Source organism: Opisthorchis viverrini (assembly GCF_000715545.1).
Source record: "Opisthorchis viverrini unplaced genomic scaffold opera_v5_174, whole genome shotgun sequence".
NCBI lineage: Eukaryota > Metazoa > Platyhelminthes > Trematoda > Opisthorchiida > Opisthorchiidae > Opisthorchis > Opisthorchis viverrini.
In genome coordinates this window covers 804,410-876,498 of record NW_008751832.1, presented here as the reverse complement: position 1 = coordinate 876,498, position 72,089 = coordinate 804,410, and the positions used below count along the sequence as shown (strand labels likewise).

General features: G+C 43.6%; 3 protein-coding genes across 3 annotated transcripts in view; 2 read left to right on the top strand and 1 right to left on the bottom strand.

Moving 5' to 3' along the window:
- T265_07561 (hypothetical protein) overlaps positions 1 to 4,751 on the bottom strand; it is a gene marked incomplete at both ends in the record, with an annotated part of 32,487 nt that extends 27,736 nt beyond the window's left edge. Inside the window, one exon of the mRNA XM_009173111.1 lies at positions 4,561 to 4,751. The remainder of the gene's footprint in view (positions 1 to 4,560) is intronic.
- Positions 4,752 to 28,682: 23,931 nt separating this feature from the next.
- Positions 28,683 to 51,510, top strand: T265_07560 (hypothetical protein; the record flags this gene model as incomplete). The annotated part of the gene is made up of 3 exons (XM_009173110.1): positions 28,683 to 29,405; positions 31,777 to 32,023; positions 51,266 to 51,510. 3 exons carry the CDS (start codon positions 28,683 to 28,685, stop codon positions 51,508 to 51,510), a joined length of 1,215 nt encoding a protein of 404 aa, XP_009171374.1.
- Positions 51,511 to 60,858: 9,348 nt separating this feature from the next.
- Positions 60,859 to 61,683, top strand: T265_07559 (hypothetical protein; the record flags this gene model as incomplete). The annotated part of the gene is made up of 1 exon (XM_009173109.1): positions 60,859 to 61,683. The coding sequence occupies one exon, from the start codon at positions 60,859 to 60,861 to the stop codon at positions 61,681 to 61,683; it is 825 nt and encodes a 274-aa protein (XP_009171373.1).
- Between the last annotated feature and the right edge of the window lie 10,406 nt (positions 61,684 to 72,089).

The following is a 72,089-nucleotide window of genomic DNA, read 5'->3' as shown; positions in this document are numbered from 1 at the left end:
TGTCCTCATACTTCGTCGCCAGATCATATACTGTTACCTCTCGGTCACTTCCACTCATCACAGGGTTGGGGAAAAGAGCTCCGCGAGGCGGACGGTGCTCTGGCATGCGGAGTACATGTCCTAACCAGCGTAACTTATGGAGATTGAGTAATTCATCTACCATGAGGAGTTCCTGTCTCCTAAAACAGTCTGAAGCACCTCAGCACTGCTGATCAAATGTTCCCACCAGACCCGATCAACGCCTCAGAGACACCGACATATTTTGTGTTTTCTGCGCGTAGAGGCCGCGTCAGTGGTTCATAAAGCAGTAGGAAACTCTGCCATTGATAAACAAAATGATCTCACATCTGTCACATAAGTATGTGAGGGTGGTACAGTTGTACCGGCCTTCCGGATTCGATAATTAATCTCTAGCCAATCCACCGACACCGCCCAGGTAAACAGATTTATCTACCACGTCGATTAGCTCGTCTGCAGGCAAGAGGTTTGGATTTGACCAAACCCAGTCTTGTAGCAGCACTTTACACTTTGAAGGTGTGAAGCGTATGCCAAACCATGCGGTAGAATTACTTAGTTTATTTAAAATGGTTTACAGTTTTGAAGGATCTGAACCCAGGAGGACAATGTCATCTGCATACTCAACGTCTGTGAGGGAACGTCCCGGGAGCATTTCGACCCCCGACGTTGCAGTGAAAAACAGAAATTTCAAGAAGGACATGAATAACCAAGTTGAAGAGAGGACAGTCTTATCTTACACCACTGGGAGTGAACTCAAGCAAAAGCTTGCTGTATACTCATCCTCGTCCACAGGAGTTCGCATACAATGCCCTGGTAACAGATATAAATTTGAAAGGGACATCCTGAATAGCCAGACACTGTCAAAGTTTCTGACGACCAACAGGAGGCATAAGGGAATGAGGCTGAATTTCCCGTTTATGATAGTGCGCCTCAACTGAAGCGGTTGAGGGTAAATCGGAGAGTGCGCCTGACTGCAGAGTCACGAAAAGAGCGAGGAGTTTTCAGCAGCCTTATGAGTAGCACGTCACGTCTAGACAACTCTCTATGCCTTGCGAACCAAACGGAAGAAACGTCTCGTATTGTATCATGATTACTCAATCTAACCGCACAATACACAGCACTTCGTTAATACGACCAAGTTTCGAGGTGGCACGTCGCTACAACCACTTTTTTATATATAATCCATGGAAGCCCAACACAAACTGGCTGTTGTATGCATTTTTTCCAATTGAGATTTCGCCCTGCCAGTGAAGCCAATCTATGCTGAAAAACCAAGAAGCAATGTACAAGTGTTTCGTCCTTATTGGGAATCATCAGCAGTGCGCATCTCAAGAATATGAAGGTGTATCGAACCCACGAACTTCTAGCCAGCGATTGGACACTTGGCCGCTTGATCACAGGCGGCTGAACAGCAGTGTGATGAGCCCTCACTTGTTCAATTTGTACATACCAAGCGGATGGCACATAAGCCAATCTTTTGGATTTCGGGGCGAGTTGGACCAAGTGGTTAGAGCGCGAAATTACTGACCGTAAGGCTTAGAGTGGAAGGCAGCTAGGCACCGAAAGGGGGCCAAAACTGAACTTTTGTTTCACCAATGGGATTTAAAATACACAGAGATAATCCGAAGTAGCCTTTCACAATAGGCTGTTTTTTCCATTAGACGAGCTGAGCTTCTTGCGGTTTCATAGACCAGCAGATAGGTAGTTGACAAAAGATCACGTACGCTACACGATGCCAAGGAGACAACGAGCAAGTCATATGGTGCTTCAGTGTTTTTCCCGAGATGAACTGAAGACGGGAATGCAATACTGTGTCTCTGAAAGTGGAGTTATTGAACTTTGTGACTCGTCTCTAAGTTACAGGTGTTAAGCTGACGATTTAAATATCATTCTTTCGTAGCGCCACAAACGTGATATTCGTTTGACCATCTACTAGAGGGAAATACCAACTATGGATGACAGGGAATACGGCTACCCCCGTTCATGTTGGCTTTTATGCTATTTTTCTTTGAGAAAAGCACATTGTTGTGTCGTTCCTCAGGTTACAAGTTAATGCATCGAAAATTGGAGGAAAACAAAAGTTCGATAAGCACACGATATAATATCACTCATAGCTAGCAATTATTAATGGCGTTTTAACAACCACTGTAAGCATACGAAGTGTGGGGCGGCACCTCATCTAGAACCTGGCCTTATAATATCAGATATCACGCTCCTCGTTAGGGGGTATGATGGAAGTGGATATGTACTCAGCGCCGAGAAGTACCAAACCGGCCAGATCGAACGGTCCCTCTGGCTAATACAATAATAGAATTGGTGCTCGCGCTGCCTTCGGCTTTTTGTACACATAGCAATGGCCTTGGTATACACCTGGTGCAGTATGTTATCATGTCACATCACTTCAGGCGGTGGCGACGCGGGGTGCTCCCAGTCTGAACCAAGGCCGCTGCCACCACGTGGCAAGGTGGCCGAATTTATCCGAAATATCAGCAAAATCTTATACTGACGGATAGCTCACTTTGGCTGCATGCTGGGATGTGGAAAACCAGAAGTCAAAATATGGATATAGCCAAGCACAAAAATGAACGCAAGAATGGTGAGCGAGTCGTGAGGACATCTGAAACAGAGGAATTAGACTTGGTAACCGTTCTCGGAATGAAACCGATCAAACTGGGCCAAAGATAAACGGAATCACAGCCCTAAATACGGGCGATTCCGACCTGTCTTACCCGAACGAAATCCACCCTGACTAGTTAGCTTGTAGTCCGTCGTCCAGAATCTTTCGATACAGATAGCTGTAATGCTTCCATTGTTTTTTTGAAATAAGCAATCCACTTCTAAACTGTCACCTTTACGAGAGTGTTAGGACTATCCTATTTTTATCATTAACAAGCGTGATACGATGGCTACCGGCAATAAAAAAGATCGCATTGGTGACACGTTCCAACCACATGATTCACTCATGGTCACTGTGTGATCTTCCTCCCACTAGGTGGAATGCCAAATGAAATGGCTTTAAGCGTCATCGATAGTTCATCGAAAGTTCGGCAATCGGTAAGATCACATACTTATTCATATAGGCGTTTTTAAAACTGTTACACAATGCAAAATGTAATCAAAAAGAGTACAAATTGCATGCGAGTTGATAAGACTTCGTCGGCCGATTACAACTACAAATCTGCTGTAGCATACGAGAAAACAGTGTATCGTCCTTCATGCATTTACTGGAAGACCGGTCGACAACCGAAACACAAGTCTCACTGGCAGTTTCTTTTGAAAATCTCCAACAAACTCCCCACTCTTGCCCGCCGATAATTCCTTATTTCACAGAGTTTGAAAACCTGAAAAACCGAAACGCTTAGGTTCCACAGGTTTTGGGACTTCGTTTTTTGGTGGGGTCAGGAATCAGGCGTGCCTGTATGCAAACATGAAGGATGCTCGCCGTTTGTTTGGTGTAGAACACGCTCACCAGATGTATATTGTTGGAGAGATACTAAATACTGTGTGCTGGCAGAATCGCTTTCATCCATAGTTTTGTATTTCATAAACCCAGCAATTCCAAATAAATGATGGTCCATCGGTCCCTGTTCTTCTTAGTTTTCACCGAACCAGTTGGTACAGCTGATTCACGAAAAAAACACGGCAACAGCCGAAACTATCGAGCGACCATTTTGCCCGTTTGACATTGTCAGCTGACCTGGCATGATTGTCCGCAACTCGAGCATCGCTCACCGACGTCGCGGAACGCTTATAGACTTGGTCGATTGAGCGTGACTGCGTCAGATGGAATGATCAAGGTCCAGAACAGCCCGTATATATGCGATAGGATCTCCAGATGGTGGGCTATTCTACAAAATGTGACTGAGTTTAGTCAGGCCTCCCGGACCGAGACTGGGTTTTAGAGAAGGCCCACTGCCGGCAGCCCGGGTGAGTCCCGCACACTTATGAGTCAACAGAACTGAATGGTGTTCCGGATTGATGTTCACACAAAATCCTGTTGCGATTGGATACACGACACACCCAGCAATAGTGTAAACCGGCAATGTGTTCTTCGACTGGTCTCATACGCAGTATAAGGGTCGGAGTCAGTCCCAGCAACGGACGTCACTGCGAGGCACTTACAAGCTGTCAGAGTAACATAAACTGGTGCAGCTGAAGTAGCCCTTCCAATAATTTGCAAGGCCATCGGGCTTAAGTACGTCATACGCTTGTATGTGTTGCAGCCGACATAGATGTGTTAGCTAACGCAACCTGACAAAAGAGCTCAAAAACCAGCCAGAACTTTCTGAAGCTAACGCATCTTATCCTAACTTACAAATAAGCAGTCAGATTCAACTCATAGCTTACTAGTTGACAGAAGTACCGGGTATTTTAGACACCAATTGTATTCAAAAGATGTCAGTGGAGGTGAAACTATTCCGGGTTTGTAAATGTGCTAAGTTAAGTCAATCTCACTTCCACAAATCGGGGACTTTCGAATAGTCATTCGGCTAGTTGCGTTGCAGCACATGTGAACGAACTATGAATACGCGGATCACTTACTCGCGCCGTTAATGCTCCAAAGTCACCGATCCAGCGAACCGGTCCGTGGTGTGCGTGGATTTGACACCTGGATTACTCCCAAACACCCAATTGGTGGTTGATTGCAGGTGCCAGTCCTCCGGTTGCCTGTGCCGAATAAGTGAACGAACGGACAAATGGTTTGGCGCAAGCGGAGTAAAATGGGACTGGTCGCGCTATAGTCGTCTCAATGGTCGATAGGTTTGCAGGGAGAAAATATGCGGAGAAAGGTAGACAGACGAGATGCGCGCACGTCTGTGTTCGTCGCGTGCGACCGCGCGTAGCCAGACATGCGGCTGGATAGTGCGTGAGTCAACTGGCCTTGCACATGAATCAGACGTCAGTGAATTCACAGCGGACTGGCACATGCCCTAGATCTGTTTTCGCGTGTCCCTGTCACATAACCACAACCGCTTGCTAGTTGGGTTGTCCACGGCTGGTGTCTCCAGAAGTTGGGACATGTGCGACAGCGTACGCGCAGTGACATACAGGGACAAAGGATTTGTCAGAATAATGTGATTGTGCGGCATTTTGGGCAACCTGACAGAAAACCAACAGCATCCGTTCCTGCCGCATTCACATTATTGCGTCTGAGAAGGGAGGGAGAAAAGATATAGAAAAAACTTAGTTCTGATGTTCGATTGTCTTAGCTTTTATCTGGATGGGTATGTATTGTTTAGCTGTCTATATTGAACCGGGACCATTCAATTTTCTATCGACATTTTTACTCTCAACCAAGTTCATGAAATTTAGAACTTGGACTGTACAGCCTGTGAGGTAGAGCCAGTAAGATTTGCTCAGAAGAGGAAATTTAATTCACCCTGAGTATTCTTTCGTAGGTGCAGATGGATTTCCGGAACAGTACAGTTCAGAACTCAGAAAATGACTCTGTAAGGCGTACTGCCCAACCTTCTGTGTTTACAGATACGGACGACGGAAAATTTATTCAAAGGCCCATCAAGGTATCTGACGGAGTCCCTTCTGTGACCATATCACTAGTCATCTTTAAGACTGATCCCATAAAAAGACAAAACTAAAGGAGAGTCTTCCCCACCAAGCCGATTCCACGTGAGTTTATCAATGTGCCTGCCTGCTCCCACAAAAATAGACAAACTGATTGAACAAGGACACATATAGACACACAGACAGTTCTTCAAGCACCTAGAACGAATTCAGAAAGGGCTGTAAATCGTTCTTTTTGGTCAGTTGGCTGGATGCAGGGTATCGGGAAGGGTGATGAAAGCTTTCAAAACTATACGATAGATGCCACTGTGGAGGCCCAGAGTGACCTAATAGATGGCTTTAGATTTGTGTCGAACAGTGCCCTGTAGGTACGCTGTGGCTGAAATCGCCAGACAGTCGCTCCTTATTCTCGCACACCTCACTCTCCGCGTTAAGTTTGACAGCCAAGTAGACTCAGCTGTCAATGATTTTTTGTTTGCTCAAGGGGACAGATAAAATCTTAAACCGTTCATCTCTACTAAATTGGTTTGACGATACGTATTTAGGGAAGGCAATGTGATATCGGATAGCTTACGTTCATCTCGTTTCTCTAGTAGTATGTTACAGGCATTCATCTTTCGTAATGGTCCGGTGTATTGCAAGAAGCACTCTGGAGCGCAAAATAGCACTAATTCATGAGCAGTCATAAATCCATGAATCGGTCTACAATCTGGGTAGTACCTGTTCTGCATTGGGTCATGTTTAATCTGCCTAACAATGCCTTAACGAGTGGTATTGAAAGTGTATGCTTTGAAATAGTTGGAGGAAAAAAATCTCACCGGTGGTTTAAGTTTTTCCTTGTTCAAGTGGGAGCAGTCGACAATAAAAAATTGACGGGGGAAGATATTAGTAGTGGAATTAGAGCTAACGGTGATATGAGGAGATTTGGTACTGTTCAACTGAGATCTCGCTCAGCTTGTGAAGGAAGACATTCTATGCTGAAAAATCTAGAGACATTTCATGCTTGCTCCATATTTGTTGAGAATCATCAGCAGTGCGAAGCTCACGAAACAGAGATAGTTTCAATCCCGCGATCTCCGGTCAGTGGTTGAAATTACATGTCAAGGGAATCGGTTCTGTAGAACTCCCCCTAGCTGAAGATTTATCAGTGGGCCCAGAATATCCAGAAACAGCGCTCAGTCAATTTCCTTTTTTAAAGGAGACAAATTCCAGAAGTTTGCGTAATGAAGGTGAGGCACTTGTCACACTCCTCTTCAAACTGGAAATCCAGGAAACCGAATAAAGTACAGTAGCTAGACGGGACGTATTCACAACAGGCCGAGCTGCGTGAAACAGCGCACTGTCCGGTAAGTATGAGGACAAGTGATTCTGTGAATAGAAGTGAAGTCCGGATGATGAACTAATATGCTACTAACACCAAGTTCGATAGCCACAACGGAATTTTCACGACAAAGCGTGATGTGGTGGACGGTTCACGAACAAACAATCCGATACAAAGAATGAGGATAGCGATATTAGAAGCTAAATCGGTGAAAATAGCGAATGTCCGTAAGCTGGATGATATCTAGCTATTGTAGATACCCGATTTCTCTAAAATAGAGAATCTTAGATGCCTAAAAAAGAACCCATTGTTATTCCGAAATGTACGGAATTTTAAGAACGGCAGCGGCGCTTTTAGTTATCCAGGAACCAGCACAGGACTGAACCTGATGGCACCTTGTTTAAAATGAAATTGGAGGCTTAGATTCATATAGTATAATGTATAATGTATAATGGAAGAAACTTGACTTCCATTCACTTAGCAGGCGGGTGAAAAACGTGCCCATGTTTTGCATACGTATATTGAGATTTCCATTCTCATTAGCAGCAATCCGTTCTTATTTTCATTGGTAGCTGGTTCCGTATACTCTTTCCTAGTTATTAGTAGGACCGATACGTCATCTAGTAAAAATGCTAGTTCAGAATCCTGGAAATGCAAGTATGACTTACAACTAGGTGGCCTAGGATCTCTGCCGAATACTCACTAGTTCGTCCTCGGATTATTCCGAAAACACTCCAGGATTAACTGCAACGTTTGATAAAACCACCTTCAACAAGTCCGGGCAGCAAACTTATTAAATCTCCATGCGGTTGGGATGGTCGGAGACCCAGGACACTCAAGTAAGATGGCATGCACCTCTGTAAATTTCGAGTTGCTCGCGTAGCGGCACACTAGTCGGTACAGTAGAGTTGGCTCTCAGCATCACTCGAATGTGATCTGGGCCCTGATGTAAACACGATGCTTCACCGAAATATATCCGCGAATCCTGAAGCCGTATTGAATGGATAAACACAAAAAGACGTGATTCAGGTGTGACAAACAGCGCTACTTATCGAAGTGGAAAAGACTGCGTTAGGAACAAAATCCCATTGATAGGTTTGACTGTGGTTGGATGCAACGCGGAGTCGGAGTGTGAGAGTCAATCAATTCGGCTGGTCACTCGACAATAAACGAGACTGGTTGTTCATTCACGTGATTTGTAAGTGCCGTCCGCATGGTTTCCCTATGTCGCATCCCATTTTGACGGATAAATTGTATGGAGTGGATACAACCGCACATATGATATTCCACCGCATGATTGTTTCGAGCATTTATTTGTACACTGACCTTGAGCAACCTACACGCCTAGATTGCCTGTTAACTCCAAGCCCGTGTGCGAGGGCACGGAGATGGTTACGCGAATTGACCGAATGTGGCGAGTAAGAAGGAAAATCATGACTCATAATTCCATTTCATAACCTATCCGGTGAACTGAGGAAGGTTTCGATTGAAACAGAAGTTGTTCTGGGACCACTGACCGTGTACCATTGTCTGCTGTTTGACCAAATCCCCTATTTTGAGTAATACCTAGCGTACATCGTATAACCAGGTACTCCATAATGAATATTGACAACTAAAGGCACTCTTTGAGGAGGGGTATCAACCGATAACCATCCTGCATGAGATATATGAAGGAAAACTACGACATTTTTCTCATTGTTATGTCATGTGTTGTTACACCTCGTTTTCTAGAATCAGCAAATTTTTAAACCAACAGCCGTTGAGTAACTCTATCCTTTTAAGACACGGAAGAAGCAGTCGCACTCGTGTTAAACCAGACGATGAAGCTACCAACAGGATCCTACTTTGGTTTGGCGATTATTGGATGGTTGAGTGCAGCGCCCAGTTTCGGTCGTCAGATCAGTGGTAGAACCTAGTTCCTCCTAATTACACACTTACCATAAAAGTTTTCTGGAAATCAGCAGCATCAGAAATGCGGCAGAGATCGAATTAGGTCTGATCAGGAACACAGCAGTTGTGTGGCTTCAACATGTGCTCTGACTAGGAGTCGCATAAAACACAAGGTGAATGCAAATGGCGTGTGCGAATTTTGGTCCTTTTGCGTCAACTGCGTTCGAGAGATGGAGAGACCAAAGAAACAAGCAACAGCAGGTAAAAACCATGTTTCTTATTCAGGCAGATGGAGCAACCAGACAAATGCTAGTGCCTTGTGCAAGAGTGGGAATGGTCTTTGATCTTAATTGGGTTTATTGATTTACCTCTTTATAAATAAGTGTTCTTAAATTCAATTATTTGGATTCGTTCAACTGGTCCAACACAGCCTCATATTGTCAGATTACTGTAAAACAACGATCAGGAAAACAGAACGGAAGAAAGTCTAGACTGTTCTAAGTAAGTTCCAAGTCTCTCCCGTATGATGACATAACTAAGACTCTGCCGATTCTCTGAACTAATTCAGATTTACGGTAGAGAGTTATCTCTATGTTTTAGGGAAATTGCATAGTCATAAATAACTAGGCGCTTGATGTCTTAGGGCAAATATGTTTTGCGCCATATTGATGGTAGCCGCATTTAGCACGTCAATTGTAAACCAGATTCACAACTTTCTACATGCTGGCGAACAAGTTAAATAAACGAATAAACAAAAATTGTCTAAACCTTATGTTCCACTTTAACCCAAATTGGACTGTTTTCGAGAAATACACTCATTTGCAAATCAATTTGGTTTTCACGAGATACTCAACTGAATCTGTCGTTAATGATATTCTACAACTGAATGTACTGCACACATGTTTCAGTTGGCACTGCGCTTACCCGATGTGCCCCAAAAAGGGCGAAACCTGTTGTGGGCTGTCGAAGAGTTTTCAGCAACCTTGTGCGTAGTTTCTTTTATGAAAATATACTGCGATATCTCGAATACCGTGCCAACTAAGTCATGAGGCGGCCTGTGTGCAGCACATTCAGTTGTAGAATACCATAAAAGAGAGATTCAGTTTAGTATCTCGTGAAAACCAAATTGATTAGCAAATGAGTGTCTGTGTTCAGAATATGGTAGTCTTTCTTCGGCGATTTTCATAATATTATGTAGCCACAAGTAGAAGAACACATGAGGGATGTTTTTGTGTTTGACAAGCGGTAAACTGGTGATGCTGTTAAATGCGTGGCGTCACAGTCGAGTAGTTGGTCATATAGAAACTGACTGGAGTTTTACTTACGAAAAAATTCAACAAACCTCGCTGAAGGGATTGGAATCCTCAAATCAACTGTGTTGACTAATCTGTTACAAACAAAAATAGAACTGTCAGATGTGGAAAAAAGTACATGTGCAGAGAGTGACCCATCCCCAAGGTAACCATCGGTACTACACGTCCGGAAAGCCAGGTGCGTTGGCGGAGCTCACCAAAAACGGCTAAGCATAAGCTTAACATAAGACCAGTGGAGTGGGCCTGAAGCCGTTCACGACCGGAAAGCCGCCATTGGCTGTACAGAACGAACAAGTGAACGACCATATTTGGTCATTTAGTCATCCTATATATTTACGCAGAAGCTCTGTATGTTTTGTCCTGACAATACAGCCGTGTCCAGGGTTCTCTGTCATCTCCTTATCGCTTAATCTGGCAGGCTCAGTGCAGGCGTAACCAAGGCGTAACCAGGCCATCCACGAGAACAATCCCCACTTCATCTCCAGCTTGCTTTATCGTGAGTCAGCAGTGACTCTTGAATTACCAAGGTGTACAGAATCAGAATGAATTTCGAATTCTTATTTCAAACAAACTACATTCGTTGGCTTTGGGAATAGCAGTCTTCTTTGTTGGTGCTCTGAAAGTGCTGTTGTAGGCGATTTTCTCCGATGAAAAATAATCTGCACCGGTGTTAGACAGCGAGGACGAATCCCGGTGACCTTTGTTCACCAACGTTATTGTTCGCTGCAATCACACGCATGGGGTATCTGACCAAGCTTGTTGTTCTATTGGACTATGGGCCAAAGTAATGAAACTTCATCATACCCGACTATCTGGAAATCTGGCCGAAAATGTACCGACCAGATGCGGTGAGTGGAACCAAGTACGGTGTTTACCGACTAGCTAGAGGAAGCCCTTATGGTGGAAATAATGATGAACGAGTGTCTCTGTTACCCGCAAAACTGGTTGGCGCGCATGACGTCATTCGTGTGCGTATAATCGGTATGCTGTAAGCACATAGTAAGCCTGCCACTAATTGCCTGTTACAAGACGTCGTAGCTACTCTAGTCAACCAACTTTCGAAACGACGCTACTTCAACATATTTTTCAGATTGCATACCAAATCAAACGTTGTTCAACAAGACAATGCATGGTTCCATGGGAACCTTCCTCAGTTCACCAGATAACAAAGTGAGCTAGGTTATGAAATGGAATTATGAATCATGATTTTCCTTCGTACTCGCCACATTCGGTCAATCCACGCAACCATGTCCATACGCTCGCACACGGGCTTAGAGATAACAGGCAGCCTTACCGTGTGGGTTGTCCAAGGTCAGTGTGCAAATAAATGTTCGAAACAATCACGTGGTGGAACATCATGTTGTGTGTGGTTGTATCCATACAATTTATCCGACAAAATGAGATGCGACATAGGAAAACCATGAGGACGGCACTTAAAAATCACGTGACTGAACAACCAATCTCGGTTATTGTCGCGTGACCAGCCGAATTGATCGACTCTCACACTCCGACTCCCCACTGCATTCACTCACAGCTAAACCTATCAATGGGATTTCGTCCTTAACCTAGTGTCTTTTCCTGAGGTATCTTCTACCTTCCAACTTATGTGCATCGTTTTCTGCATTCAAACGGACAATCGTTTCCACAATACCTAAAGATTTTCCGTATGTTGGTTTTAGGTGGGAATACTGTCCTGTTTGTTTAATATCAACCTCCAACCTAACTGACTAGCGGTGTTTTCCAATGCGTTGGTGTTAAGTGATTCAGTGCCGAAAGCTGTCTGAATTCTGGGCTCTCAGGTCATTTCCTGAAGTTTTACCAGTTTGGTCATTTTTGAAAGGTTTTTGATGCGGATAAGTGGCGAGACATCTAGATCCATAAGTCTATTTTTGGTCGCGTTTATTTGTAGCTACTTATGACGAAACTAGAGACCCAACAATTAGACACACTTATTGGACGGTTAACATTGTATCGTCGCCATGTTGACTACATTTTCGTACTTGCCGACGAAACAATCAGCACAACAGACGTGCTAAGCAGTTTCAATTCACTCCATACTAACATCAAGGTTATTATCAAATCAGAGCAGAACGGACAGGTAAGTTTTCTCGATATCAGTGTTAAAAGGTAAACCACTGAACGCAAAGTCCACAGAAAACAAACGTGAAAGGGTCAGTATATTCACTTTGAAAGCTTCGTTCCAATGCAACAAAAGCGTAACCTAATTAGATGCCTGACTGAGAGAGCAATGAAGATATGCTCTCCCGACTGCTTAGGGGAGGAACTAAAGTTCTTGAGACGCACATTCCTGCATAACGGATATCCTGAATGGTTCGTACTCAAGACCATGGAGGCCGTTAAGCCCAAACCTACACAATGTTTGTTGGGAAGAAGCCCGCCTACATGAGGCTTCCATTCAAAGGTGACTCGGTTGCCGAACTAATCACCAGAAGGCTTAGAAACTCTGTTGATACGACATACTTGGCTGCTAATCTGCGTTTGAGCTTCAACTCCAGCCCCACAATCAAATTCCGCTTGAAGGACAAATTGCCACATTCTACCACCAGCTTTTGTGTGTAGTCATTTGTATGCTCATGCCGAGCATCATACGTTGGTCGTACGACAAGGCATCGTCGGACAGAATGCGAGAACGCCATCCCGTGTCTCTGGGTGGTAGTTGGAAGAAACCAGGCTCAAGCGCGATTGAATCACATTTGGCCGAAACCAGTCATGTCATCAAGACCATGAGGCCGTTAAGCCCAAACCTACACAATGTTTGTTGGGAAGAAGCCCGCCTACATGAGGCTTCCATTCAAAGGTGACTCGGTTGCCGAACTAATCACCAGAAGGCTTAGAAACTCTGTTGATACGACATACTTGGCTGCTAATCTGCGTTTGAGCTTCAACTCCAGCCCCACAATCAAATTCCGCTTGAAGGACAAATTGCCACATTCTACCACCAGCTTTTGTGTGTAGTCATTTGTATGCTCATGCCGAGCATCATACGTTGGTCGTACGACAAGGCATCGTCGGACAGAATGCGAGAACGCCATCCCGTGTCTCTGGGTGGTAGTTGGAAGAAACCAGGCTCAAGCGCGATTGAATCACATTTGGCCGAAACCAGTCATGTCATACAAGCCTTCATTATTATATACCGGGTACCTCTGAACCGATCACGACTGGTACGATCCAGACTATTATCGATAGCAGAGGTGATTGGAATCCGACTGCTGGCTCCGCAACTTTGCATCCACAAGAAACTTGTGTGACCTGTGAACTTGAACTGCCCTACGAAACATCCGGTCCCACAAGTCTGTCTGACGTTGACGTCGCTTAACTGATTCCATGACCCATTGATCTATCCCTCATTCAACCCCCTTCCTTTGATTTTTATTTCTCTAAAGTATATGTAGCCCCGATCTTAACCTTTTCCACGTGATTTCTGGTTCCATATCAATTTGTGATGTATTAGCCGAGAGGAACAATCACAGAAAACCAGCTTTGTTTGCTATCTTCTTCGTTCTCATAATTGCGAAACGCTTCGACCGTATAACTTGTATTCTTTTTGACATGTAATTCCCCGAATACCCCCTGCTGGCCAGCTCGTTCGTGTTTCGTCACCGACCCAGTCATTCAGTAAAGTATTTGCTGTAAGGTTGTTTTGCTGACATAAGAACGCGTAACCTTGACGTAACCTTAATGTCATGTAGCTTTTATAGGACACCTGCTCCAGGACATTATTGTTCGATTTTCGTACAACCAAATTTTAGACATGTTAGAACAGTGCAATTATTTTTCCCCAACTGTACAGTCATTCCATGTTTTCTGTGAGGACATTTTAGCCTTTTTGGTAGTTGAAGAGATCGGGGAAGTTCAATAGAAATTTCGTCCTTTGAGTGAAGTTAACCCATGCTGAAAAGTCAGGATGCATAGTACAGCTGTTTTGTCCTAGTTGGGTTTGAAAAAGTAACCTTTCGGCCCAGAGCGGATATAGTGCCACTCATTCCTCAGCTTATCTCTCGATCACAGCATCTAATAGGGATGAAGCAGCTGTATTGCGCTTCTCGGCTTTTCAGTGTAGACTGGCTTTGCTCACAGGAAGAAATCTTTGTTAAAAACCCCTTAGAGTTTGGCTTGGTGTTTACCTCCATTAGCTACAGGCTCCCGAATATTTGTACCGTGAGCTGTTTTCTTGGTTCACATCTTTAATCAAATCCTGGTAGTAAATCCCGACGCCTGCTGATGCCTCCTCTTGTAAGCCTATTGAAGGCAAAAGCAAAGTTACCGATCCTAAGTAGGTTGTCCTTTCATAAAGCAAACTGCTCACAAGGTTGCTGAAAACTTCAACAGCCCACGACCGGTTTCGTCCTTCTTGGGGCTCATCAGGTAGGCGCAGTCCCCGAGTTTCCGTCAACCTTATGATCTACTTGAAACCAAATCGCACTGTTTTCGAGAAATACACTCATTTGCAAATCAATTTGATTTTCATGAGAGACTCAGCTGAATCTCTCGTTTATTTGGGTTCAAGTAGATCATAAGGTTGACGGAAACTCGGGGACTGCGCCTACCTGATGAGCCCCAAGAAGGACGAAACCGGTCGTGGGCTGTTGAAGTTTTCAGCAACCTTGTGAGCAGTTTGCTTTATGAAAGGACAACCTACTTAGGATCGGTAACTTTGCTTTTGCCTTCAATAGGCTTACAAGGGTTTGTCCCGTATTTGAACAATGGCTGTTCCTACTGTGAAACAAAACGGGACAGTATTCCGTCGTCTGCTCCACAGGACCAAATTGCACACAGTCATCGGCAGAGAAGACAGATATCACTTATAGAATACTTTTCGACTGAAGGATCAGTGCCGCACATAAGATTGTCGTTAGCAAAGAGACGGTAGAAACAAAAGCGGATTGACGTTCTTGTCTAACGTTAAGTTAAATACAGTAGTAGCTTCCAAATGGTTTAGAACAAAGAAAGTTACAGCAATTTACTCGCGGTAACAAACCGATCCACGCCGGGCACGATGCCTGTATAGAGAGACGATGGACTAACGCCTGAGTGTAGATGTCGACTGGATAGGTGGATTTACTTTTTGCAGACTTTTCCAGATCGATGGGTAAATGATCTGTTTCTGGAGTTTCCCACCTGGCTGAATTTAAAACTGTGTTGGATTCGTCTGACGGTGAGATGGAAATGGGATACATGGACTTCACAGCCATTGACGACTGGCCCCTAAGCCTCAAATTTCGTTGTACCATCTACAGTCAGCTGGTATGCACTGGAACCGACGGAACATCCACCGACATACTAAGGTATTGGCTACGGCACCTGCAGTAAGTCCAGCTGGATCCCTTGCCTGGTTATTTTAAAAACATAGACGAGGTGAAGCTCAATTTCAACCTAAACTGCTGTGTTCGCTCGCACTGTTTCACTGAAACAGGATGAGAACATGTATTACGGAATGTAAATAAGATCGATTGGTAATATACAATCCCACAGGTCAAAACGCAAGCCCCGATGGGGGCAGCACGGCTGGAGGGATGACAAAACAACATGCATTTCAACCATTAGTTATGCCCACCCTAAACTGATCATTAAAGTGATTGTCTTTTGGACCTGTAAATTTGACTACACTTTTTAAATGAATATTGTTTCAGTGACAGATGGACATGCTGAGTGCTTCTGGTGTGGTGAATTAAGTATTTGGGTCAGGTTTATGGCCTGTCCGGTTCGAGTGTTGTGATATCGACGAGGCAGGCGAGTGATCTGTGTTGTTTCTTCATTCGTTATCAGCTCGTGCTGCTGATTCAAGTATTCGCAGCGGCAGTTGCTCACGAAATCCCTAACACAGACAACATATGATCTTATCTACACATCTTTCTCACCGCAGCTGCAGATAATCTGTGAGGCAGAATGACCTGATGGATCAAGACTATTATCATTGAACTGAATACCTTTCGTAGTCAACAACAGACATAGCCATCTGATGCTTCCGTCGTGATGATGTCTGCTTTTGCGACGCACTTGGTTAGTGGTTGAGCTGTTAGAATCTTGCCAATTATATCCTTCCATTGGATAGGTTCAATGAGTCCAAGATTGGCTCTAGTGTTTTCCAGCTTCCAAAAATGACCAAATACTGCAAGTATTGTAACGCGGAATATGTAGTGCACCAGAGCTCAAAACGGTGAACCAGAGCACAAAAGGATAACTTATATGTAAGAACTTGCACCCCTTCAATAATAACAGTCTTGTAAGGAAGGTTGGTGCGTCTGGCAGTTATGTGTGCCTGTTCATACCCGTATCTTCGCTTGCTGTATATAATGCTTACAGATTGCTGTCTACAGTTCTACTGAATGAAGGCTGGCAACATGGAGAGGACACTATTAAGTTACGCGACCAGTTTGACTATGGAGTTATCGATGCTGATGCTGGACTATACAGATGCTTGAAATGTAAAAACGTAAAAGTGGTTTCGAACCCTTGGGGATATCTTAACTCAGTCAGGATTTCACCAGTAGACCCAGTAACGGCGCAACAATCTGTCAGTATTATCTTACCTTCGGCTAGTGGAAAATGTCAACCCGTATTTAAGGGGGATATTGAAAACTCAGGTTGGGATGATGATCGATGGTTGGTACACAAAACAAATTGTCCAGCTCAGCGAACAAACCAACATCCAAATAGCGATACCAGCAAATCTCTCCCTTCGTACATGAAACAAGCCCTGCTTACTCACAATAACAAAATGTAATGTTTCACTGTGCACCGATCAGTTCCAATTACAGTCAAGCGTTTTAACCGTATTCACACCTTCACTGCTGAACGTCAATACCAGACCGCCAACTGGGTCACCAGGCGGAGACAGAAACCCGATAGTCACATTTGGTCTACTTCATGACGGAGCAGAACAACCTAACACTCCTCAACTGAGATTGGTCGTGTCTCTGGGACCTGTCATGTTTCTGGATAATTCCTGCTAGCAGATCGCATCTAATCATACTCTCAAATCATGCCAGACTTTTGACCCTCCATTATTAACGCTTCGATTATTAAACATTAGACGGCTGGAGAATATTGCCCAGTTTCGAAAGAAAATCAAAAGTAGACCTGATTTATAAGTCCAAGCTGCTTTTAAGGATCTGGTCTGTGAGATTTTTACGTAAGCCCCACATCCTATTTTGGGAAAATGTCTGCATTCCGGCTGAATGATATGCATTGGATAATTCATGCCATTAATCGGACATTGCATTCAACGAGGCCATCATGAATGACTAAGCCTGAGTAGCCAGCCACTGTATGTTCAGGTTGAAAAAACAGGTGTACATCTGAATATCTATGGGAAGTCGCCTGATTCATATTTCAGAAGACAAACATTCAAATGCCTGGTAAGGCCAAGGGTATTCTTGACAATGAGCTTTGATAGCAATGGGCTCCACGATGGAGACCGTTGACATAGATACCAAGTCTACGAGTATATTATCTATTCATATGATGTCATATCATTTTCGTGACAATTTCAAAACTGTCATAAGTTTGGAGAGGATGGGTAGAAGAGATCCGGGATATGAGAAAAACAGATAGACATAGGTTGGGCTTCGGAAACGACTTTGCCCTATTTGACGTTTGGGGTTGGGTTGGGAACTGTCCACTGTTTCATGAGATGATCTTCAAAATTTGATCAATGAATTCAGTAAAATAATTGATTCCATGGAGTGCTTAGAGGAATTTTTTTGAAAAATATACTATCAAACTTTTCTTGAAGTCCCATTTCGCATAGCCTAGTGACAATGGAGAGTACATTGGTTATACTGGATATACTACATCTTGACTATGCCAAATTCCGCATTCTCACGTATGTCTGATCGCTTCACTCAAAACGCACCTTTCTTGTAACCATGCGACAAACGTTTCGAAATCACTGCATGAGTGCATGACTGTCCCGTCCGACTCGTAGCAGAAGTTTGGTTAAATTTTACGGATGACAGCTAATCGTATGCACCAGCTTCCATCAGAATCCGTGGAAATTGGAATTAGCTGCAGTGTTATCAACCCTGGATAACTGAAAAAATGAGGACTGGTGACGTTGCAGAATATGGGTAGCTTGGATGCGGTGATTGGCTGTTACTCTGCCAGCCGAGCACCCCTGTCACAAAGAGACTGGACCTTACCGTGCCCATGACACGAGTCTCTCATACCAGGTCGATCAATGGGTAGAGGTCTGACAAACACAGTCTCCTGGCTCTCCAGGTTGGGAGTTGGAACGGAACACGACTTGTTCCGTAGAAATGANGATATTGAAAACTCAGGTTGGGATGATGATCGATGGTTGGTACACAAAACAAATTGTCCAGCTCAGCGAACAAACCAACATCCAAATAGCGATACCAGCAAATCTCTCCCTTCGTACATGAAACAAGCCCTGCTTACTCACAATAACAAAATGTAATGTTTCACTGTGCACCGATCAGTTCCAATTACAGTCAAGCGTTTTAACCGTATTCACACCTGCACTGCTGAACGTCAATACCAGACCGCCAACTGGGTCACCAGGCGGAGACAGAAACCCGATAGTCACATTTGGTCTACTTCATGACGGAGCAGAACAACCTAACACTCCTCAACTGAGATTGGTCGTGTCTCTGGGACCTGTCATGTTTCTGGATAATTCCTGCTAGCAGATCGCATCTAATCATACTCTCAAATCATGCCAGACTTTTGACCCTCCATTATTAACGCTTCGATTATTAAACATTAGACGGCTGGAGAATATTGCCCAGTTTCGAAAGAAAATCAAAAGTAGACCTGATTTATAAGTCCAAGCTGCTTTTAAGGATCTGGTCTGTGAGATTTTTACGTAAGCCCCACATCCTATTTTGGGAAAATGTCTGCATTCCGGCTGAATGATATGCATTGGATAATTCATGCCATTAATCGGACATTGCATTCAACGAGGCCATCATGAATGACTAAGCCTGAGTAGCCAGCCACTGTATGTTCAGGTTGAAAAAACAGGTGTACATCTGAATATCTATGGGAAGTTGCCTGATTCATATTTCAGAAGACAAACATTCAAATGCCTGGTAAGGCCAAGGGTATTCTTGACAATGAGCTTTGATAGCAATGGGCTCCACGATGGAGACCGTTGACATAGATACCAAGTCTACGAGTATATTATCTATTCATATGATGTCATATCATTTTCGTGACAATTTCAAAACTGTCATAAGTTTGGAGAGGATGGGTAGAAGAGATCCGGGATATGAGAAAAACAGATAGACATAGGTTGGGCTTCGGAAACGACTTTGCCCTATTTGACGTTTGGGGTTGGGTTGGGAACTGTCCACTGTTTCATGAGATGATCTTCAAAATTTGATCAATGAATTCAGTAAAATAATTGATTCCATGGAGTGCTTAGAGGAATTTTTTTGAAAAATATACTATCAAACTTTTCTTGAAGTCCCATTTCGCATAGCCTAGTGACAATGGAGAGTACATTGGTTATACTGGATATACTACATCTTGACTATGCCAAATTCCGCATTCTCACGTATGTCTGATCGCTTCACTCAAAACGCACCTTTCTTGTAACCATGCGACAAACGTTTCGAAATCACTGCATGAGTGCATGACTGTCCCGTCCGACTCGTAGCAGAAGTTTGGTTAAATTTTACGGATGACAGCTAATCGTATGCACCAGCTTCCATCAGAATCCGTGGAAATTGGAATTAGCTGCAGTGTTATCAACCCTGGATAACTGAAAAAATGAGGACTGGTGACGTTGCAGAATATGGGTAGCTTGGATGCGGTGATTGGCTGTTACTCTGCCAGCCGAGCACCCCTGTCACAAAGAGACTGGACCTTACCGTGGTGTGACAGTTTGCGCACCTCAGCGATCCATTGAGCTATACTGGGGAGTGTCCCCATGACACTCACAGAGTCTCTCATACCAGGTCGATCAATGGGTAGAGGTCTGACAAACACAGTCTCCTGGCTCTCCAGGTTGGGAGTTGGAACATGTGGCGACTTGTTCCGTAGAAATGATAATGCATTTGCATTTCCGACCAAATACCGCTGCCTTGTAGTCAGGCTTTTGAGCTAAAGGCTTTGGTTGAGGACCCTAATCGTCCTTCTGCCTGGGTGTGGGCGCCCTGGCAGTATCCCAGCCATCGTACAACCATGTACGGCAGTGAAGCATCGGTGTTGAACACTGATGTCATGCTGTCGATGATGAGCCAAAAACTCCAGTTGCGAAGCCTCGCAGGTGTTTGTCCAGCACCAACTTACTGTGAATAGATTGAGCGGAATAGGCTCTTTCGCTCAAGGTGCACCTTTCTTTCGGGTGAAAACAGCATTTCCGGGTTATAAAAATGATTCCCTTGCAGAAGGACTTTTGTATCTTACAGAATGGTTTAATGTGGGCATCAAGTTGGTGGCGTTCCTTCTATTTGACATGTCGGTTGCAAAAATTTAGTAGTTTATCATCAGAACTTGAGTTCGGTGAAAAAATTTCGGAGTCCTAGTTCCATCCAATTTGTTAGCACCAACTAGTTTATGAGATCCAAGCCTTTTCCTGTAAGTCTTTCCTTGTTTTGGGTACATGACTTAGGAACGGAACTTCACAGCACTTAGCCTATAGACAATGCAACGTTTTTATCACTGATGTGCCTTTTGCTCAAGCTTTTGCCGTGGGCAATTTCTATTGGTTTCCTATACTCAGTTACCCTTTTCACTCACCGGTAGATCAGATAATTTGTGCGTGATACGATCTACGTATTTCAACTCACGGTTGCTTCCCTTATGCCTAAAGCTCTCGCAATAAGTGCTTTTAGCATTTACAGTAGAAATGAACCCGTAGACATAGAATGCGATGAATGGACCGATCGTTTTATTCTATTCGATTAACTGTTGACTTCTACACTGATTTTAATCATGCTGGATAAGTCCTTCGGGCCTGTTTTTTTCTTCGTGCCCTAAAGATTTTGTGAGTACACTCAAATTTCCTGAAGCCAGGTGCATTTGTGTTACATCAGTTTGGGCAAAGACTTAACGTGGGATTACCACAACCCCCGCCTCAATTACAAAAATGTACGGAAATGTCGGTTTCAGTCCCAAATAAAGCTTTCAAAAAGTACCAGGGGGCCTTTTTCTTCAGATGTCAAAAACTGATCATCGTAAAGGATGGGTGAGCTACCAATAAGCAGACACCCTACCAGGTGTCCCTTTTCTCATTGTGTACTTGATAGCATGCTGATAGCTGCAAAGCCCAGTAATGTAGCACATGTTTATTCCAATATGAACAAATTTCTTGAAATAGGTGTCTGTCAACGCATTTAGTCTGGATGCTCGTGAATAAAGGATGGTGAGCAATTAAGGTGATTCTAGTGGCCTTAGGTAGTAACCATTGAAACTGAAACAGCCGAGATCATTTAAATACTCAAAATGGTAGGATCTCGCTGTTTGGAACGAACTTACGGCTGGAGAGGATAAGTCGGAGTTCAATTAACGCTGTGGCGTTAACGTCTGCAGCGAAGTACACTTGGACTTTGTGCAATTTCCCAAGGTTAGTGGAGCACAAATTAGGCTGGTAAACAATCACCTAATAGTAGCTAACTACATCGATATAAATAGATAATTTACATCATTAGATGGGTTAGCATGCGCCTTTTGCTGCAGCAAAGAGGGGACTCGTTACGAGGTTCTTGCGTGCTCAGAGATAACCGTGTAATTTTTTCGGCTTTTAGCCTTCAACACAGGGTGTTTTATTTCTAGTGGGACAATTCGTTTTGGCTTGAGATGCAGTAAATGGCTAAACAGGTAGGTGACTTCGAACGGTAACCTCGGTTGACCACTTTAGAGGTTCTTTATGCATGGATGATCATAGCAAGCCTACATTCTACGGTTGAAGATGCTAAGTCGTTTGACCGTGGCTGTTTATGTAATTTGTAGCGTAGCGGATTCATATCGTTTCTTGGCTTGCTAGTGCATGCACAACGATCCTGCTGTTTGAAATAGTTCCGCATCCTTTCCATCCGTCCAGTCAATCAGTCCCTTGCAAACAACAAGGCTGCAAGCCACACAATCGCAACTGCAAACTCACGCGAATAAACCCATTATAACTGTGTTATCAAATTAGGGTTTCTAATGGCGACTCCATGACAATTCGTGGATGATCCTTACTTCTGAAGACCGGGTAAGCTGACATTAGTTGCCCCTGCAAGACAACGGTAGACATGATGTTGTGAAGTAAGGTCTCATTTATCCATATGGGCACACACCTGAAGAGCGTTGAATGCAGATTCTGACTATAGAGTGGCATCAAATCTACACCTAATGAGTACTGTGGATGAACGGTAACACGACTGCGGATGGGACATCCATCAGTAGAGTGAACGCACAGTAACAATCTGCACCAGTGATAACCTTGCTAGAGGAACGAGATACCACGGTTCGGCAATCTTCTTTTTGAGACGGCGTTTCTACTATGGTATTTTATGAAAGAGATTGTAGGACTTCTATGTATAAGTAGTTTTTTGAGCCGTTTACGAGCAAACAAAAGTACAAACAGAGACATAAGGACGGCTAAACTGCTTTGGTCTAGTCATAAAAGAAGAATCCTATTGCAGTGTGGTCAGGCACACTGCGAGCAACTGAGCCTGTCTAATGTGTTTGTCAATACGTACGCATTTAGGGGGATGCTTCACTCTCATACTCCGCTGAGCAGCATGGTGACATGAGAAAAATCACTTCATGGCATTTCAGGCGAGTGAGTGGGAACCTGATTTCCGAAAGGAACAAAAAGGATTACACGAATTCGACTCCAAGCGGAAAAAGTTGGCCTGGAACAAAAAATAAAGCCATCAGCATATGCATACCGCCTCAATGAGGAGGTGGCCTAAAAGTGGCTTGTTTGCTATGCTTGATAGGTTGCAGTCCACACACCTAAAGTCGTCCTTCCCGCGCCCCCACGGAGCCTGAACGGCTAGCTGAGGCTTCCGCTGGCTGTGCGCATGACGCATTGCGTTTGGCACACGTACAACTGTCGGGCAGCGGTGTGTCAGACAGGGGCATGCCAGCAACTGAGGTGCGATAGTGGGTCAGTGCAGCTGCGCCGTGGGATGCAACGCAGACAGGCCTTATGGAATGAAACATATGACATGCTGGCATGACAGTCGCAGTTACAGAGTAGACAATCGCGACTGGCAGGGTTGACCCAAGCCCCCAACCCAACGACTATCTCCAGTGCGCTGCACACTTAGCCGGGGCGTCAGCGTGGTCAGCACACTGAAAGGAGGCAAAGCCTCGATTCACTACGCCAGCTACTCCGGCAACAAAAGTCAATCGGCTTGGATGAAGTTTCGGTTTGGCCTCGGAGTACTTTAGCGATACACTGCGACCGTTCTTGAAAAGCGTACTTTAGAGTCGTTCAGAATATCTCAATTGCGGTTTGCTTGCGTTAAATGACCAAGCAATAACCATCGTCAAACATAAGCAAGACTCAAAGTCTCGAGAAAGTCTGACAGATTTCAATTTTTTTACAGCAACTGATTCAGGTGAAATCTAGATACTTTTAACAGGACAGTATACCAGGGAAATTATGATCGAACTCACCAATGTATTACCTGCTACAGGGGTCATTTGGATCAAACTTATAGGTAATGAAAAAAGAGTACACATGACCCATAATTCACCATTAATACACAACTGTTACAAAAAACGCCGCGACCTCATCTTTGCGGACTGAAGGCAAGCCACCAAACCACCAGTTTGAGGACATAAGCAATTCAGCAGGGTGAATTTTATGCAGGGTAGCTTATATGTTTTTGATATGTTTATTTCAAGAAATAAATATTTAAATAGAGATTAAATTTCACCTGGAGATGAACAGAACAAGGGAGACTGTTGGCAGCTGGTTCATCTTAGAAGTTTGAATAACATGGGTATGGCAAGAGCGCTGATAGATGTATCAAGTTTGTAGTATCTCATCAGCAAACAGACTAGCAACTTGGATAATGGCTGTGTAACGCTCACAGAACAGATTTAGATACGTGTAGGACAGCCACACAGTCGAAATATTGAGTTGTTGTACCATTTCGTCCTGTGCAACATAAAACCCGTGAGTTACCTTTCTCACGATCCATTTTTCAACTTGTACGTATGTGCAACCTGAGGTTTTCAACGTGTTGCACAAAACAGCTTTGAATACGATGTTATCCTCCTTGGGCTTTTGAGATCGAGAGCGATCAGTTACTTCAGATCCATGTGTTAAAAGTTGATGGGAATTAGTAGCAAATCGCAGTGATCATCAACTTATTATTTGAAATGAGCAAATCGGATGGGACATAGGAAGAATGTTAGCAGGGTAAGATACCAGGTAGTGCTTCCTTCGCTGTGAATCCAAAGGGAATCACTTACACCCAACGAGAATTTTGAGGGCGTCGTAAGTCATGGTGTGTCCTCTGTATCGAAGGGAGAAAGGAAAATGCACCCCTTGGCGATTCCCGGGAGGTCTAACAATAAGTGAGGATTACAGCTGTGACTCCCACGATTATTCGCACAGGACCAGTCACTGTTTCTATTTGGGTTTTTGCTGCCATATTGAGTGTGTTCCCCTGCACCGGGTGCCAAAGAGGCACAGAGAACCCCGTATTACCATCTAGCTACTTAAAATATTTGAGTAGCTAAATATTATAGAGCATGACTTCTTCAGACTTCTGACTAGCGGTTTGACTGTCGTGGATAGTCGATGTTCGTTTCAAGCTTACCTATTTCCACGATGATATGGAGGGTTATAAAGTGAGCTTTGGCCCGCATATATCCAACTCTCGGAAAACTAAGCAATCTGGGGATCTTTGCCTTCAATTCGGTTTAACACTTAGATGATGATCAGCCAGGGTCTGCTTGTCCAGCGGGGATTTTGGGATGATTAAACCAGCAACAAAACTTATCCGTCTGATCTCCTCACCATTTGAGAAATGTGATCGTAATATTGGCAGGTATCTGCATACTTCATTGCGAGTAAGACACACTGGGAGTTAACATATTCATGCCAATCCCGGATGCATATATTACTGAAGGAAAAACGGAATATATTCCCACCTTAGTAGAAACTCACAGCGAGCAATAATGTGGGATGAGTTGGAATCACGGAGAAGAAATAATTGTGTATTTGACCGCCTGGGTACGTTAAATTAGGTTATTCGCCGTTTTTACGTGAGTTTGTTCATTTTCCAGGGTAACAGACTCTCACAATTACAGAATTATGCTTTGAACTTCCGCTGAGGTTGCGAATGAGCGCAATAGTTTTCTCGTGTTTCACACACTGTCCGGCCAACAAATCTTACCAGCCGACTTGTTTATTTAATCCATCTAAGCTATGACTACCTTAATAGCTACGGTTACGGTCAGTTCATCATCAGCGTGATTAAATCGCAATTAGACTGGATAAAGCCCCACCCCTTCACTCATAAAAAACCAGTCAACACGTCACTATTTAATGTGACTTCCGTAAATGAAAGATGAGTGACGTTACATCATGCCTAAGTGCGATTTACTCAGTACTAACCAGCCGGCTGCGTCCGATAGGTCTAATGTTCTGACTATTAGCCGGAAGCTTGCCATGGTTTTTGTTCGATACATCCTGTTACTGACCGTCAATAATGATGAAGTACCTGTACGGTGCTTCTCGGAATTCCGGCATACATAAATTTCACTTACAGGAAGAAACATCACTTGATCGAAATCACCTTGTCAGAGTTTCATGATACTGTACTACTTTCGTGTGGCACATCAAGAAGTCTCCACCGTGTGTCGACCTTGCTCACTTGTCACTGTAAGGTAAACCAAGGAGGCTCCACTGACTGATTCACTTCCTTCTTCACCCTATCATGGGTTGGTGCGGTCACTAACTGATCTGAATTACTCCAACGTGATTGACAGTATGACTGAACATGTTGAGGCAAACGCAAGATGTGAACAGCCTATGAGTGAGTACGAAGTGATGAAAGATGGTCCGGACAATATGGATAGCTTCTTATCTTCTCTGTCTCTCATTTTGTGCAATTTTCGTTCTGGTTTTCATACAAATGCACCATCAAACTGATATCATTCTGTGGAAAACCCGACTTCTGTTAAGCTTCGCAGGAAAATCACCCGCATGTGTAATAATTATCGTTCGACAGCCTCGTATTCTGCTCGTCACAAGTGTTTTTTAGTGGAGGCAGGTATGTTGGTGGTGTGCAGTTGCACTCCAAGCACAGCCTGTACTGGAGTTACCGTATCAAGTGTTACACTTGGTTCAGTGAATTACTCCACATTGAACTTCGCCCTAGCAAAAAGAGAGCAGCTCCTCAACATTTCGTTTGGTACCCTTCAGAGGCCAATAAAAAAAACAAACAAAATTTGAAAGACATGCGTATAGCTGCAAACAGGGAAGGGAGACATTGTTTGGCTGTGGAAGGCGACAAATTCAACTCTGAGGTGCGCACCGTCCAAGTCGACCGTCTAGTGATGATCAGTCTGGTTTCGCCAAGCCTCGGGTACAAACTATCCGCCATAATGGGGATGATCAGGCAGATGAACTGTCTTAATAACCCTTTGAGCAATCAATTACATCTGAGGCCACGGGATTACTCGTGTCACATGTGCAAAGCTATTCTCGCTTTTCTCCACTCCTGGTCAACTTGAATTACTTGTGCACGAAAAAGCTCCTTAAAAATCAGGTTATCTTCCAGAAAGGCGTTGGATGCATACAAGGCTGGTCTAATAAAAGCTCAAGAGTAATTGCAGATCAGGTTATCCAAAAAGCGTGGTGATTCACGAATGAACTTGTTTATGACCGTATCTTAGGTCGGGGAATTCCGATAATCAAAGACTCAGGAGCTGTCAGCAGCGTGCAACAATCTGCCTCCTCTGTTCTCCACAGAGGCACAGGAATAGGTGATTTCAATCACGTTTGTCAGCGTCTGTCAGCGTCTAACACGACCTCCTTAGAGGTCTTACAGGTGTCAAACCAAAAGTGACCACATACTGTGAAGAGACGCGTTGGTAGTTTGTTTGTTCTAAATCGAACACCATACTGTGTGAGGCTGTAACTAGCTGCTGGCTGCTTGAACCTTTATCAGAGACATCTAACCGTCGTAACACTGTAGGTGTCATCGCAAATACAAACAAACTGGTTAATAGAATACGGGACAGGAAGACAGCGAAATCAGACAACAACCATGCGGTGATATCTTTCTGATAGCTTAGACAAGTCTTAACTGTGGAGCTGGCTATGTTTGATTCTGATTTCCGTGACTGATATTCTTTGCAATGGTAAGCAGGTGAATACATTATAACTTGGTTGATGTGGTTGTCCAGTTTTATTGTGCGAGCCAATAGACCTTCTATGGCATTCTTTCTTTCTGAGAACTGTTTTCATGGTATTCCCTTCTTCTGCAGCCCACCTGTTGTATATACATCGTTTGACTCTGAAGAGAAGGTTCGCATCTAAACTCTTTTGTATGTATTGCGGTCGACGCCCAGAAAATAAAGCTTTTCGTTACTTCACGCGAAATGGCGGTGGACTGAGTGCTCAATAGGGTGTGCAGACCTATCACTGCATCTACTGTCCAAAGTTGAACGTACTGCAACCAACATTAGTCAGCATCCTATTACCATTAGTGTGTGACGTCTCAGTACAAAGTACTCAACTGTCACGTTCGAATTCCGAACGTAGCTATTAATGTATATACCGTATCGTAGCAAAATTGGATCTGGTCCCGTGGTAGTTCACTTTTTTTCACCTATGGAAAGGTTTTGATCCACAACGGACAGCGACTGCATTGAAAGTTGTTGATACATAAAACCTGATGCCCTAAGAGAGGAGAGTGGTTTACGAGGAGATCCACAGCAAGTTTTGTCTGCAAACAGTCGGCTATCAGAACTATTCTAAAAGCACATTTCAAGAGCCTGATTGTTCGTCTCTAGAACGGACATTTCTCGTTGCTGTGGGAACGGTGCGCGTTTCGTGATGATGTGCTTTTCCGCTGGCCTATTTTCCTACATTCTCTGCGTCTTGGTCACTTTAGCACCACTTCGCTAAGTTGGTAAAACCAAAAATTTTGTATGTGGTGCACATTCATTCGAATGAGAAGCCTTTCATACAATACGAAAGATGCCCAATACTACCGGGATGGGTACTCACTGTGGCGGAAGTTTCGTCACATTGGTGTTCCGAACACAACTTGTAGTTTGCTGCATTGGTGACGCTGTTTTCCGAAATATAGTTGGTCTCCATTTCCGACACAAAATGTGTACGGGATATCAAGACAAAATTTAACTGTCAGTTGGTGGACATCCTTAAGAAATCAAATCCTGGCCGAGCGGGCACTACTGTACCATCGTTTTCACTGAACAGACCACGTGTGAAACTTAGGTAACCTAAGCTGGACCGCAGGTGAACCCTCACCTTTTTCTACTCTTCAGCACAGACAGTCAGTTCACTGGTCGTTTGCTCGGACCAATCGGAAAGCATAGTTCGCATCAAACTGGTTGATAAAACAACAGCCTAGTGAGTGACTCTTGTTCAAGGCAAAATGACCGTCCGATACGCGTCAACTATTGCCACAGTCCAAAATGTTTCAATGGTAAAATTACTCTTACGATGGCGAGGTAGTGTGTATAAAGCAGTGTGGCCAATGGTTTTGATATTTTTTATCGCTTACGGAACAATCGCTCTCACCTATTATTGCCTCCCTTCGACTACTTTGGAACAACAACTGGTCAAACTTGATTTTGTCAAAATGTGCATATATGCGGGAAAAATTTCAAATTCTCTCCCCATGCTGTTCATACTGAGTATGTTTGTTAGCATGGTGATGGGACGCTGGTGGGACCAGTTCTGTAACCTGCCTACACCGGACAGAGTCTGGACATTGTTAAATGCCTATTTGACCGAACCAAAAGTGTCAGTTGATGTTCGGATTGAGTGCGTCAAACGTGAAAAGGATCGGTGTACTCTATTCCGAAGAGCCATTGTCCGATACCTCAATCTTGCCTTTGCCTTGCTTTTCCAGAACATATCACTTAGTATGAAACGGCGGCTAGGTTCACTGGATGACTTGGTTCAGGGTGGACTTATGACGCAAAATGAACAAGAGTTATTCATTCGGCTGTCAAGAAATCGAGGACTTTTCATCATTCCACTTGTTTGGGCTGCCTTGCTGATTGCCAAAGCCCATGAAGAGGGCATATTCCTCCACGAAACCTACTATGTGTCCTTGATGAATGAGCTGACCAACTATTGGCGAAATCTCCAAACACTGTCCTTGTACGACTACACAAACATCCCATTGGTCTACAATCAAGTGAGTTGTCCTGATATCGTTTCATTTATATGCTTTCAACCGTGCGCAAAAAAAAATTGATAAACTGGACGAATACAAATAAGATAACTTAGATGAAATGAAAGTGTCTGAACCAGTTTGAAACATAGCTTCTCTCCTAACGTGTCTGGATGCACAGAATTTTCAATGCATGCTATATAATTGCGCCCCAATTGCATCTGTAAGACTAGGTTTCGAGGACGAAACAGTTCAAGACAAGCATGAAGGCTTTGAGATAGTCAGGCTGTCCGGATCCATATAGGAATAACTGAGGTTATCGAATTAAACTAGCTGGGAACTCCGACTTCAACCACCAATCTTGGATGTGTTCCCAGATTACACGCTCACTAGCTGACAATTCAGTCTAGTAAGTACTCAACATGAATATATCAGTCAACGGGGTGAAGTATTGTCAATAAACTTGAAACCGAGGATCCCACACCTTATTGTTGCAACGAGGGACAGTGCTCAGTTTAACGTTCCAGTGCAGAACACGTGGAAGTATGTAAAATATCTGACACGCATAATCTTGATAATTGGAACTAGTAATTTTCAGGGTCCTAGTTCCCAAGTAGTAATGCCTCTTTTGGAGACAGGTTAGACTTTGCCAGTGATAAACATGCATCTACTCACTTCGAATCCATCGCGCCCTGAAATCGCTTTTGAAGTCCTGAAATCTGATCTGACTAATCTCTAGGTGAGACATAGTAAGTGACGAAAACCATTAAATGGGGCATATTTATCGCGTAAAGGGCCGGATCCTTCCCAGATAAGCCCTGCCAAAAAATTAACCCTTGCCACCCAAAAAAAATTAGAAAAAAGGATATGAAATTTGTACTTTTAGTTTATTGAAGAGAGTGAAATTGGGACGTGTCATTAATAATTTGCATGAAAAGGTCCGTGTGTCAGAATCAGTTGAAGGTGTCATTTGGTGGCCATTGCTGCATAAACGTTGCTGATGGATCACTCCGTAGCTTTGCAAAAAACCTATTGCCGCCCTCTTGTCATGAACGAGAGTTGAAAGCGTCAGAAATTTCATTTAAGGTTTTACGCCCGAACGGAGAAGATTTTCGCACAAAATGAGCCTAGATGCTGATAAGGGATTGTTTTGTGTGTACATTAAATTGGAGCTTGCGCTCAGTATTCGCACAATGGAATTGAATTTTCGTAAGCTATGACGCGCCTTCTGATGGACTAAAGCGATCAGGCAATTGGGTTGAGAGTTCCAGTCCAACTTTATGCCCCATTTTGGCATCCCGGGGTCTCAGCGATGCTGGGAAACTGACCCACAAGACTTTTCAGCAAGAGGCATGTTTGCTTCAGTAAGCAATTCAATTTAGTAGGCTGCAAAAATGTGGACGTAGATTAGGACGGTTTTTGGTTTGAGCACATACGCAACAAAATGCAGCATTTTGGCGTAGAAAGTTTCACTCCTTGTTCAAAGATTTTGGAGCTGAGAGTATTGTGAGGATTATGGGCACCGGCGGGGCTTAACTTTTCGCACATGCACTTTTTGCATTAGTGGCGGGGCTTATCTGGAAAAGATTCAAAGGGCCTCATATCTCATAGGGTTGTACCTTGATTTCTTTGAAATGTTTACCATCCCTTGTATGGAAGTGTGTGAGTGTCTCGAACTTTACTGAAGAAGTTAACAAAGTGTCCGTAGGCGAATAATGTGAAGTACACCTAACTCGATGTATTTCATTGAAGGGAACGAAATGGCTCGTGGACATGTGGTTTTGATAGCGTTTCTCTTGGGATATTAAGCTATAAAGCTTGGGATATGATTGTAAACGCGTGGAACGCCTCACAGATGGTCTGTATCTGATTTCTCTATTTTTTAGGAGTGTGATCGTAGACCCAGAGGCCTAAAACTATTTGCTCGCCTTTCCTTGTGATAGAGTATGACTAACTACCCGATCATTAATCAGCTCGGTTCTTTCCGGTGTTTTTTATTCCACGGTCTAGGAAAAATTTTACTGGCACCCGATAAATCAGTCCGAAAGTCCGAAAGTCACTGTTCATCAAGTGAGCGGTGATCACAATTGTTAAACGCCTGGTCAATTCACTTACCAAGTAGCTTCGCTTGGGCACTCATTCTTTTGGCTATTCATCGAACCTTCTGGCGCGCGCAGATTGCCTCAATATTACCAAACAAATGAATAAATGACAACTAATTTAACTGGATATATCAACAAATTTATCGTCAGCGCACTGTTAGTTTCCTCATCTCACTTGATAAACTTAAAAATTGCTTTTTTGATGTAATTTTGCCACTTAGGCTTCACTAAATCACACCATCAATCGCCGAAGAAATAGGGCTGTGACGGGCCTGCGCTCTGTCTAATGATAGCTGATACATTTGAACGAATTTGGATACACCTTTGCAGAACCAATTATTGGACAATTACTTCTTCGCAAACGTTATGTGGACAACGTATCTATCGGCTACGAAACCAACATGGCAATTATGGACTTTGTTCAGTCACCTAACTCCCTTCACTTTGCACCCAGATTCATTGAGTACGAAGAAGCAGACAACACGTTCCAGTTCCTTGACGTTGCATTGATGACAATACGAGATGGATCGCTTGAAAATGGTATGTACCAGAAATCAACCTGGTTAGACCAGTTTGCCAGCTCCCACAGCTTCCTAGACATCAGATGAAAGAGGAGCGTTGCGTAATTCTCCACTTACATAGCCCGCAGAATCTGTGCTATCCATTTCATGAGGGTGAAACGTAGCTCACCGGTAACGTCCTGCCACAAAGCCAAAATCCATAGCACTTTGTAAAAAAAAGCATCCCGCGTTAATGGCTGATCCCAAACTTCAAAAGGAAACCTGGCGTTCGCGGAAAAAGCTAATCTACAAGCGTTTGTATTCCAATTCTCTGACCCATCATCCAATTACATCCTAAACACGGGTGTTAAGTCCACCGTCAGTAGAAATGCAATTCGCCAGTGGCTTATCACTCAACACCAACCTCAACGATAGATTATTAATCCGTAACGATCGCCTGTTCACTTTGTTTCCTGGTGTGGAGAAAACTTTGAGTTGCAAAGATCGGCACCTACCCGAGAGTGTTCATGGGCCCTAACCAGACTTCTCGGGAGATGAACGGGCCGGCACTTGAAGAATGCGACAGCTGCCCACCTGATCAGATCAAAAGTCGTTCAGAGTGGATTGCTGAGTATCAGCGGACTATCCTAAGGCCGTGAGGTAATGAACTAATGTTCGGTTACTTGACCATCCCCTGTGACTTTGAGATTGTTTAGGCCCACCAACCTAGCCTCTGACAAACAGAGTGATCAGATGATGCTCTGGGTTTACAAAAAAGTTGTACTCTTTAACCAGAACCTACAGGAAGATCATTTACCTGGATTAATTGGTTACCGTTAAAACGAATTCCTACTTGAAAGATTTGTCAGTCTGTGGATACAATCACAAAAAAAACAGGCACATATATTTACGGAAGATAATTTCCGCATTTAACGTCGATCATTGGCTAAAAAGTACATGGAGATTTGGTTGATGCCTTGAAGGGAATACAAGATGGCGACAAAATAAACATCCAGAAACTGGTTCAATTACGTCAAGTTTGGTACTGTGCTGATGTATACCACTACTCGGTACTCCTCTGTACGATTATACTTAGTCCATTCGGATGGCCACCCAAAATCACAAGAAAAAGTATGCCATGAAAAAAGCGACTGACGGAATTTAGGCTATTGTTCTTTTCCGGTCTAGCTTACCAGAACCGCGTAATAGAAGAGGAGTTCCCACTGCTTTCTCTACCTTGTACATTTCTCTCGAGACCAAGACGCAGTAATCTCCCAGTCTACTATGGTGTTGTTGTGGTTTCTTATTGATACAGGCTTATTTTGACCGAACTTATCCACTAGCCTTTTTGTCTAGACATTGGTTAGTCTAATATTCTGAGATCCTGAATTATACGCTGTGCCCATGGAAACGACGAGTCCCATCCCAACAGTACATCGTGAAAATTTGAGTAGGACTAACAAAGCTGTTGGGACAGGGGTGTGTTTGACGCCGTTTGGCCACATTATCCCTTAAGGTAGCAGTTGCATGCTAATTCGTTTCGCATATTCATAAACTATTTAAGGTCATAAGCACGAGGATGGACAGTTTCTAGCTTGACTTATTCAAGCGTGTGATAAAGACAGGATACATGGCCTGAGAACCGTCATCCGTGACCGCATCACATCATTCACACACTGAATTGTTCCTGTGTGATAAATATCAATACGTTCGGTTCGACACATGAACTCAGCCTTCTTTCTCAAGTTCGTCAGGTGAAAGAAGCCGAAACCGTTAAATGATTAAAATACGAAAATTGTTATGCATCAATAAGTTTGGCCTCAGATGCACCACAAAAGTGACCCCCATGGGACCGACCCAACAGTTTTGGAAAAAGACATACCAAGACAATCTTGTTGAATCCTCAATACCATCAATTGCTGATAATTATACTGATATATGACGGTTTCTTTCCACCGTCCTTTCCTTCCCGGCTTAAATCCTGAGGTGTCCAATGGATTTAAACTGCTAACACACGTATAAAACTAAATGTACTCAGAAAATCATCCTACGGATATTTTGTCGAAAGCAAACAGATATGACCAGAAGGTTTGAAGGACGGAGAAATATAAGAATATGTGGACGACTTATTGTGGCATTAGAAAAGGAAGAAACTTTGATCGGGGGATACAGAACAACAGTATTCGGTGACAAACAGCTTTGAGGTCAAATTCCTTGAAAAACTAATCGCGATTATCTTAGTAGTGTCCCATCCCCCTAAAGAGCAATTTGTCGCATCGTCATGCTTCCGTCATGTTGGGCTTTGGTAGCAGTGAGGACAAGTCATTCGAATGATGCAGGCCACCCATAAGAATCTGACACCCCTATTAGCACAAAAATAAATATTGGTCTCAGGTTACCCAGACTACCGCATCCCACCACTGAAACGCTCACCTCACTGAGATAAGATTTTGCACTACACCGTTCTGAGACACCCTTTACTTAACTGAGCTTGATAAAGCCCGGTGAGGTATGTGAATATTAATTTCGTACCACACATTTTCAGTCGGTGTCTGGAGATGTACGGGTTGACGAAATTTGGTTTCAATAGTTTCATGAACCATCTAGCTAGCTTGAGATATTTCAGTCTGTTTGCACCATTACGGTTTATGTACAAAAAAGCAGCACTCTCGGAACCTTGTTCTAAAATCTCAGGGACCACGACACCACACACCGTCTCACCGATCAATGGAAAGTAGTCATGTGACAGCTAATGCACCTGTTTTGTAACGTCCTACGTGCCAGAAACAGAACCCCTAGTTAGTGTGCCCGACAAACACCGTCTTCTGGCCTTGATACCTTTCACAGTATCGTTCAGCTGCAGTTCAGCTAGTCAGGAGAGAAGCTAATGCGGCAAGCCCTAAGGTCAGAGTGTAGCGCAGAATTCTGCGAATTTACACTTAAGGACTGTCGGCTTCCATCAGGCATTCAGTACGGAGAATTGAGAATGCAATTTTAACACATATCTAGTGTCTAAGCTGGGCAACCCATCTGTCTCCTCGGTAGTATAGTGGTCAGTATCTCCGCCTGTCACGTGGAAGGCCCGGGTTCGATTCCCGGCCGGGGAGCGGTCTTTTCCGGGTTCGATCCCGGCCGGGGAGCGGTCTTTTCTCTCCAGCAGAAAAGAGAACACCTGAACCCGGTCCTATAACACACCGCCACATACGTGGTGCTGTACGTCTTGAGCATATTCGGAGCAGCTTCCGAACGATCTGACCACATTCTTAAGGCCTTGACAGCACGATTTTCCTCATTCCTGTTCAATAACCTGAAAATCCGGAAATCGCGCTATGGAAGGGAACCGAATTCCCTGTTGACTCCACGCAACTTAACGGCCTGACATAAACCAGAACGAGTTGAGCGATGTTAGCAAAGTATCCGTGATACGCCCCCTCTTCGTTCCTGTTGGATGTACACAGGTTTGAAGCAAAATTAACGGGAATATGCATCTTAATATAAACGGAGAGTTCCGCCGACACACCAGGGGAATTTTAGAATGCGGGAAAAGGATTCGCACACTAAATGTAGCTAGGCCTATTGCATTACGTACTGATCTACCAACGTCCCCTGCTTAGATCTAAATTCACGCTCACGCATTGAACAGAGTAACCATGTTCCTACGGAGTATCCAGCACCCATTTCAGAAGCCACTGCTCTTTGACGGCCCACGACCGGTTTAATTCTTTTTGGGCTCATTAGGTGGGATCAGTCCCCGAGTTTCGGTCAACCTTATGTTCTAGTTGAACCCAAGATGCACGATATTCCATTTATGCACTCATTTGTATACCGGTTTGGTTTTCGCAGAAGATCCATTTGAAGCCCAGCTCACTCATTTATAATGTTTTCAAGCAACTGAATGTGCTGCACCAGGCCGTCTCATGTCTCAGTTAGTACGGAATTCGTCTATGCAATGCATCGCGGTATCTTGGATAGTGTACCGACCAAAACACAAGGTGGTTGACGGAAACTCGGGGACTGCGCCCACATGATGAGCTTCAAGAAGGGTGAAACCGGTCGTGGGTTGTCGAAGAGTTTTTCACTAAACCTTGGCTTATTTATTCGGAAAATCCCAAGGGGGGAGGCTAAAAACTGTCATGTCCAGGGATGCGGTTTCATTAACAGAACACAGTTTAGTTGCGTCAACTTCTACCAACCCAAAACTGGTTCGGAAATAGTTTTAAGGTACTTCTGGAGGGCGCTGACACAGTGCTCGCTATGTCCAGGCCAGAGAACAGACATGTCTTTCAGGCCACTGGTCATAGAGCCGTAATCCAATAGGTTTCATTGACCTTCGCTTGAACAGAATGTCCTTCACGCTGAATAAATATCACGCTCAACCCTAATTTCTTGTACGAAGTATTTTGACTACTGTACTTACAATCACCAATCCGATAAGTGACCGCCATTTTTTGTAAGGACAGTTATGATGGGTTAAAGCATACAAAATATTCGAACTTGGCATCTTGCATAATTTTTTTTCTTCTGGGCCTGGAAGGGATTCAGAGACTTGCATAGTCTATGAGTATGCTATTTTTAGTTGGGCAGATTTGCTATTAGACGTGTCACTTTCGGTTGTTTTTTTGGTTTCAGTGGGCACAAATCACGCCCTTCGAATCTTGTGTAAGTTTCTTCCAGCATTTGCTGTGTCTTGTCTTATCATCTGCCTTCTGTAGAGTGATTGGGCTATCTGTACGAATGTACCCCACAGACAGTAACTGAAAACGCAAAACGGGAGGGTGTTGACCTTTTCGGGAGCTTCGCCGAAAGGTTTTAACATATTACCCACCAAGTCAGATTCTTCAAGAACGAAGCCGTCTCCTTTATAAAAGCATGAACCAGCTACATCAAGGCACTTACCAGCATCTATCGTGTTAGGTAACCCTTAAACTGCCTGTGAGAAATTGGAGGCTCTTTCAGAGTCTTGTGAGACAGTCCCGGACTATCACCCTGGGTAGGTTGTTCGTGAAACGATGACAGTATGTGCCTAATAATGCCTTTCTTCCAGCCGGAGGATAAACGTGCGGCATCAAAGGAGAGGTAGACATATTAGAAGTGCGTTTCATTTGGCCATGGTGTAAAATTCAGGTCAAAGTCTCGGTGCAGATTTCGCTCAATTTACTGATTGTCCAAGCGTACTGGAAATGTGTCTCTACGAAATGTATTCTTTCTACACATCATTAGGTCAGCATCACGCTTATTCATACTATTTCTTGAAAGAGTGTTTATAGTAAACTTACGCACCCAAACACAGGCGAAGGAACCATTTTTTTCATCATAGCAGTGCACCTGCAATCTGGTTAGGGAACAACTCTGAGGAGAGAAACTAGTAACATGGAGATTATTATTTATCTAATCACCGAAAGTACTGAATGCCTTAGAAGACTTCCTCAGGTTTATTTCCATAATGCTTTCTCCGAAATGACGCCAGTGTATTGTAAATTTCGACTAACCGAATTTCGAACGTGACTGATCTACCTTGTGGATACCCCTACCCCAAAGTTGAACGTTTCACTTATCTTGAAAGTCCTATTGCCTTTACCTCTTACCAAGTCGAATAGACTAAGTCATGGTCGTTAGTTTGTTTTCTGAGTAGGGCAATTTGATTGCAAACGTTTCATGAGGCGACATCATCGCTACGCTCCATAACACTCCCTAACAACGCACTGATGATGTCACCTAGATTGGTGATGAAACTCCCCCTTTATCCTAACTGCAAAAGATTCTTCATTAATGCAATAATCTGGCAACCGAGAATTTAAAAACGGTCTCAAACTTAAGCTTGTTAGTGTATCCTGGACCCTGGATCTCGAGCATATAATTCTCGGGCGACTCGGACTTCCTTCCTCAAAATGCTCAATTTTGAGAGCTGAGGCAAGATTTAAGCTAGGAGGGGACAGCGCATGTTGCGTTTATTCCTCCGTTTCTCAGCATACGGTCCGCTAGTGATCTAGACGGTGGCGAAACAAGTCTGGCGGTTAGCGACTCTAAGAGACCGCCATTGGATTAATCCGATGGTGTTATTCGAAAGTAAAAAAAACTTGGAATTTGGAATACCCCTCTTGGCACACTGGCAGATGACGCAACGATGACGGTATGAGTTAATCGGCTCAATGCAGTGCATTCAGGGACACCAGTCCGCCAAGCTGGAATTAGTGAGTGAGGCCGAGGAGAAATGGTTTTTCTGGTCATACATGTCGGGCGACCATAAAGAACGTTTCGGACAAAATGTCTTGGACCGTCCCAAAAAGAGCGAATACACCGACTACTTGTGAGTAGTTAGACACATAAACAAGTATTAAGGCGCAGTCGAGTCAGTAACGTCACATCAGACAAGTAAAGCGAGCAAAACCAGTGTAAATCGGTTTTCAGTATTGCTGCTCGCATGAAGAGAGGCATACTGTTCATCGGAATGGCAATCGTTTTGGCTGCTTGGAATGGTTGTTAGCCCACAGAGTTTTGGTGATTTCATTACCCATGGCAGAGATGACCCGGTGGTTTGTACCTATCAGGTGATGACTGATTGCACATGGCCTCTGAGGGCATGTATCTTCAGCTGTGCTGCAGTGAACTCTCGGAAGAGGCATGAGGAGATGTCCACGCAGTTGTAAGTGAATGTTTGCAAACTTTTTTCTTATTTCCTGTTAAAAATAGGCTTATTTAAAAGGCTAAGGAATGATAGTGTGCCGTTCCTGTGAGAACATCCAGTGAGACAGCCAAAAGATGAATGACACAAAGAAACTCATTTTATGTCCATCCATCAGTTGCCGCTGAGCAATAATAGCATCAGACATAAAAGCGGCCAACGTTTGGACACAAGTTCACATCGTACACAATACACACAAGCCAAATCAAAAACACGGCAACCAAGGTCCAGTGGAATTTTGCGAATACCCATTGGATGGTTTCACGAACGACGATGCAAGCTTTAGTGAACTTGGTCAATCATATTTTAATTGCGGGAGATGACCTTGGATGAAACCTATAGGCCTGCCTGGTGAACGACTTCGAGGATGCACTTTGCTTACATTTCGATTCGACTCCTCTTCACCTGGCCGCTTGTCGAACTCGTAGATGTATATCTGCTTATCCGCTTATGACTTTAAAACCACCAAAATACGAATGGTCTAACGACACTAATGACTAAACACTTTTTTTCACTTTTATCTCGCTGCGCTCATCCTCTGATTAATCTGTTCGAAGGGCGAGTTTGTGTAGCTGGAGATCTCGCCTCTCTTCAAACTGACGGACGCACTTGCCAGTTCTAATCTGTATGACTGAAAGAAGTTTTGAAAAGCTAAGGTGACTAAAATCAGGAGGTTTATTTGCTAATAGCCGCCCGTACGGCTTGTCCAAATTCTAAATCAGTAAGTTGTGTTGCTCCTGATTCGATTGGGCCGCGATATTTGTCGCATATGCGAAGAGACCTCACACATCACTAATTGAGTTCTGCGAAGTAAGTACAACATCTAGACCACCCCAGTTTATGTATTACTGTTGTGTATTATCAGAGTAGTCTCCTGTGGTGTTTTTCGACTCAACTAATCTAGTCACACTAGCATGTTGAGAAAGGGAAATATCTTGTTCCACCCGACGCAGCACGAAGAACATGTGCCTTTATTCCCACAGCGCAAATTGTGGACAGGTGGTCACAGTAACCTGTGTGTGAGGCGGCAATTTTGTACACTACATGAGACTGTATTTCCATCATCACGCTAAGTGAAGGTAGAGCCCGTCTGTTCACGAAGACCGCATTATTCAATTTGTTTCTATCCTTTTGAGTTCAGGAATCCATTCCGAAAATCTACGATAAGGAGTAAGATTAAAGCACTCTTTTATGATCACATGGAAACCAGAAACTAGTCACGCGAAAGTGATGACCTAACCAGTTTGGTTTTAGCCAGCACCATTTAGACAGCTAGTACAAGGATGAGTTTGGATCTATAAGTTCTTCCCATGCCGATGAACCTGTAAGTTGGGTGAACTGCTCACTTGAACGCGAACGGAACATTTGGTTCTGTGGTTCCCAAAAACTGGTCCTGTAAGCAAAGGATTTTTTGTGCATGTGGGAACTGCTTTCGAAATCATGTCCATTGTGACGAAAATGCTCACAAAATGTATGATGATTATCATCATGTGCATCACTGATAGCAAAATCAGTGTAAAGCACCGGCGCTCCTTTGCCGTACGGCCATGCCAATTTCAGTTCACATGGCCTTGTGGCAAAAACAAAAGGATATTTTCGACGAGAATGGGATTAGAAAAGGTGCTTCTATCCGTCTGAAGAGGATCCGATAGCAAGAATTCCACTTGCAACAGTTCGCAGTCACATCTTGCTGCTTCATCCATCTGGCATAGCATGGACTGTAAGGAAGGCGAATCATATCAAGCAAACGCAGGTTTTGCAAACTTCTCTATGTCACCCAAACCAAGTGCCAAATATAGAAAATTTCAGGCTGGGTGAAGTCTTTTGTTATCTATCGCCGAAAGATAAAGTTTCGCATGGTATTCATTAGCTGGTGCAAGAGAATATCATGAAAGAGATATTCAGCTGGATTCAGTCGAGTCTTCTATCAGCAGTAACTTAAGTTGCAAACAGGTGTATTTCGCCAGATGGCTTTCGCATAGGACATAAAATTGACGGGAGCTCGGAGACTACGCCTATCTGATGGGTACCAGCCATGAGCTACCGACGGTTTTCCGTCAACCTTATAAGTAGTGTTTCCTGTCGAGAAAATGGGCGGTTCATCATGCAAGCAAGTTGGTTATCCACAAATGTATTCGACGTCCAGTTGAGAGAAAGGAACTTTTGTTGGACGGTGAAAAGCAAATGAAATGCGTCCAGGGAAATAACTTTTGAACAATTGCTAGCACTCAAACTCCTTCCAAAAAAATTTTCGCGCCCAATCTAGTTGGTCCTATCGGTTGTGGTTCCCTTGGCGCTAAATTTATTTTCCGTTCTCACTTCTTTATTTCTCATTTGGAGACACTGTGAAGGACCGACCGAAGGGCTTCGCGGAGAAGTAAAAAGTCCACTTATCAAACAGATATCTGGTTCATAGTGTGCTGAGCTTCGTTTTGGACCGAAATCTCTTTGGTCAGGCCGGTGAAAGTGTCTGGTTTGGATCAGTATTCGACAGTGGATTGGCTATGAAAACATTTGCTTGGGAAGAATGATGTGGGGTCCAACACCTAACCAGAATGTCCTAAACAATTGGTGATACTTTACATCTCAAGACACAGTGCGATGGACCTCGGAATATTGCAGTTTGTTCACATAGCCATCGGCAATATATCGGAATGTTGGTAGCTGAGGTGCGTTAACTGGTTGTAGACCAAGTAGCCTCCGACCTCGAAAAATAGATTCATTTGCAAGTCACCTTGGTTTTCACGAGAGACTCAAGTGAATCTCTCGTTTATGATGTTCTTCAACTGAATATACTGCACACAGGCCGCCTCATGTTTTAGTTGGCACGATATTCGAGATATCGCAGTATATTATCATAAAGGAAACTCCTCACAAGGTTGGTGAAAACTCTTCGACGTCCCACGACAGGTTTTGTCCTTTTTGGGGCTCATCAGGTAGGCGTAGTCCCCGAATTTCCGTCAACCTTGTGTTCCAACCAAACACTGAATTCCACATGAGAAGCCTGAGGACAGAGTAAACCAATCGAGTAGACCGAGACTTGTCCAGTTTATGCCATTTTCTCCAAAGATTGTGTATCACTGGAGTGAAGAATATCATAAACGAGAGATTTATTCGATTCTCCCGTGAGAACCAAATTGATTTGAGTGTACCTGTCGAAATCAGGCGACTTTCGGTTCAAGTAGACGGAAACTCGGGGACTGCACCTACCTGATGAGCTCCAAAAATAGCGAAACCAGTCGTGGGCTGTGGAAGAGTTTTCAGCAAACTTGTGAGTAGTTTCCCTTTTAAAAAAAAAACCGATCTGCTCGCTGAGCTTGGTAACTTCTTTGCGAACTTTTCGTTACCAATTGTGGAGATATTCTCAGTGAGCAGTTGGTTGGTTAAGGAGGAAGTACTCGAGCTTGGCTACCTGATCTACAACCAGCTAAGTAACCATTTTAACGGATTTTCCTTGTGAGATGTCCCAATTGATATGCGGGTAGCTATTATGCCGGTATATAGCAGCCATCACCCACAGGCTCAAGGCCGTCCGGAGGGGCTAGGGTTTCAACATTTTTACTTCCACTTTAAACTACTCACGGCAGGTAAAGTAGTGTTTTGCAATGCTCTATTCGCCGTGCAAGACAGTCAAAACATAAATACCATGTGAGAAGTGCATCCTCACACAGAAACTTGTGGTAGGTTGATAGCTAAAACTTTGATCAGTAAGTATACGTTCCCGTTGCTTGCAATTTGCGTAGAACCGGTAGAATTTACTAGCACAGTTGAGCGACGTGCTGTGTTTCGCAGTCGTGGTCGGATGCGTTTAGAAGTAGATCTTTGTAATGTACTACTCATAAGGTTGCTGAAAATCCGTCGACAGCCCACGACCAGTTTTGCCCTTTTTGAGGCTCATCAGGTAGGCGCAGTATCCGGATTTCCGTCAACCTTATGTTCTCCTTGAAACCAAATTGCACGAAATTAGCAAATATACACCCATTTGCAAACTAATTTGGTTTTTCGAGAGACTTCACCTGGAACCAAGCTGAATTTCTCGTTTGTGAGGTTTTCAGGCGAATATCGTGGCGACTGAAACATGATGCGGCCTGGTGCAGCAATTTCAGTTTCCTGAAAACATTACAAGCGAGAGATTTAGCTGGGTTCCAGGTAAGTCTCTCAAAAAACCAAATTAGTTTGCCACCGAGTGTATGTCTGCGTTTAGAAGTACTTTACGGGCCACTGGTATTGCACTCTGTAATTTCTGTATGACGTAATACCACCGGCAATGTGTCGTATGGAAAGTCTAGTCTATGCTCGGCTGTCATTTTCAGTCTTAGCTACCGAGGTGACAGCAGTATTCCTAAACCCAAAATCAAAGAAGCACTCTATAATGGTTGCAGGTCAACTTACTGGGGTAAACACGCGATTAGATGGGATCAGAGGGTTGGAATAACTTTTAGACGTCATATCTTGCTTAAATGGCAGCGTATACACTTGAAAAAGTAATTATGACAGTCGAAATTCTGCTTCGGTGGATAGTTCTGCCATTGAGCGCAATTTCCGGGTGCCGGATTCGGTTGTTTTGAGCCTGTGAGCTTGTTCACACCATAATCCATCCAAAATCTCGTGTCCGCTCACAATGCTATTGTGATACTTGGATTAGGACCACGATGGTAACACAGCTGCTATCCAGTGCGATGGTGAAGCTGGACTGGGTTTTCACAGATTCTATGTTGACAGTAAGCATACCTTATTGCGACAAGTACGCTCATTTGCGAATCGATTTGGTTTTCACGGAGAGTTTTCAGCAACCCTGTGAGCAGTTTCTTCCATGAAAGTACACCTTATCTTAATGAAATTCGGATTGGTGTTCTCGGCAATCTTATAAATAACATTTTCGTTTACATCTGAACATTTCCCTTTTTGTCCTGGCTGAATTTTTCTGCTCACCCCACTGGACTACAGTTTTGGTGTTACTGGAGCTCAACAGCAGTACATATCCTCGGCCGATGCAAAACAGAAAGAGGGCTGTTCAAACAGCAGTGGTGTGAATGTGAATTTCAGAAATCCCGTAAACACCTGTGGTCAATTATAGGTACATCCATTGTACATCACTGTGGACACATGGCAGTGAAGCACCGGTGTTGAACACTGATATCATGCTGTCGATGATGATCATGATGAACACATGGGGATAAAAAATAGTAATAAGATAATGGTCTGGTGAAAACCATCTGTCATTTCACTTCGGTCACAGCCAGAGAAGAACTTAGAAACAACTGTGAATCTTCCCATAAAAATGCTTTCGTTCTGGATTCGTAAGGTGAGAATAAACGCAGAAAGTGGCTGTTCCAACCAAAACGAGTGACGCGTAAACCAAAAAGAGTAAAACAGTTCTGCATTACTATGGTGTACTTTTATAGTAAGACATCAATTCACAAAAATGTGTGAACTTCGATGGTCGTTACTCGTCTGCAACACGTAATGTGATTGGAGTCTGAAGGTACACATTAGGGGTAGACCAGACGTAACACGTTACTCACGAGGCTACTGCAAAGTCTTCGACAGCCCACGACCGGTTTCGCCCTTCTTGGGGCTCATCAGCTAGGCGCAGTTCTACTTGAACCCGAATTACACGAAATTAGCGAAATACACTCATTTGCAAGTAAACCAGAGGCGGACTACTTTCGGATGCGTCGGACAGCCATACATGAACAAAGCTGACCGTAAAGGACGTAAAATCCTCAAGGTCAAATAAGCAGAATGGGTCTAACAAGCAAGCACCACTTTGTGTATGTGTGTGTGTGCATAGTAAACACGCAGGTGAGCGGGTTAGCGATGGTGGTACAGATGTGGAAAATTTGAAATGCCGTAAACGAAGGACGATGAGGTGGCTTCCCTGGGGAATTAAGAGCTGGGTAAACCGGAACGATGTGTGATTACTGTTGGAAAGTGCTGGTTTGTCCACGCACATACAACCTGATGAGCGTGTTTCGGCACATGTAGGCGGATACGATTATTCAAAGGCATTGAAGACCTGTGCAGATGTCGAGCAGGCAGAATGAATATTTTGGTTAGGGTTTTGCCCTCTAGACTATTCCAATGCACCAGGGTTTACATTCGCCTTGACTTGGAGGTCGCCTTCAACTTACTTTAATATTCACTCACTCTGTATCATATGTGTTTCATCGGCCTATATACGTTTTATATACATACGCTGAATTTCTGTGGCACAGATGTCTGTAGTTTGTAGGTAACTGGTCACTTTCGATGGCCCGTCTACAATGATCAAATTATATGATCAAACTACCAGGTGAATGAATGGTTAACAATGTGACTGAAAAGTTAGCATTCTGCATCATATTAATCCTGGGTTCGTTTTACATGAAAGGGTCTATTCGCTGTTCGCAACTTTCTCAAGGTTCAGAACATCGTTTTGTGCCTTGGGCGGGGAATGAACTAACAAGGCGCCACTGAGTGGTCTACACATGAGGGTAAATCCTCTACTTTTGATGATGTCATTTAATCGTCTCCTATCAAGTTTCCATCCTATAAGTGAAGCTAACCTATGCTGCGAGGCCGTACAGCTATTTTATCCTTATTCAGAATCCTCAGCTATGAGCTCCGGGGGATTCGAACTCGCAGGCTCCCAGGCAGTAGTTTGAACACCTGACCTTTCGGATACGAGTAGCCGATTAGCATTGTGATTAACTCGCACTTTGACAGGATGTAGCGCCACCCATCCTTAGCTTTCAGGACACGAACACTTCGTAAGGAGGGATAACCGAATCCAAACAGGAAAAACGCGATTTTGATAACTTGAATGAAGTAGGCCGATTAATTTTTGGATGGCACATCTGTTCATCCCGTCGTCGGACTTCATTGGCAGAACAGCCGTTGGTTTGTACACTGACAGATATCTCCTGTAAACTTGTTCATTCCATTGTTCGTGGTATTTGGTCTACAATCAACTCTTTGGATATTTACATTGAAACTGTCCACCGTTTCCACATTCTTGTAGGCTGCTAAACTGACCATACTTAGCATCTTCTAATTCGCTCCGGAAAACTGTTCAAAGGCTCTGTAAGTGATGGGAAGTCGATGGTTTTCTGAATGTAGTCAGAATCCACTTTTAACTACCAAAAGTCTTGTCAGTGGGCACATAGCCACCAAAGTTGACGAAATCCCCAAGAAAATCCGGAAGTAACAACGAGTTTTGAAATTATATAGATAAAGCATCAGTTTGATTGCCGGGACTGCTGCTTCGCAGTAACCGTGTCTTAATCGGAAGTAGAATGTATTAAATTGGTACCATATTGAGAACCATTCATTGAAAACAAGAACAAGAGATGGACTTGGTTGTTTGATGATCCTTGTCGAGCACTTGCTAAAAGAACTGTACTACCAGCCGAGGAAAGTCACGTTGGGCATTGCAAGCATGAGCAAGCGTCAAACAACGACTCACAAGTAGGAATTATCAGTCACCCAGCACATTTGTGTAGTTTCCGCATTTAGTTTGATTCATGAGCTAGAAATGAGGCATTTCTGGAGACATCAGAACAAACCGTCCTATTTATTGGCTGGGGCCAGAATGTCGCAGGGTGGAACAGTTTAGCACTGTCTTTCAACCTACAAACCCAGGCGTGTGCATATGCGTGTGTGGGGGGAGGGTATCAAGTCCCTAGTACCAAGTAATTAAGCCTCTAGTCAAAATCCCACATCGATTCAGAATCCCATTAGCATGGTTCGTGCCTGAACAAATATCCACATGGCTGACAAGCTTGTGTCCTATATACGCCGGCTTCACACAGCAACCAAGCAGTTGTTAGGTGGACAGGACTATATAGAAAACGTTTGCAACAAAGTACTGTGCACAAATATGTATACAAGCCCAAGCCATCAGTCACTGTTCAGTAAAAGTCACCGCGGGGCGCATGACTAACGAATTTACCACTCCAACTGGATCTCCTATCCTCGAATGCATTGTTTCTGTACTGTGTGTGAGGAACGATTTAGATGTCTACTGTGCCCATCTAAAAGACGCAAGTTAGTTGCTAAACTGTGTTATCGGTATAGAAGAGTCCAAATGTTGAGGCATGGGTCTACAAGCACCACTCTGTCGAAACTCGAAAAAAAAAATGTGCTGGTCGTTTTAGAACCATGATAGTGGGGAATAGATTACTGTGTTGTTTGGAATGAAACACCATACAGCAGTCAATTAGATCGAAACCGGGGAGGCCAGAGGAAAAATTGGGGGAATAAAGTTGGCATCAGTGGATTAGGTACACTTTGGCGAGTCTGTAAACTTTACGAGACATAGCATAACAATAGTTATTTCGATAACGCGGGCGAAGCTCCCGACAGATCATAACCTGGATATAGGCCTTTTAACTATAGCATCTTCCTCCTGGGAGGCTGTTTAGACCGATGAGAAATTTGACGTTGAAAAAATAACTCCTAAAAGACCGTAAGCTGACTAGTTAAAGTCGCATTTATACGGGTAACACAGTAAATGTCAGAATACAAAACTCCTGTCAGGTGGTATTCATATTACGGTACGAGTTTTGCATCCGCCTAGGTATGTCTTCAGAATGACTATACTCTCATGGCACTTAGCCACTACATGACAGGAAATGAAGTAAGCCTGAACTAAATCCATGAAAAGTGTCCACCAACAGATATCGTCCGTCCGGACGAAAGCACCGAGCGTCGATCATGTGAAAATCCACTTAAAATTTAGTATTTTATACTAGCTCACCAGAATATGGGGTAGACCACCTTGTTGTGATACTTACACCGATGGAACACAAATCAGCCAGGCCATTTGTTGGTCACCATTTAGGTTAGCGTAACTGGAAGTCAAATCTAACCGTGGGTTCGCGAATATACACTCATTTGCAAACTAATTTGGTTTTTCGAGAGACTCACCTGCAGCTCAGCTGAATCTCTCGTTTGTGATGTTCTCAGGCAACTGAATGTGCTGCACCAGGGCGCCTCATGTTTCAGTCGCCACGATATTCGAGATATCGCGATACATGTATATCTTTGTAATGTACTACTCATAAGGTTGTTGAAAATCCATCGACAGCCCACGACCGGTTTCGCCCTCTTTGGGGCTCATCAGTTTAGTTTGCAAATGAGTGTATATTCGCGAACCCACGGTTAGATTTGACTTCCAGTTACGCTAACCTAAATGGTGACCAACAAATGGCCTGGCTGATTTGTGTTCCATCGGTGTAAGTATCACAACAAGGTGGTCTACCCCATATTCTGGTGAGCTAGTATAAAATACTAAATTTTAAGTGGATTTTCACATGATCGACGCTCGGTGCTTTCGTCCGGACGGACGATATCTGTTGGTGGACACTTTTCATGGATTTAGTTCAGGCTTACTTCATTTCCTGTCATGTAGTGGCTAAGTGCCATGAGAGTATAGTCATTCTGAAGACATACCTAGGCGGATGCAAAACTCGTACCGTAATATGAATACCACCTGACAGGAGTTTTGTATTCTGACATTTACTGTGTTACCCGTATAAATGCGACTTTAACTAGTCAGCTTACGGTCTTTTAGGAGTTATTTTTTCAACGTCAAATTTCTCATCGGTCTAAACAGCCTCCCAGGAGGAAGATGCTATAGTTAAAAGGCCTATATCCAGGTTATGATCTGTCGGGAGCTTCGCCCGCGTTATCGAAATAACTATTGTTATGCTATGTCTCGTAAAGTTTACAGACTCGCCAAAGTGTACCTAATCCACTGACCATGGGTTGTTTCTGTGGTTGTTGATGGATGAGGTATTGTCAGCGGCAACGTTATGGATGCAGCCATCCGTTCCCTTCCTTGACAGAACATACATCTTCTGCATAAAGGATCATGAACGCGTGTCTGGACTTCGAATGAAGATTTCACTTTTCACACCACTGCCTACTTACAGTGATTCCGTTGCACGCAATAGTCAGGAGTATTTTTGGTGCTAACTTACAAACTTGCCAAGACTCTCAGGGCTTCCATTCTTTCCGTCAGTTTAGAGCCACCCCCATTTGATGGATGTTGTCTGCTGTGCATAGTTTAGGGTGGAGCGTGGGGTGATTTGACTAGTGAGAGTTGGAGATGGCCTCACAAAAGCCTCAAAGCACGGTGCGAAGGGAAAAGTAGTGGAGGTTCACGTTCCAGTAGTTGCCGGAACTAATCAAGGTGAACGTAGCGGTCACAATGGCTCACCGCCGGGCGCAGTAGGTGTGACTTGTGTGGGGTTATTCGCTGGTCCAAAGCATACATGTCGGTTATGCTACAAACCCCCCAGTGAACGTAGCTTGACGTAATAATTCACCGATTCCTTTGCTTACTCAGCCTATGTACTTTTAACCCCCACTAGTTTTGCTATTTGTACCCGCCACTCACCTTGCCACTAAGGTCGTCCAGTCCAACACCTGTGTCTGTCTGTTTGTGAGCGTGTGCAGCTGACCTACTCACCCATGAGCGTTTGTTTCCCGTTGAATTGTTTTCTCACGAGTTCCGTGTGATCGTATCCCCAATACGGATCACGTGAACGTCGTCGGAAGGGATGACCACAACCCACACTACTGAGCCAACATGTCGCTCGCCGCTGTTTGGTGTGTGGTCGTTGACACTGCACTATGCAGGTCAGCGACAGACAATGGAAGGCTTTTTGTATGCATTTGCTTACCCTTGTGTAAATAGTACCGTAGAATTTCGAACCCTATTCTTCCTTCTGATATTCGGGATTGTCGAACCTACATGTCACTCAAAGTTCCTTGTCATGAACCCCAACATTTTCCCTGTCGGCTGGGGTTAAAACAGCTGATGTACTCTTCATCACAAGATCCAATAAGACAGTCTCGTTAGTCAACCGACCATCTAAACAATATATTCTAATGAAGCGATGGTAATGGCACTCAAAGTCTAAGACCTCGATGCATGGTCCGGTGAGCACAGAAGTGGTACCCTCCCATTAATCTTCCAAACTTTGTCACCCTGCAGTGAGAAAATGAGTGATATTGGTCACTTGTCTGTGAGCTGACCATAGGTACATACACTGGACCCAAGCAGATCTCACATACCTTAACCATCGGGTATTTTACTTGGTGGTAGGGTTTACACCCACGCAGGTGTGTGGACATGTGTGGGATTGCAGGCAGAACACAACCCTCGAAAATCATCACTCCGATCAACGAAACGAAAGCAGGACAAATGCTTCAATCAACCGATTGCCTGCTTGTTCCGATTTATTTCACTCCGTGCTTGTGACTGGTATAAAAAACGTGACACACGCCTCGTCCAATTGGCTAAAAGCGTCAGAATCATCGATTGAAGCGACATTTAACACGTGCTGCTAAAAAACTGGTGAAAGTGAGCAAGACTGGCAGTTTCGGCCAGATTGCCAGAATCAAGTGATGTAAGTGATGTCTGGACCAAGCAACGCAAAAATCAACGGAATTTAACTTGTCAGACGAACACAAGTTCTTATTCCTCCTCACTTCCTACAAGTACAAATGTTTAGGCGTTCAACCGTATATATATATATATATATATATCATATAAATCATATATCATATCATATATATAATCATATATGTAATCATATAACTGGTATCGTAAAAAAGGTCAGACTACCGGAGACAACCGATACTATTGAATAATATATTTAAGCGGTCGGAATAAAGTCGCAAACTGGATGGTCCCGAAATATGGACAGGAAGGGGAAAAATTTGGTATGCCTGAGGAGGTGAGACTTTTTATGGAGGTGTAAGTGAGAATCAGCTCTACCAAGATAATTCAAGTGTCCAGGCGCACCACCCTTGCTATAAAGGAAAGATTCAGGTAATTTGATAAGTTTATCTCTACAGAGATAAGGTGCGTTCAAACATGCTCTGCAGTTGGAACGACTCAAATTCAAGCCGGAAATCCATGATTGCAAATTGTTGGTTGTTATCGCTGGTCGTGAAAGACAAACTACTAATCAACTCCCAAAAGGCGTTAGCCTATTTTTTTCATGCATAAGCAATTATCTGATTATGCTGGATATGCCACAAAGCACTTCAGTTAGAGGACTAAGCACCGTTTGTGAGCAAGAGACTGTATGTACGCTATTCCCCAAAAAAGAACTATGTACTTTCCCGCTGATACACCGTCATGAGGATTAGCCGGACACGTGCACTGAAATGTTGTGACCATGAGTTAACCAAAGATTTCGGTTTACTTGAATTTCGAGGTCTTGTGCATTTTGGTGGTACTATCAAAGTGTCATGTGACTTCATGTGCTTGTCACCTGGTTTAGCCAAATCCGTTCACCCCACATAATTGCAGCCAATTCCACCTACACGTCGCTGAAACAAAACAAAACTTCCGCGGAGGGACAAGAAGTCGCTTCTTGGAAGAGTGGGTTCCCCGCAGGTTTCATCTGGAGGTTATCGAGTGCAGGCAAGTTTCCACCCACATCCCAAAAGAGCTCTTAACATTGGCTAATTTCTCCCACTATGGTTTCACTGTGTATCCGGCTGACCGCAAGAAAAGTGTAACTTGTCGAAGGTGGGGCCAAAAGTACACCTACTGAACGATGTTCACCTTTCAACTCAAATACACTAACTGGACAATAGGTACCAGTTTACGCACGGTTAACACATTGGAGTGGTTGGACAAAAGCCCACGCAAGTCATCCATATGTACCCACATGAGCAGTCCCGATGACGGGCTTGATGTCATTGGAACCATTGTCTATTTTCATGAACGCTACATGAATTTACGATGTGAACTTGAATACGGAAATTCGTTTGACTTATTGTGCGAAGTACAGCCATCTGCTGAGTCTACCTCGGCTGACTTGCGTTCGCATGCTATTTAACTAGCCCATAGACCGTAATCCTTCTGTTAAACCGGAACCGCCAGTTGACACAAATTCTTTTCCGGTCTGAACAAGGCACAGTGTCCACTTTCATTAGCCGGTGTGCGATGCATTCAAGCAACATTAGTTGAGTCACTCTAAAAAATGCAGCAGGCTACAACTGAAGTGAAGTGTTAGTCAGATGTTGAAAGTAGTGAGCAACAACCGGCAAAATACATTCATTTACAAGTTGCAGTGATTTCAAGAGAGAAATTCAAAAGAATCTTTTGGATATCACTCGGATAATTGGACATTGTCGTGCAAGGACAACAGAAAAGTTGCTGAGCAACGGTTCTGTTGATTACGTGATGTAATAATTCATTTCCCTATTCATCAGGCTAATTCATTATCTTTCCGGTGACCGATCAAGTTTCAAGACTGAACTACTCTATTTTATACAAAGTCGACTCTATATCTACCTTTTTATGTTGTCGATTTGTTCACATTCATTTCTGGGCTTGTTGTGGGACATTTGTCCCACTTTGAACTGAACAACTTCTTTTCCGTTTTATTTGTTCGATAGCACACTGCCCTTCCTGTACCATCCTGTGTTGCTAACTGCCCAAGGTTCAATCTGGCCGTAAGCCTTTTTTTAATTCTCCTCACCACTTACTGTTAATTTCCCATAGCCACACGGTCTACACATCTATACTATCTGCCCACGTCCAATTCAATCTATTGTTCACTGCCCAATGGTGACTACTGAACAAACGCAGGTGAAGTTCGTAGAATTCGGTTTCGCCGCAATTATTACTGACCGTCGGTCGGTGAATGAGACTACACTTTACCTGTCAGATAGGACACCTAGATCGTGCGTTTAGGCTAATTAACCAATTCTTTGCTTTGAGATCATGACCTTGGCACAGGACAGTACAGGTTGTTTCACCCAGACCAAACGAAATGGGGATCTCCAACTGTTCTTCCGGGGCTGATTTTCATGGAATCTGCCAAAATAACCCGCCAAGTGGACCACCGATGAGCTCGGCATGCAAGATTCCAGAATAACTAATAGCAGTAAAGTCTGCATAAACACTATTCTGTGAATTCGTGTATTGCATGACGAGGTGAATGTGTGATTTGGGAACAACTGGGTGAAAAAATCTACCGAATATATCAATAGGATATCCATCTGTGATTGGTGTACCAATGGTGATTAAAACAAACAAGATGTAACTGAATCCTGTCTATTACAGATGACACCCGTGACACCTGTTTTATTCTGGCTAGTGGTCCTTACTGTGCCGGTGTAAATCAGTCGAGGGGAAAACGTAGCCATGAATATTATTAAGTTGGTCGATAGAATTCACCGGTTTGCCTTAGATTACGGTAAATTTAAGGAATAGACACCAGTCTTTATGACAAAGGGGATTTAGTTGAATCTGACCCTTTGGTTTGGCCTATACATTAAAATTTATCACTGACGTTAGCATCTCGGGAACAGTCAGGTGACTTTCTCATGGTTCCGGTGAAGGAAGCAGTGGTTACTTGGTGTGTGACTTGGGTTTGAAGGCGGTTATTATGAGTGTTGTTCCCATGCATGACTTTCACACACTGTGGAGTGCTCAAGTAAGTAAATTGCTCCAAGTGGTCCATTCGTGAAGCGGCTTCTCATGGAATGTACTCATGTTGCAGCAGAACTTTACAGTGTCATCCGAAGAAGTGTCTCATTAGATTTAGTTTCCCACAAGGGGTAACAGAAGCAGGTTAGGTTGAACCATATGCTTGCGGGCGATCAGTACAGGATTCAGCAGTCTAGTTGGAAACACTCGTGCAACTCGTCTTTTGAGTAGAATACAAGGCCGATGGAAGCTCGGACACATATAATCAACCCCAAAAAGGACAAGACTGATCGTGAGCAAGGGCCCATATATGTATCTACGCGCAGTTGTATTATGTGGGTTGTGCGTTTGTACAAATTAATGTCTCGGCTGGAACTTGCCTCGTAAGAGACGTTGTCAGTTGAGAACGATGGTGAGTATGAATACTGTCTGTACATGATGATATACAAGGGGAAAACTGAATATTTTCGAAGAGCAAGTTTCACGGAAAACGAATGCTTCAGGTAGCACCCTTGACGTTTCCTTTGTTGCAATGGTTACAGGGGCTGCAGTTCTAATCCGATTTGAAATATCGTGAAATAAGGTTTTGTTGAGATAACATTGTATCTTCAGCATCTCTGGACGTCTGTCCAAAATAGAGACGGACAGGGGACTCTCTCCTGTAGCTTCTGGATCACACATCAAGCAACAGAAACTGATACGTTAAGGATGTTCTTCTATTTTCCGACTACTCAAAGTCCGATTGACATTTGTATAGGCGAAGTGACTACTGATTATTCAGAGGACGAAATGAAAGTCTGTCGTGTGCGATGAAACAGAATGCACTTGTATTCTAGAAAATTTTACTGGAAAAAACACGAATTATTGTTTTACGAATGCAATGGGGTCCAGCTGTGGCACCCTTTCGGTGCCTAACTGCCAGGCCACCAGAAGGAAGCACGAGGGCTTGGATACTGCCAAGTTGCCCAAGCCTAGACAGGGGAAGTCAACAAGTAAAGGTCGGATCCGAACCACGGGCCTTCCGGTCACTTAATTGACGCTTTGACTACTGAGCCATCTCGCTCCAGGCGATACATTGTCCTTAGTGTCCCTGGTAGTGGTGGGAGACTGAGGAATTTCTAGGAATAATTTCGTCCTGTAATTGAGGCCAATCTGTGCTGAATATCCGGGAAGAACTTACAGCTTTTTCGTCTCTGTTTGGGAATCATCAGTGGTGTGCATCTGGCGGAACCTTAGGGAGATTTGGATGAGGGTTTGTGATTGTGCAAATGAGTATTGCAACTGTTGTCCTTTTCAAGAAGAACATGAAATTTTTTGCTCCGATTTCTAGGGGGGCGTTCAACTTTTGCCACTCTACACATGCTGTTAGCTTGGCAGACGACTTACAGACGTTTCGTCATCATTCGAGGAGACTTCATTAGCACCAGCCTACGCATGTTTTCAGTGTCGTGCCACTCAAACTTCAGTACTTATCGACAACGCGGAACTACGACAACGATTGTCTGGTCTTGAGGTGGAAACCAGAGCATGTGTAAAGGAGCGAAAGTTGAGCGCCCCCCTAGAAATCGGAGCAAACAATTTTATGTTCTTCTTGAAAAGGGCAACACTTGCAAGCGTGTTAGCGTGCTTGAGGACCACATCATACTGGATGAAAAAAGCAAGCACATTTCAAGTCGGATTGAAAAAAGACACATGCACAACTGGTCCCGATTAAAGTCCATTTCGCAGTTTCTCTTGAGTGTGTAAAAGTTGCAATGATCAATGAACTAACACTGAGTTCAGAGTCAATTTCTGAAAATTTGTTGAACAGGAGGAGAAACTGTGCTACAATTGACCAGAAACCACATTTCATAGAGACACCTAAAAACATCCAGTGTTCAATTTTTACTACCAGCTGCTGAGGGTGTAAACCGAAACGTAGAATCACGCACGCACTTCAAACTCCCAAACGGGTCAAAATGTCCCGGTCAACGGTTAAAGTCTAAGACATGATAAGTGTAGGCAAAGTGTACGTAAACAAACAGTCGAAGCAAGCGATACCGATTTCAGGTAGGCTGTGGGGTTACGGCCTCCGCAAGACGAGTATTGATCATACCCGTATCGTTCGATGTGTTTGGACACAGTCAGACATGAAGAACCAGCCAACATTGGCGCAATTATTCTCAATACGCCGTTCATTCGCATGATTGCGAAGGTGTGAGCTGGCACACAACAAATAACGCCTGTCAAGGTCAGTACTGAAATCTGAAACAGGAGATAGTAGAATGTGAGACTGTAAATGAAGGCGAGAAGGTTTACTGTGACGAAATCATCGTGAGGTTTGAAAGGGAACAGACGTGGGTGAAAAACGACAAAACCAGTACGGTAGTTAGTGAACAGAAGGATAGGATGAGGCAACAAGAGGATAGGGTCAGTAAAACGAAGTGTACTCATTTCGAATTACACTGGTAATCACGAGAGACTCAGTTACGTCCCTCTGTTGTGACAGTCTTCAACTCAAATTATTTTACAAAGGCTCAGGGGTTAGAGAGCGAATTTATTACCGCCCGGAAGGTGCGTGTTTCGAACCCGCCTCCCGCCTCTTGACATCCCCTGACTAGGCTTGGGCAACCTGGTAGTATCTCAGCAATCGTGCTTCCTTCTGGTGACATGGAATTTAGGCACCGAAAGGCCCTACAGCTGTACGATAGCTACCTTATGTTCCCTTTGCTGAGATTTTCGGGATACCGCAGTGTGTTTCCTTGACAGAACACACTGGACATAAGATTACTAATTACTCATTGACAGTCCATCACCGATCTCTCTCTTCTTGGGACTCATCAAGTGGACGCAGTCTTCAACCTTACGTTCTACTTGAACACTAAGATTTAAGAAATCGGTGAAATGCACTCATTATGATCAAAGGATTCAGTTGAATCTTCTGTTGATACCAAGTCAATTTGCCAGCACAATCAATTAGACCGTAAGACTGACGATGAGCCTCAAGAGGACAAAACTTTCAGCAACCTCCTAAGTAGTGCCATTTCAGGTAGTTTAACGCCAATTTGACAGGGGTGAAGGGTTTGTTCCATGGCTGACGACATCGGACAATAATTAACCAACAAGAGGGAAACAGCGAGCTTGAAACTTGATTGACTTGCACACTCGGTAGGCGTACATGCATGAGTTTGTATGAGTTTGACGTCATATAGTCAGCAGTTGACTGAGAACTAAAAAGTATGTAATGCAATAGAAGTGGGGAAAACACAAATGTCCTCACGCATAAATCGCCCTGAAATAACCTACGTGACTTCATGAGTGGAGCACTGTGATGAACAGAAAGTCAAACTAGATGTACTAACCACTTGTAATTAATCGCCCCATCACATTGCCTTGTTTCAATATTTGTAGTCTCCGTTCTCCGTCAACTGAATGAGTAGCGAGCATCTTTACTGCCCACGTCTATGGGTACTGGTTTCGTTCGCGCACCATGATGGTTTCCGACTGGTTACCTGGTGATCCAGCTTGTACTCCATCAGAATATCTCTGAGGTTTGCTAGAAAGCCGAAAGTATGAAGGAGCAAAGGTCAGTAGCACAACGACTAAGCTGTGGTTTGTTTGAGGCATGTCGACCAGTTGCGTCGAAGGACCGGCAAAAGTCCGTTTATTTTGACCCGGTCAGGTTTACATTCCATTTATGGTGATATAATGGAGACCACGTTCATCTCCAGCTCTCTTAGCTGTCGTTGAATACATATTGGCAATGCATACCAAAGCCCAACGGACTTATGCGTGCTAAGGAATGTAGTGGAGAAAAGATCTTATAAACGCATAAGGGAGAAGCGACTGACTAATATAGCTTGCTAACGAGGTCGAAGGAACCACAAACATAGTAATGGTAAGATTTTATGTAGCTTCAAGAACAAAAAACAAAGTTCCAAATGATCATCTCTGACAAGCACTACCGGCAATCAAGCCTTCAAGTTCGAGCCTTCCTTGGCTTGAACATCTTCCTGGCAGTTGTTAGATGTCATTTTTAACCGAGCTGTCAAATCTTCATTCTGCCTGAATAAGAACCACTATTTCACTGTAAAGTGGCCCCACGCATTTGCACGTTAGTCTGACGTCCGGGTGTTCCTTGAGTGGCTCAAAACTTCGGTGCTTTATTGTCCTGCTGACCTTGTTCGGAAGAAACAATCATGGTTTTTTTATATTGCAGGCAACTTATGTGACCAGACTTATCAGAACATTTTCAGGAGCTATGGAGTTTTGCTAGCGCTTGCATTGCGCACCGAAACCAATAGCCTTGAGGTTCGAACAGCATGTTCCTCCACCACAAGACAACAAAAAATAACACTAATTGTTATCGGCGTTTTAGGGTTTTGATTATAAAGTAGTCTCTGTTGAGTGGCAGTAAAGTCAAAATTGACGAATTTTATTGGAGGTCCGGTCTCCATCCTCTGTTGACTCAGGAATAAACTTTATGAACCGAGGCATAATGGTCTTCTTAGTAGGTGATACCCTCACTCTAAGAGGACGTGTGAAGAGGACCTGTATACTTCATGAGGAGTGAACATCCTCAGAATTCGCAGGTCAAAATCCTCTTTTTTGTTCAACATTAAAACTGCTCCAATCCATTCAACCATAATCCATTTTCTTCTGCAAAATGTAGGTGAACTCCTAGCAGAACAATCGAAGAAACATTCAAAAGTCTACCCGTAGTCAAGCTAGATGCTGGCACCTTCGGGGGCGGAGTAATGTGGAACAACCTGGCATTTGTCCTCTAAGATTCTTTTCGGGCATTTGCAATCTTCTGTTGTTGGAGAACGGGATCAGACAAACAAGTATCACGCGACACTTTCAGCCTCGGTTACTTCTTTGTTTTTTCATGGTAGACGGAAAAATCTAATCCCATTATAGTTTTGGGACAGACAATTTATGCCAGGACTCATCCTCAGTCATACATCAGGAATCAAGCACCTTGGACCTTTTCTACCCCTAGAGCGAAGAACGCAGCAATCAACATTTTAGAGAAATACCAAGTGACGAGGGCATCAGTATGGGATTCCATAGTTTATCTGAAGCATATTTACACAGCTCTTATCCGTAAGTTACAGGCCATCCTTCCGTAGAAGCGATGTCGTCGGACTAAGTCGTCATACCGGTAACTTGAGGCAGAGCTAGTCCATGCATTGAGGTGTGCACATGTGGTGCGTGAGTGCATTTGTCTTTTGACTCAGGCCCACCTGTTTTGCTCCGCGTGGCGTTACCTATGTTGCCATTGGTGACGGCCAACCAGCTGACCAATAGGAGGAACCACCAATGTGTCAGCCACGCCAGATACTTTGCAGCGCGATCGATAAAATATTCGCTTCTATTATTAATTTAAGGTATGCACCTAAACAGTACCATATGTAAAGCTTCTAACTGATGGTAGCTGACGTCTGGTAGCTGGCAGAGTCAGGTAGCTGAATGGCTTTCGTCTACCTAGCGTACTGTGTTTGGCTGCGGTCTAAATGATGCCATTTCCTCTGGAAAAATTCGTGGAACTTTGAATACTTTTACCTCCTTCATAGTGTGCAAGACAGTTACAGTTTGAGATGACAATCCTCGTCAGTCGGGTTCCACAATGCGTTGAAGCATAGTCGGTCTTGGGTCATGACTATATTCGGAAAATTTCCGCTTAACACCTCATTCAAAGGATTACTCGCGCCTTGGAAGGTGACTACAAGATTGAGAGCCGGGCGGTTTCGTTCGCTATTACTGTAATTTTGTTGGAAAACCATCGAAATGCTCCACTTTGACAATATTCTTCTTTTCCTTCCAGGTTCTTTTGAGTGAGATCTCTAGCCTGGCCACCTCTGAAGCGTGCAGGGTGCAAACCGTCTGAATTAGATTCCCTAGCGCCAAGTTTCTGTTGTAGACGGAGAGCTGTTATCGACTGGTATCGAGTTTATGATGTTCTTCCGGAGGTTGAGTTGGCGGCAACCAGCTAAACTAATCTCTAAAGTGCCCAGGACGACGTTTCTCAGAATAAATTGTGGTTTCATTCTTTTTGGGACCGTGTTGTTAACACCCGCCCACCTCAGAACAGTCGATCAGATTAGATGAGATAGGGTGACCTCGACGACCGTGAGCATAATTTTTCATTCCAAGATTTGTTGGAAAAGCAGAACGACTTAGTGTCGACGAATCAGTTGGAGCGTCATCTCTGCTGTTTGACCGTCACGGTCTTATCTTCTTTATTCTCGGCGATTGAAACCGTAGCAGCCTGAACAACCGTACGGGGTGTATAACTGATCTAATGGTCTCATACAGTGCTGTATAACCACAAACTATCTCTTTCGGTGCATGGTTATCCCCGAATTGTCTCCTGACACGCAACGAAGTAAAGTATGACAGGTAAACCATCGGTATCTTTGTAGGTGTTCAATGACCAGAATGAACTGAACTATGTACTAGATGGAGTCCTTTGACACAACGGTTGATTGCCCCAGCCAGTATATTAGTCATCTCGATTCTTTTCTGTGCTGAGCGTTGGTCATCACTAACATACTCCTGTAGGCAGACGTCCCCACTCTGGCTAACTGACAGATTGCGTTTTCCGTCAGAAGACATTTGTTGTAACGCTTCAAAGAGAGGTTACTTCCAGGACGGTTTAAAATCCGCTTATTTTGGGGAGACCACGTTCTAATTGACCCTGCGAAAAACGTTTGTTATGAACCCTCCAAAGCAGTAGTTTATCCTTTTAGGATTAAGTGCTGTACCAAGAAAACCGCATGGCGCTTTTCAACAGAGCTTACCGTACAACAGCTCCTACGAACTAACGTGTAATCGGAGTTAGATATGTGTTCCCAACTAACCAGTCCCGGCGATGTTCAATCGCGGAATGTGAACCGTGAAGAACAGCGGGACGAAAGGCATGTATTTAGCCACAATGAAAATGTCCTCAAAAAGTAACGGAAAGAATACAAATCAGCTGATAGTTCGAAAGTCACACGATTCATCTGTACAACGCTGAACGCTTGGCTTACTTACTTCCGGGTTTGTGTTTACAGCATCCGACTTCTGATTGGCGGAGAGGGAGTGATCAACACGTTTAGATGCTGAGATGAAATAGTCTGTTGGCAGATGCTATTGCTACTAGTATCCACCATATGCCATAAATTCGATGGGATTCGTTGCAGAATGGCGTGGAACAGTAACATCGTTTCAGAGTGGTTGAACTACCGTAGGTCTGAATACAAGAATCCGTTAACAGTGGCTCAAACTTTCTCAAACATAACCTCGAAACTGTCTTCAATTCATAGTATTCCTGTCCCCACCTTGGTTTCCTGAAGTCCGATCGCTGAACCTCTTCGATTTTCATACAAGCTTTACAATCCGGAATGATTTGCCATGGTCCCAATGATTGATCACAAGGCCACAAAGTCATCTGGCGTTCTCGGTCGACAATTTCACATTCGTAGCAGCTGATGTTAAGACCAAATGTGCGTTGTAAGGTGACTAATCCGAAAGTCAATGTGACAACAGAGTGCACTTGGATGTTGAAGCGCATCGTGCACTGATGGATTTGTAAATGGCGCGGCTTGATTAGGCTCATGGAAGTGGTTGTGGAAATGAACCAATCAGAAACCAGCTACACGAACACGCCCACGTGATGTTCGATTGTCCTGACAAATCGCCTTTGAGATATCTGATTTGACCTGGCAGCCTGCATTTTGCCCACTTATGAACGTGGAGCGCTATTTACCCCGCATTTTCCAGCTGAATGACTGTGTCGTACGCCAGCTCGGTTGCAACCGTTCATCATGGATCTTTGGTTCGCCTGCTTGCACGATGGCATGGAAGCGTGTACCAAGCTGTATGGCCGACGTTCCTCCTGTTTTGCTTTGCGTATGGAGGCGTCGCACTTATCTACTATTTGCTTCCAACAGATACTCCTGAGCGTCTGGAAATGAAACAACAATTTGTACAGGTCTGTGCTTATGCAGCTCGGATTTCCGATGCGATTCCTGTCTCGTTTGTGTTGGGCTTCTTTGTAAACCTTGTGGTTTCCCGATGGTGGAAACAGTTTCTCAATCTTCCCACTCCGGATTCTGCGTGCTATTTGATGGGCACATATTTACGGGGATATGAACACAAGGAAGGTTACTACGTGTCAGAACAATGCGATAGCGAAAGACCTCTATTGATCAGACGCTCCGTTGCACGCTACCTCAATTTAGCTAGCGCATTGTGCTTCCAGGAGATATCACTGAGCATGAAACGTCAAGTGGGTACGCTAGAAGATCTGGTCGATTGTGGGTTAATGACAAAACAAGAAGAAACAATATTTCTGAACCTCTCACAAGATAACGGGCACTTTTTCGTTCCAGTCGTTTGGGCTGTCACTCTGCTGAGCAGAGCACATCATGAAGGTTTCATCAAACACGAACGTCACTTGGATGCTATAGTCGCTGAAGTGGTTGCATTCTGGAGACAGCTGCACATATTATTTTTGCATGACTACGTCAATGTCCCGTTAGTCTACAATCAGGTGAGTGAAGTTTTCCATGCACGAGGAATCGATTTAGCAAGCTTGCTGTGTATCTAGCAAGTCTATTCAAAAGGTTGGTCTCGCGGATGTTTCTGACACCCAGCAGAATTGAGGACTCTAAACAGAAACTAATTAATCTATCCATTTCTACCGTCACCCCGAAATCAGTTTCTTGTGTGCAAAATTCCGATTAATGAATTCGTCGACAGCCCACTTATGACTAGCAGCCTTATGAGTAGTGCGTTACGAATGTACATGTATCGCGATATCTCGAATATCGTAGCGACTGAAAGATGAAGAATCCTGTGTGCAGCACATTCAGTGGCCTAGAAACATCACAAACGAGAGATTCAGCTGGGTTCCAGGTGAGTCTCTCACAAAAACAAATTAGTTAGCAAATGAGTTTATTTCTCTGATTAGTGACATTTTATACTAGGTCTTTGGAACAAGTAGGAATACACTCTTATTTGATGGTAGAGATTAGATATTCAGTCTGTTCAGTCTATTGTTTTTAAATTGGCCTGAAACTTTCTCATCAGCCTGTTGACTAGCACTGGGCAATTTCAGCCCTGCGTACGTTATTTTGTCAGGTAAATGCGGAACTAAGGTTAGGGAAGCATGATGAAATGGGAAAACATACGATCCCTGTCTGCTTATCTTCTGATTTATATTCTTGCTAAAACCTGGTTGCATGTGTGCATCCTATGCAACTAGCTGTACTGACTCTCAGCTACGAGTATCGAGTAGAGTGTAACAATTGTAGAAGAGATTGCAACTGCTTGCGAAGGAAGCTGCAGACGAGACATGTGTGCTCGTTAAACTGTGCATATTACTCGGATGCTGGAACGAATTATTCTTGTCGAAACTAGCAATACTTGACCTTTCATGTTATCAGATTTTTTCGAGGTGGAGAAATACACTGTCCGTTATGGTTATACATTTAACCTTCCTTCGAGGAGACCCTCATTAGGATATGTCCTCCCCGAGAAACCAGCTTTAAGTCAAGGTATTTATCCATTGAGTTCTGTCCTCTAGGAAGCCACCCTGCTTTTCGAAAACGAAGGGTAGAAACTTCCAGCTCTGCCAACTGCCGACTTACCCTGCAAAAAGAACCATCACTATGACAACATTTATTGCAGTTTCCTGAGATTTATTGAACCGCTGAAACACTCAGTAGTCTGTGTTACAAGCAAAGCTGGCAGTGTCATGCCAGGTCACTGAGCATTTCTAGCCGAGATGTTCCCCTTGGAGTCGTAAAAAGCATCTCGCAGCTGCACTACCAGATAAAGAAAACAAGACCGAAGTGCATCTTGATATAGCTGGGGAAGACTCATTGGTTAACAAGTCCTAACTAAATTAGGATTATCTTGCTGGGAGAGGTGTCCCTGGTAAATTATTCAGTGTTTCTTATCCTAGTTTAGTTCCTGCCGACCTAGGTTACAAGAGTAATGACCGGCTTCATCGTGTCCGGTTGGTGTGTGTAATCACAAGCATGCAAAAGGACTGTCGGCTTTCCAGAAAATTCTATTCAGATGGAATAGAATTTCTAATCTTATTTTCAAGAGAAAGGTTCAAAATCCCGGTAGCAAATGAAGACTAGCCACCTCAATACAGGAATTATGCTATTAAACATCGAGGAGACCTTCTGGAACCTGTAAACGGTGTCTGCTTTGAAAGTGATTTATACGTACACATCATAATGAAGCCCATGTGATGGTGGGCCAGTAAAGTATCCACATTTTCACTGCCGAATTTCACCTTCAGCGGAGTAGCCTAACCTAAACTATCAGTGCAACGGGTTCTAAGGACTGTCCGTTTGTCAGCTGTAATGTTACTTGCAAAATATTTTTCAAGCCTTGGAGGATGACAATCTGATTCTCACTTCAAAACGACACTTGGCTGGAATCCAACTGCATTCTGCTGTTTTGACATGAGAACCCTCGTGATGGCAGTTGGTTCAAAGTTGAACCAACTGATTCCGGTGGACGAAATTTTATTGGTAGTCCAGAAACGAACACGAAAATTGAGAAGAATCTCTCGGGGGATTAACATCCCAGCTCCTTGTAAGGGTTGAACCAAATCCCAAGTTTGTCAGCTGCAATTCAGCTTGAAACACGTTGCTTGGTAAATTCTTTTTGACGGCTGAGTGGACAGAGTTATTCAGTAATTGAATGATGCCAAAAATTTAATAGCGACTTGCCATATATATATATATATATAATGTAATGTGTGCATAATGTAAGAAACAGTCGAAAAGTTGTTCTGCACTTGGATGCACTTCGACATATTCTTCAGTATGTTACAGTCGTTTTTTGTCGTATGATTGCGAAAAAAGCACTCAGCTTTTTCATTTCTGTGTAGTGTTCAGACTGGCCTTAAACACAGCCACGTTACATTTGTACATAATAGGGAGACGAGATAAAGGGACCGACTAGAAGTTGATCACTACTGGGAGATTCCGAGCTGCTAACACAAACTTCGAGGATCGAATCGGAGCTCGCCATTATTGAAAGACACTTTCTGAATAGCAACTTTTCCGAGGCGAGAGAACCAAACCAGAACGATTACAATGGGGTAAAATTCTTTCTTTTTTTCGCTTGTCTGTTGCGCGAAACTGCAACTGGGTGCAGTAAGGCTCGTAACGACAACCGGCTCGAATTGGGTTACCACCTTGGAGAGCCCACCAAATTTCCACCGTTACCTATAACCTGGTGTCAGTTTCCTCACGAGGGGTTGGCTCTTAAAACGAAAACTATATTCTTTCTCTGTGGTGATTCTTACTGGTGTGGGAAAACTACCCTACCCAGCTTCACACAAAAGCTGACTAAATCCCATGAGAGGACACAGATATTTCTATATATTGTGGTCGTAGGGTATCCGAAACCTAACATAAGTTGTTACCATTCAGGTATGCCAAAGCAACTTTCCGTGGCAAGTATTTACCAGTGTTCACTTGAAGTGCGCATCTATTGAGTAAACACTCACATCCCGTTAAAACGCTCAGACAAAACGGAACATTCAGATCCCCCTATTGTTGCTTTTGTAAAATACTCGCGTATAGGTCTTCTAAGAAAATATACTGTGACATCTCGAACATCGTGCCAACTGAAACATGAGGCGGCCTGTTTGCAGCACATTCAGTTGTAGAATATCATAAAAGAGAGATTCGGTTAAGTCTCCCGTGAAAACCAAATTGCTTTGCGAATGAGTGTATTTCTCGAAAACAATTCAATTTGGGTTCAAGTAGAACATGAGGTTGACGGAAATTCGGGGACTGTGCCTACCCGATGAGCCCCAAGAAGGGCGAAACCGGTCGTGGGCTGTCGAAGAGTTTTCAGTAACCTTGTGAGTAGTTTCCTTTGTGAAAATTAAGGGAGAGTTTTTGTCGTCCAATTCGCTGACAGTCCAACCCCACGACAACGACAAACGAAACATTCATCGGTGAGTACCATCTGAGGCCATTTGACTGGGCCCAACTGACGTAACATTTATTGATTTAAATATATAGCCTCTTGGAAATATTCGCCGTTGCCGTCAGCGGCAGTAGCTTTTGAGACTATTGGCAGGCTTAACTGTGGCTGCACGCCATTCTCACTGGCCTACACGGAGGTGAAAAACAACCTGTTTAAAATAGCCAGTTCTCTTCCCAGACAACCAGTTGTTTCACACACCCACACACCCACCCACAGTATCTCACTTTAACTGATGTTTTTTATTCGCACTATCCGTTTCACGAGACGAAAGTGGCGACAGCCTGTTCGATACTGGATGAAATCGTTTCATCCAGTTTGGGCGGAATCCATGGGGGAAGGTTTTTGGTTTCGAACACCACCGATCGTTTCGCTTCATTTTAGACTCAAGTATTTTACTCTGGTTAGAACTAGCTCTAAAATTTGCCCGAAAGTGAACATCTCTACGTTCTTCTTAGGAGCTTAGCGAGTTCCGGAATCCAGCGAAGTCACAATTCTGGGATACTTTAATTCCTGATACATTTGTCTATTTGTGGAGAGGTTGTCGGAAGGGATGTTACCAGCCATATGACAAAGTCCCACAAATTACATCAGGACTGATGTCATTCAAATACCACTGACTGATCTTTCGGTCGGACACTAAACAAGGGGAAGGGAAATTTTCTACGCCCAAAACCTCGTAATCAGCACACTCCCTTCCTCGTTTAGTTTAGTTCCCGGTAGTTGATGTAGCAAACTGTCTTACATCCAATAGAGAATTTGCAAGGGTATTTTACTAAGTAAATTACCTGGAGGTCTTTCAGCCTCATTCACTCAAACTGAGTTGCCAAGTGCCGCTAAATCTGCTGTAGAGGCGGTGTTTGAATAATGCTGCGATGTTTGTTCGCAAAATTTGGACCCGTTTGCCCGTGTGTCTTCGCAGAGGGCAACACTTACATATGGGTGCGCTGTATTCGCAAATAAAATGTGTGGACAAAGTGTGAAGCCGGTTAATTGTCTTAAACGTGTCAGTCTTTGGAAGGAACAGAGCATTTTTCAGATGTGGGGGTATAAAAGCCATGAAAACAATTGGCCTATTTCACTGTGGGAATAGTTTTTGAACGGTTCCCAATCGAAACACATGCGCGCTAACTTATGTGGCTTTAGTTGCACAAAGTTAACGTAATATTATAAGGCTTCCGTTTTCTACCGTGCACAACAAATAATTTAATATGCAGTTCAGCTGGGCTTCCATCCATATGTACCTCTGGAAGTCTTTACCCTCAGGAAGATCTTCCTCGTTTGTGTCCTACGCAAAATTTTAATTACTTACCAGAAGTTTACGATAAGCAGCCGGGAGTTGTGTGAAGTCTTAGTTAAAATGTGGGATTATTGCAGTGGACTAAGGCTGGAATTTCATCCTTGACAATCTATCTAGCTGAATCATGATTGAAGAGCCGCGATCAATTTTGCTGTTTTTGGGGCTCATGAATTGGGACATTTCCGAAGCTGCTATCAATCTTACGTTTCACTTTAAAACCAAACTGTGCGCAATTGACGGACCACAGTCATTGGCAAATCAGATTCGTGTTGACGGGGGACTCATCTGAATCCCAGCTGCATTTCTCGTTTGTGAAGTTCTGCAACCAGTTGTCCTGAACAAAGACCGCCTCAGTTTGCGATTGGCAAGATAATAGAGGTATTGCAGTTTACTCGCTTGACAGAACACGCCATTCATAATGTTGCTGAAGACTCTTCAGTAGTCCATGAACGGTGTTGCCCAACTTGAGGCTCATCAGGTACGCGCAGTGCCAGAGTTCCCGTCGACCTTGTGTTCCAACTCAACACTGAATTCCATTTGAGAAGCCTGAGGACAGAGTAAACCAATCGAGTAGATTGAGATTTGTCCAGTTTATGTCATCTCAAGGCAGAAAGCGAAATTCATCGGCATATATCCCAAACGGGTTTCCCAGCCCAATACCTGGTTACTGATAGCATCACGCGAGTGTGGTTTTTTGGCCCACTTCGAAACAATGGCCAATCAGCAAGCATAAACCTCGAACAAGTCTCTCCCTGTTTGTTCTGGTAGGAAGGTGGAGCAGTACTGTAATATCGGTTTTCTTCTCAATGAAACATTTAGGTAGCAGGTTACTAAAATATCAGTGGGTTTCTCAGTGGGGGTTCACTCATCTCTGATCCATTGGTGTCATGTCAAGCAGTTCAATTTCTGGGCTTTGGACAGTAGACCGTGTCCGTAAAAATAGAAGAACACGAAAATTGGTTCTGTACTCTGAGTATTGATCCCCTTCGCGGATGATTTATCTATCAAACGGCAAGCAAAAACGGAGGATTAATTCAAATTTATCTAAATCTCTCATTTATGATAGTACATAATTCAAAGGGTACATAAAGCTGAAAACCTGATGATTGTTAAATCGTATGGTACTTGAGATGAAAATGATGTACGGTTTTCATTTGTGCGTATATGGTGAGAAACGTTACCAAGCCAACACGATTTTCTTGATTTTCATCACTCCTATTCAAACAACACTGTCTCTAGGGCAGTTGCTCATGGATTCTTCGTCGATCGTATTTTGATACCCATTGAAATCCCAGGAAGAAGGGCTTGGTGAACAATCAGTAGTTTTTAGCTGAGCAGCGTTTTGCTTCTGACACAAAAGCTTCATCAGTCCAAGTGGAAAGGCCGCCAATTTGGCCAGTTTCCAAGGCGAACGGAGGATCAATCAGTAGGACCTCTTCATATTAAAAGCTTCACAGTCCAAGTGGAAAGGCCGCCAATTTGGCCAGTTTCCAAGGCGAACGGAGGATCAATCAGTAGGACCTCTTCATATTAGCTCACTAGACCAGTGTTGAGTGTCAATTCATGACCCTTGTTGGTTAGTGTGGTTGCCAAAATTTTGCGTTGATGGGTTGGGAGAATTTCAAATTAGTTCCGATCGGGTTTAGTTACCTAATCATCCAAGGTACTTCAGTTGGTGATTCACCTTGGTTGCAACTGTTAGATTTCGTCCGTCCGTGTAGGCTTGTGAGTGCTACGACAGTTTTGTTAAGGACGGGGAAGGTGGGTGAGATTAAGTGCACTTCAGATCTAAGCTACTTCTGGTAATGACTCCTGATAACCGCACACCAACCCGTGTCATTTCGGCTGATCCAAGGCCGTTCTCCACAGTTCTACGCCTTTTATCCTGTTTACATTGGGACGCTTGGCGATTTCAAGCGCCTCGGCCATCAGTCTCTGTGACTTGGATCGTAGTTCTTGCCTCAAAACCTCAGCATTTTCTGAATCTATTTTGTGTCCCGTGTCCAGTGCATGTTCCGCCATAGCTGAGTCTTTCAGTAGCGCTCGATATTCATCTGCGTTCCTTGGTGGCCTGTTCAACGACTCTGGTATGAAGTTCCCTGGCCGTCTTTCTTATTTATACCTTAGTGCAGTCGTTACCTTGATTTTTTAGACACATTTGCTGGTTCTGTTCGCCGGAATGTGATCCTTCAATTGTACCAGTGCAGAGATGAGAGTGTTTCCCTTCTGGAAAGCTAATCCTATGTTAGCCCTGTTTAGAATCTTTCGAATGATATCCGATGCTCTTGGTTTATGTGGAATAACGGCAATCCCAATCCATTCCCTGTTGGGTTCGTCACCGGTACCAACACCCTTTGCGATTGACGCCTAATAAAACTGGCCGGATATCCACTACCCTGAAGTTTGTTCTTTACTCCAATTTCGGGCCACTATCCGATCAACTCCTGTGCACGGGGCTCTTACACGCCTAAATACTGATGAGGTAGTACTAGCGAATGTCAACTTCGGACGGGCAGACGAGTAGTTAAAAACTGCCCCATTGTCAGTTAGCTTCTCGTACAGTGTGGTCTCAATTCCTTATGTTCTTATGTTCTATGTTTTATGTAGTGTAAGAAGGTCAGTGTACCCGAAGTTACTTCTATCTCCGTACGAAATTTGATGTGTGAATTCAGGTCACGCAGATAGTTGTAAAACTCATTGACCTTGTCTCGTTCCATCACGACACAAGTGTCGCCTACACAACACCAGCATATCTTGGGTGGGCACAGGAGTCTGGCCAAAGCTTTCTGTTCAAAACCTTATAAAAATATTAGCCAAAACCGGGATATTGGAGATCCCATTGCTGGACTTTGTTCTTAAGTGTAAACCACGGAGTCAAAAACGAAGTGAGTGAGGTTTAGGTGTGCTTTTATCCCTTCAACTATTTCATCTACCCTAAGCAGTCTCAGTTCTAAAAGGGTGATGTCTGCTGGTAGCAGTCGTTCGGCTCTTTCTAAAAAGCCCCCTTTCGGTACATGGTCGATTTCAAAATTGGTTTATTCAACAATCGATTTTCTTCCATCTGCAGATAGCACGGAGGAGAAATTATTTTTGTGTGGATGGAAACGCCTCGGCCCATTTTTTTCCCGATGACATTTGATTGTCAGATTGTCTTAAACACATACTGACAAAATTCCGTCACACGAAGACGAAGCGGAGTCTTCGATAACGTAGGGACCGAAGAACGGAATCATGGATATATAATAGAAACTGAAGATAAAGCTTCTACGCAAGTTAATGAATACCTTGCATAAATATTCCTACCAAGTGATGAACAATGAATAACTTCACGTGTCTGAAAGGCGCTGCTTTCTTTACTTGGTTCATATTGGTATTCATCGCTTTTCGCATCGTTTTAACAAGCAACGCTGTGTTCTAGGAGTTACTTGCACAGATTAAACGAAAATCTGCCTCGCTTAATAGTTGCCGAAATTCTGAAAGTTTTTACCCTTGAAATAGGAGTAGAAAAATGAGAGGAACAAGCAATTCGATGGCGCTTTGCATACTAAAACTTCATTACGGAATGGAACCACAACAAACAAAGCATACTCTTTTATTAGGAAATGCACTCGTTTGCAAGCCATTTTAGTTTTGCGCGAGACTCACCTGGAACCCAGCTGAATTTCTCGTTTATGATGTCTTTAAGCAACTGCTGCACCAGGCCGCCTCAGGTTTCAGTTGGTACGATATTCGAGATATCGCGACACATGTATAGACGTAATACACTACCCATAAGGTTGCTGGAAATTCTTCGACAGCTGGCGGGTGTAGTTGATGTTTTCGCAACAGTATAAAAACACGGTCTGTCCATAAACAATATGTGGCAGGTTACAAGCGAGACCAAAATGGAGTCTGAAAGCTTCATCGAAAACGTCCAAAACAGGGTTTCCCGTCAACATTGAGCTGTCCTTTGATCTCTGCAGAGTGAGACCACTTTCTGGAAGAGACCGAACATTCTACCTTTACCTAGTGTTGTTTCCTACAGAATTGCTATATTCGGACTTCATTGTTCACGAAACGAAGTTCCGTTTTTGGCTTAGCTTGGTCACGTTAATTTACTTTTCTTTTGACCAGAGATATACACGACCAACTGACAATCTAGGTTCCCCATCCTCGATTTTCCAAGCGTTTCGGCGGACTATCACTGCTCTTTTGATAAGTAAATTCTGGTTTTCAAAGTCAACTCTTTTGGGAGGGTTCATCTAGTTGTTTGCAGCGTGAACCTGCTGTGATAAAAACTGGTCAGATTTGCGACCAATCTTTCACTCGGTTCTCACGTCGATCGACGGATTTTTGGAACAGCAGATTTTGTAGCCCACTTTAGAGTTTTCATTTAGATCCTTGCTTAGATTTTTGGTAGTTCTCAGAATTATTCCGTATGTTTCTAGTGTGACAACTGGCAGCTCAAGATATTGACCAATTTTCTCATCTATCCATCAAAATTTACACAATTCGACGTTGATCTTGCTCAGCACGTCACGCTTTCCTCCATCTAATTATAATGTCTGACATTGTCTTTGTGGCTTATTATGTCTATTGTCTCTTCCGCATCTTCTCGAGTTGTGCATGTGTAGCATGCATTTTCAGCTTTAATGCACTTAGTTCCTGCCCCCTCCAGAGCAATGATGGCGCACACCGTTGTGCGAATAGCCTACCAGGTAGCCGTAGCTTTGGCAAACAGTTGATCAGTCAAGGCGACAGTACTATGTATAATAAAGGTTTCGATAGGCAGAATGTTCACAACAGTTCATTCTAAGACAGAACAATTTCGAACCACTCTAAGAAAGAACTAGTTTCACCTCAGGCTTGTTCGGACTGGCCAGTTCACGGCTATGGATGTGTCTTCTACACAACTGCTAACAGTTAAGCAAGACAGAAGCAAACAACCTTGTTCTGGGGTCTAGCATAGCACGTTGTTGGACCAGCTAACCATTTATGGATGGGTACCAGGATGTTTAAACTAGGTCTAAAATTCATCTTCACTCAGCATCTAGAGGCATTTTATGAGGCGATTTGAAATATTGCCTTTTAAGTTAAAATCGTTCCATATTGTCAAACAGATGAGTCTATATCCCGAGATTTTGGTTTTGACAGGGTAGCATTTCTTAGTTAATCTAGTGCGTTAATAGAGAATCACTTTTTGTGTTACAGGCTGCAAGTTTTATCCAGATAGCATTCGGAGGGTCATGCATAACTCCTAAGCTAACTGAGTTGAGTCTGTAGCAGCAAGTTCTCAATAGGTTTAAATGCGTATATATATATTTATACATATATATATATATATACCTTAGCCACATAAAATTTAAGGTGGATTAATATGAGCGGAGCCTCCCATTGACTCGGTGGACGTCAATCAGGAGAAAATCAGCCCGGAGTTTTGTCACATCCTCGAATTTCTTAATCAACCGCAAAATTTGGGGCGCATTTTCACATGGGCTTTATTTTACAACACTTCGAGCAATGGGGTGTGAATCTCATTTCTCACTTTTTTGATGAAGTGCTCTTCAATAGATGTGACGTTTCTCATTAGGGTGTCAAAACTTGACTCTCCAAAACTCTGTTCTAGGAGTAAACTCCTTCCTCAGGATCACTCGTTTAAAAGGCCAATGAAACTGAGTTTGCCTAACAACTGAACACCGGAAGAAGAGCATTCC